Source organism: Nanorana parkeri, unplaced genomic scaffold (genome assembly GCF_000935625.1).
Source record: "Nanorana parkeri isolate BGI_ZX_2015 unplaced genomic scaffold, ASM93562v1 scaffold453, whole genome shotgun sequence".
In the NCBI taxonomy this organism is placed as follows: Eukaryota; Metazoa; Chordata; class Amphibia; order Anura; family Dicroglossidae; genus Nanorana; species Nanorana parkeri.
In genome coordinates, this window is record NW_017306721.1 from 73777 (window position 1) to 137044 (window position 63268).

Here is a 63268-nt window from a genome sequence, read left to right on the forward strand (position 1 = left end):
CTCATGTTTTGTTTACTAATTTGTATGGAGATTGTAGTCCATCACAGGAGTGAGCTTGGAGTGGTGACTACTTTACAACACACACAGGAACCATGGGGAACAAAAGTAGCCCCCCTCCAGAAGGAAGGACAGTGTCAGCACCAATTCAGAGATGATTTGAGGATCTATAGCCGAGTGATACACAAATAAGATACATTTTAGTTAATAGTTAGGGTACTTTAATGCATTTTTAATATTGAAATCATGAGTTTCGGGTCACTTTAATGCACTACCTGCCAGGTACCTTTTACAAGGTGGCTCCCTTTGATTATTTTTTTTAACATAGTGACAGAGTCACTTTAAGCCTTTCAATATATACTGAATAATTTCTCTTTATTGATGAAACCAAGATGACTTGAATCAGTTTAAAAATAAACTTACTTAAATATGGATTCAAAGTATAGGGCATCTCACAAAGAGTTGCCTTTATGAAGCAGCACTTCTATGACATTCAAGAGAGGTTCCACTTCAAATACGATCTCTTAGAAAGTATAAGGAGAATAAATGTACTTACTTTTGAGAGAAGTCCTTTAAATCTTGTAGGAGGGAAACTTTTAAAGGAGTATGCTGTTTGATATATATTTTAGGCATAGGCACACATACTTCAAGCAGTCTAGTAGAAGAAAAGCTAAACAACAGAGAAAATTAAATTAAAAAACACATCTAAATAAAAGAAGAAAAGGTATACAAACTCAGTCTCTAGAATACTTTTGGACCCCTATCCAATGCACTACAGATAATAAAGTGTAGCTGAACCTACGAGCAAAGATGAAATATATTGCAGCTGATAACTCCTTAGATGTGGTGGCTGCATTTGTTTTCACCTGCTGATCCTGCCACTTCCTGTTCTAGGGTGACCAAGCTCGGTTTTACTTCATCTATAGTCACTGTTGTCACCCTAAGACTTGAAGCTTGTTAGGACTACATAACACCCCCCACTTTCCTGCTCCTCTGTTCTGTAGTCTACTTAGAGGAAACTGGTAACAATGCTAACTGATGACAGTGCAGTAGCGAGCACAAGAAGTTATCTGCTCACTAGATTTCTGGCAGGATCAGTAAACAGATATAACCAACCACTTTTAGTGTTATATTTAACAGACCAAATGGGTGCATATAAGAGAAAGTAATTGTTGGCGTTTATATACACTTCAATTTATGCAAGTTGGCATTTACAAGCTCTCACTGTGATCACAGTGAAAAGGTTCCTAGGGGTTTTTAATACTTAACTCAGCAGTGTGAGCTGGCAGCTGTGCTGTACTGTGCTGTGTGTAGGGCTGTCCATGGCTGTGCCTATGCTAGGAAGTAGGAGCAGGAGGCATAGAACCGGACAGGCACTGCCAGGGACAGCTACTGCTAGGTCCCCAGCAGGCTGCAGAGGACCAGACAAAAATTTAAAGGGCAGGCATCGGCCTTAAGAATCGGGGCATTTTCACGAGTACAATGACTGGTACCGGCCCCGATACCTATACTAGTATAGTTATTGGGACATCCCTAGTTAGCTCTGTATAAATGTTAGCTGATTAATGCCCGAGGAGTTGGTCATCAGTGGGCTGGACCGGGTTTTTAACAAACACATGAAGAAATGTTCTAAAGGGTCTTTTGCCGGTGTTTGTGCTGCAGGCTGTTTTTGTACCCCGCAACCCAGGCACCGAGAGAGCAACTGTTTGATGTTAATAGACCACACACAAGGTGTTCCTATGTGGACATTAGAGCTAGGTAGCAAGGGAGTATACAAAAAAAAAAAAAACTAAACTAGTCTGATTGCTACAGTCATTTAACTAATACACATCACACACAAGACCCCATATTGAAGATATTGTCGTTTAACAGTACATAGCACACACAATAACCTCTGTTGAGGCTACAGTCATTTACCAAGTTGCATAGAAAATTTGTAAGTCAGAAAGAGAGAAATGAGCTACGCTGATAAAGTCATAGTAAATATTTCCTATGAGCCAACTAATATAAATAAATGACAGTGTGGCAGGGAATTTGGACCCATAATGGACCAGTCATTAAGCAAAAGAGCTGAAAACTGTATAAATATTTTAATCTAAACTGCACATGAATCTAATCTAAAAAAAATGCAATCAGCAATTTCATTTTAATACCCAGCAATCTCCAAGGAAAGAATCACAAGTCACAGGAAAAAGTGCAGTTTACATCCAAGTGCAGATGAGTTAGGTTCCTCAGATGGTCGTAGAAGTATGAAATGGTTTCTTACCTGAATGATGCAACCATCTGGTTATATGAGAAATACTGATGGTAGTTGTGGTGTATGGAGTGTCCACAAGGTTCAGCATTGGCTCTGCGAGTATACTGGCTACCGTAAAATCGGAGCTCCAAATACTTAGCAAATGACATAGACCAGGATTCATTGGATAAAGGCACAACTGGTGTTACCTAAAAAAAATATGCACATGACCAAATTAGACCAGAACTCGTGTGCAAATCAAACCCAGATGTACACTTTACACAGTGAAAAAGTCAGGAAGCTAAAACACACCTCCTTCATCAGGGCCTAGAAAGTAGATGGTGGTGGAAGCTGGAATCTAGTGGTAAGGAGGAGAATAAATGTAGCAGTGTAAAAAAGACAAGCCCCTCCGAAGCTGGTTGCAGCAGTGATAGGGAACATCAGCTTCAAACAAAAAGGTACTAAAACAGGTATTTGTGCACCAACAGAATATGCATTAAAAATCCTCTTCATGACCCTTTGCAGCTAAAGTACGTTTTGGTGTGACTCACATTTTTACATGCTTTTTCTTTCCTTTTTTTGGCTATTTTCACTGCTTGCGGACCAGCCACTGTATTAAAACAACCTGTCCGCTGGCACATTGTTCTAGGGGGATGCACTAGTATGTCCTCCCATGAACGCATGTGTGCCAGCAGCCGCAGCCACTGCAGCTCCTGCTGTCATTAGGCAGCAGAGAGCTGCGGTTTTACACACAGAGCCGATCTGATGAGAACTGTGTCCTGTGATCGCTGTAATTTGTTATCACAGAAATCACATTAAATGTTTACATTGCCAAGCCCTCCCCTTCCTCTTACATCACAGGCAAGGGAGAGTAAAGTGAGTCATGAATGGATAAGTCATCCATTCATGACTCACTAGTGGAAAGAATCTGCAGTAGCAGCAAAAAAAAAAAAAAAAATTACTTGTAACTCCCCTTCCCCTCTCTCCTGCTTATATTAGAACCATCATGTCTATGTGCCGCCCTGTATATTAATCCTTTTACCTCCCTTATCCTGCACATCTATACATTAACCCCTCCACCCTCCCTCTGTCTATGAGCTGTACATTTACTGCATTTTGTGCACTATTACCAGGCTCCATGATTTAACCACCTCAATACCGGCATGTTTCTTCATTTCCAAAAAAAACTGAGCAAAAGAAAAAAAATCAGATCACCGTGGAGTGTCTACTTTCTAAAATAATTTTCATAGTTTTTTCATAGGGCCCTGACATTTTTATTTGCTATGATGTTTAAACGAAAGTGAGAGAAACAGGCTTTTTTTTCAATTTTTGGGGGGTATTTTTTACTTTATATGGTACAAAATAAAAAAGTGGTTATTAACCCCTTCGTGACGGGAGACTTACACTGTACGTCCCGCCACGTACACTGTATGTGACGAGTTATTTGCTGCATTAGAGGGCTGGTAACCACTGAGAATCAGCGGTTATCATTCATTAATGGATGCCTCAGTATAGAGGCATTCATTAATGAAAGGGTTAACCTTTTTCAGACACCCGATACCTTAATATCGGGTGTCTGAGAGTCAAAGCAGAGCGGGCAAACATGCCGGCATAAGCCGGCATTCTGACAGCTCGTATAGATCTAGAGATATCTCTCTCGGATCGTATACAAGCTTTTTTTTTTTTCACTTTCACGAATAGATACATAATGTATCTATTCCTGAAAGAAGAATGTTTCAGTTTTCTGATCGTTGTTGGAACGGTGCAGAAAACCTTTAGTGACAGCTGAATCCTGAACTGCTGCAGGATCAGTGTCACTAACTTATTATTGGCTGTTCTGAAGTTTGAAACAGCCTAATAATAACTAAAAATGTATTAATTTATCAAGCAGTAACAGTGAGATTAATTCACAATGACTGCTTGATATAATTAAATAAATTCAATAAAAATGTTAAAAGTTTAAAAAAAATAGTGAAAAGTGTAAAAAAAATAAAAATAGTAAAGAGTGTAAAGAAAAAAAAAAGTGTAAAAAAAATAAAGGACAAATAAATGAATGTATTTATTGCATTTTTTTTTTTTAGCTGTGCTGGTTTTGTAAAAAATACTACAAATCAAACCTGGGAAAAAAGGTTTTTTTTTTCCTTTTTTTTATATTTTATTTGTCCTAAGTGAGGTGTTAGACACACATATGTAGCCCTATCTGTCCTCTAAAAAAACAATATATAATATGTGTGGGTGCACTTTGTAAGAAAGTATATTACTGACGTGGAAGAATCACACAGCAAAAATGTCAAAAGTGTGCCAGTCATTTACGAACAGAAACTAAAAACAAGCTCAGTCATGAAGGGGTTAAATATCATTAAAAGAACGCTCTATTTGTCCCCTCCCCTTGAACAAACTACTCCTTGTTAAAACATTTTTCCAAGAGACTTTCTTAGTTATGTTTCTAGATTAAAAAATATTAGGATATACGAGAAACTAATTTTAGGATAGATAGATACTGTAGATTGATAGATACTGTAGATAGGTAGATAGATACGATAGATACTGTAGATAGGTAGATAGATACGATAGATATTCATGTTTACCAGACAATAAGCATTTACAGAAGGAGGTTTGTAGAGAGAGTATGAGAAGTATGACCACCTAGATCTGCTCTAGCGTAGTGCCACAAGGCAGGGCTAACTAAGCATAGCATATTCTGAGCTTTTCATTAGAGCAGTCCCAAGCATATCAAAATGAGAGAACACTCAGAGTGAAGAAGAGCATTAGAAATATTATATTTCTCAACCAGCCTTGACATTTTTTAGAATTTTGACTAAAATGGATATCTAATCTGGCTTGTTCAATCTGCAAATTCTACCACCGCCAGCTTGGGGCTGTGGGCTCACTGTGTAACATTATAATCACAGTGATCATGGCGACTAATTTGAATATAGAAATCTCTTGTAGTCATCAGATTTCATAGAAGTCATGTGTACCTGTTGACAAATCCTACACCATGAGTAGGTGAGAATGGTGTGTTGGTATCCAGGCACGGGGGAATCCAGTTCCTTAAGTAGGATCTGCACACAGCCATTTCCATGGACAAAGCGTCTTATGTGGTGCACCATGGGGGTATCACAGAACACACTGGGACACTGATAGGATGGTCTGCAAGAACAGTTGTCAAAAAGAAAGAATTTAGACATCATTCATTTTTTTTTTAATATAAGGTTAGCAAAATTTACTTTATTGAGCTTAACAAAAAAAACACGTTATAGGATTTATTTTAACAAATTAATTTTTATCAGCCACCCGATTATTACAGAATTTACATTTAAAGTGCAACTGTGCCCAAACTAAGGAAATTAACGTGTTTACATATTCATAATAAGCAGTAAAAGAGCTTTAATACAATCTCTCTCTGGCCTCTGTAGCTGTTTGTACGATGTATTAAATTTATTTTCAAAGCACCTCAACATCACAACAAAGACAATGAAGTCCTTTCATGCAGTTTTTAACAGCTTAGAATCATCTGATGTTTGTTTACATTAAAAGGCTGATGTCCTGCAGAGATTCTGGTGAAATAAAATGCAATAAGAAATGAGCTAAGATTTAATTGCCTCTACTGCAGGAGTGGGCAAACTCCAGCCCTGCAGCTGTTGTGGAACTACAAATCCCATGAGGGATTGCAAGAACAAGACTTTTGCAGCCACAGGCATGACAGATGCACGGTGGAATCTTTAGTTACAATACAGATGGCCAGAGTTTGCCCACCCATGCTCTAGTGGAAACCTTAAACCTTTTGCTAATTCCCGAAGTATGCCATACATTTGTGGCAGCATGGGCCTGTTAACACACTCCTGGTTGCTTTAGCAGACAGAAGCCTCTTTACAATTCAGCCAAAAAATATTACATTTAAAATGTTTCAATCAATAAAAACAAATTAAAAACCCCCATGCCTGCCCCATGTAGATGCATTTCAAATGTAAACACATGCGTTGGATGTGTCTATGTATAAAAATGACAACTGCACCACACATCAGGTACACATGCCAGAGTGAGAGCAATAATTGTAGGGTATTATTCACAGTTAACTCTAAATTGGACAATTTTGGCCACCAAAGTTTGATGTTTCATGGGCGCACACAATTTTGAGGCTTGATATGTTTTGGTATCCATTTACTCAACACAACCCTAATATTATATATTGTGTTTGTGTACATTAAAACTAATTTGCATGCAGAGTTTACTGAAAATTTGGGTTTAATAAACAGTTCTGCTAACATTGCGTGACATAAAATAAATTGCAACTGCCATTTTATTCCAGAGTCCCTGCTTTCAGAAAATACATAATTGTAGAGCGTTTCAAGCAATTTCCGCCCATAAAATGTGCTTTTTAAAGTGTGTTAAAAAAGTGTGTTTCAAAAAACAGCTTTCACCTGCCCAAGACCTTCCTTATTTTTTGGAAAGAATTCACGACAATTAATATGTGGTTGACAGCCAGTTTCTAAAAGTTATTTCATCTTACTTTTGGTATTTACATAAAACATTATGAACCTAGGTTTAACAAGCTGAACATTCAATCATATGGAAAAAAAAACCATCAAACGGGTCTGCTGTTCAAAAATCAGTGGTTACTATTAGTGATGGGCTCGGGCATGTTCGCAAGCGCCTTGTGCCGAGCCCGCCAGCGCGCAGGGCCAATCACAGGCACTGAGACATGTTCCCAGTCCGCAGCTGCAGAGATCGGGAAATGTCTCAGTGACTGTGATTGGCCCTGCGCGCTGATAGCTTCCTGGCGGGTTCGGCACGAGGCGATTGCGAACACGCCTGAGCCCATCACTAGTTACTATCAACTTACTATTAACTAAAATAAGACAACTCACCTAAAGCAATATCTCTCCAGGAATACACCCAGCGTCAAGTCATTTTTACCATAAAACTCCATTGTGACAATCCTGCATAAAATAGAAGTACAGGCATCCAGTTAAAAGGGGACAACTAAAAGCCGTTCTCATTCAACAAAAGAAAATGAGACAAAAGAGCAGTAAAACTACTCTTACCACGGACTGACGCAGGCACTTGGTGCATTGTTAGACTGAGCTGAAGAACTGCTGAACAGGACACAGAGCCTTTGGTGGTTTAATGTGCTAAGACAGTCAATCTGAGGAAAAAACACAAATTAATATGTATTCATTAAATGCTGCACCTAGCAATTTATGTTATTCTTTGCCATAAGGTATTATTCAGATGTGTGTATAGAAAACCACTTGTTACAAAGACCTTCAGTTTAAAGTTGTAAGGTGTTCTAGGAGGGATCTCTATGCCAACACACCTCAACTGATGAAAGCAGTAGTGGTAGTACATCACAAAATGCAATTCAGCACCAAAGCTGGATGGCAAACTGCTAAATTCCTGAACTTGCAACAGAATTTGAATGTACTTTTCAAGCAATAACACAGATGTAAAAGAAAGCTTTAGACATTAGATTTAATGTGAAAATGGTTACAAATTTAACACTTCTTTTTCACATCAAACATTATTTGCTTTGTGCAACTCATTTAAATAAATATGCTTATTTTATTAGAAAAGGTGCAAAGGGAAAGGGTACAAAGTTGAGATTTTAGAATAAATATGAAATTGTCACTGATTGTCTGTCCTGAGTGAAGCACTCTCCTTATTTCCCTTTGCCCTCCTCTTTTTACATTCGCTCCTGGTAGCTCTTATCCCATCCGAAAATGTCTTACATTAAGAGACATGGGAAGACTTAAACCTTTGGGACATCCAAAAGCAATACAACTGAGGGGTGTGCAACATAACAAACAAACAGGTTCTAGAGCCCAAGTGAAAACCGTGGACTGCCTGAAGGACCTTACGCCCAAAACTGGTATCAGATGAGGATGAAACATCCATTTGGTAGAACAGAAGAGCATGTGGCTGCCTTGCAAATCTGGGAAACAGATGCCTTATTACAAAAATCCCAAGAAGCACTTACTCAGTCTAGCAGAGTGCACCTTGACAGGAAAGGAACCTAATCCTTGAGACCATAAGCTTTAAAGATGGTCTGTCTAAGCCAGCTAAACATAGTGGATTGGGGGTGGAGCATGGGGGAAGCCGCTACACCTTTGTGGGGACCATCCCCGATTACAGAAAGGAACTAAGTCTTCGTAAAAAAAGCAGTGGCTGAGAGATAAACTCTCACAGCCTAAATCACATATAGATAATGTAAGGAAACGTCCTTTTTGTGAACTGGAAAGGACAGAGGGACAGAAGGAAAATGTCCTGGTTGAGATGAAAGGCAGAAACAGCCTTAGGCAAAAAGGAAGAAGTTCTGGGCCTCAACACCACCAAGTCCCTATGGAAAACCAAAAACGGGCTCACTTGCCACTCTGCTTGTCTGTGCGGCCAGACAATGATGCTGAATCCTTACAGCAGTGATGTCTAAGGCTTTATTGGCCCTGAAAGGGTCGACGCCTATCAGCCACGCAGACAGGAACGCTCACTGGAGCTTTTTGGTGACGTAACCACTTGAAAAATAGATTAAAAACAGGTATTTACATTGTGATTGCAAACCATATGTAGCAAATATAAAAGCAATTGATAGGCAACAGAAGATTATTCCATTGCCTTTCCTTCTACTTTAATCAAAGACGCAAATGGTTTAAAACAGAACAGACAGGGCAGAAACCTAAGCCTTGATAGTGCTGAGAGCCAAATGCTAGTCCAAACTCAGCTGTAATTTGTCCTACAAGAAAAACTCCAGGTGTAAAAGCCAGGTGAAGTATACCTTTCATGTCCAATGGTGGACCTTGGGAGAAATAGACTATCTAGGATATAGCAATAAGAGTCACCAGTATGCCCTCTATCTCAATCCTGAGAAGACTAGGTAGAAATTCAGGGGAGGAAAAGCATAGAGGAGGGTGTACTGATCCCGCTGAGCCACTTCACTGTTTCTGCTGGAGACAAACATGTCCAGTTTGTTGTTGAACCTGGAGGCCAGGGAGTCCACATCTGGTGTCCCACATCTGCAACACAAGTACTGGAACACCCCTGGGTGTAGGGACCACTATCCAGGTCCATTCCAACAATGGTTTCCGAAGCTTTGGGATGCATCCAAATCATTTTAACATTTGGATGGTCAACATAATGTTGTCTGAAAAAGCATGCACCAATTGTTCCTTCAAGAGAATGTAGTACGAGAATCCCACAATGGAAATGCCATGAAAAAAGCAGCAGGGCTAGTACAAAGGCAAGTAACTTGGAGCATATGGGTAGCAGACGAGAAGCCATAGGGAAGGGTGACATAATGCTAGTGTATGGGGCTTCACAGCAAAGTGTAGGACAAGCTAAAGCACTGAAAAGATGAGAACATGGGGAATCTTTTAACTTTGAACAGCCTCAGGTACTCATGAAACCCCCACAGCTGGTAGCAGGTGAGGGACAAATGGCCTACAGTAACCAAATCAACAGGAGCGATAGTGGGGAGATGCTTCCTCAACCCTGTATGGTAGGAAAGGAATTGTGGAACATGTGCTATCCATCCCCTTCCACAGCAAAAACCAGGGGGAACCGAGAATAAAAAAACTGCCTAGACAATATTGAAAATGGGGTAGCTACCGATGCACAGCCCAACCGCCTACTCACAAAGTGAGGATTCAGAGGCAAGGCCAGTGCTGAGCCAGTGCCAATGGCTCTGGACCTAGACATTGATTCACAGCTGTTACCAGAATGGAGTCTGGAGAGCGCTCTACTTGGAGCCCAGTGCCCGAAGGCTATCCCAACACATCCAGTCCAGTGTGGTCTGGACATGGTACTCCAAAAGCCAGGATATGGATGAACTCGCTGGAAACCTGCAATCAAAAAGACAACAAAGCTCCACCTGTGATGTAGAGAAAAGTCTTGGCTGAAGAAAAAAAAAGGGTACTAGCAAATCAGTTAGTCCTCAAGTAGAGCTGTAGAAAATATGTCCAGACCTAAAATAGGACACTAGTAAAAAAAACTAAGGCATGCTGGTTTGGTCTGCATTTTTTTTTTTTTTTGCTTTCCAGGGTCCAATCCTCCTGTAAGACGCAGCACACACCAACGGTTTAAGACTTCCTGTATCCCTCAATGAATAAAAAAAGAAATGCTTATATGCCATATATTGCTTAGAAACTTCCAACATACAAAACATGTAATATAATTGCTGGTGGGTTTTATGCAAAAACAACATTTGCTGACATGAACAAACATTTTCTTCAACAATAATTGTGTGGAGCATTCATTGCTCAAGATTTTAATGAGAAAGGGAATGTTATGTACAAAAGTAGTAATGGCAAAGCTAAAGTTTTAATTGAAATCTGGCCAGTATCTCTACAAGTGGATCCTCTGATAAGCCGAGAGCCTATGTAGTCCACTACTACATACATAAGTCAAACACAAAATAAATACCCCATGATAGTATCAATATAAGCATGAAATACTATAGACATCTATGGCTTAAAATCTGAATGTGTATTATAGTAGGAACGTTTAATACATGTTTTTGCTGGTTCTTCGATAACCCAGTCAAACACTGATAATATAAATACACCATAAGCATTGGACAAAGATCCCAAGCCTTACACATAACACTTCCTACACCAGCAAGACACAGCCACAAAAGAATATGTGCAGGTGTACCTATTATTTTGTATGCTAAATATTGAAAACAGTTAAAAGAAATAAGAAAAGGAAACTCTGAAACAAAAAAACAATATACCTTTGAGTTCCATGTCAATTCCATTTGATTTAATTCTTTGTCGTCCTCTGAATCATGCTTGGATTCAGTTTTACTTAATCCATTGGCTGTTCCTGTAGTTTGTACAAATGGGTCAACATCCTTTTGCCTTAATCTACCTCCTCTAGCTCGATAGTCTGCTAGAATTCTAGCTAGGTTTTGGCTGTCTCCTAAATGTTCTGAAATTCTTGTGTTTAACAGCTCATGGGACGGTAGCACTTCAATAGTTTTTCCCTGAATATTTCCATTCATGCCCTGTAGAGTGGACAGTTCACGTAACAACTGTTTTTTTCTCCTACTCTCCAATTCTTTCATCTCCTTATTAAGTAATGGGGACATGTACACCTGCTCTGGAAAATAATCTCTTGTGGGACAACGCATGCCCTTTTCTGTTAACAAAAAAGGTTCCTTGAAAGAAATAATGGGAGACATACACAGAATAACATCTTTCAGCTCCTGCTTAAAAGCTACAGAGTGTGCCTTAAGCCTGTCATCTGTGGAAGCAACCTCCTCTGTCACATACAATCCAGAATCATCTTGTAAAGGATCTCTGAAAGCCTGATGTTGATTTTTGGGCTCCTCTAGTCCCTCAACCTCAATTTCAACCTCATCATCATTTGAAATACCAGGGATGTGACACATCTGAGTGAAGAGCTCAGGTTCAATCGAGACAGAAGATAAAAGTGACGAAGAAGACATAACTCTGGGTGGGTTTTTCTGTATCATGGAAGAGGTTTCAAAATTCTTGCTCTCCTGTTCCCCATTTTCTTCAAAATATGATCGTTGTTGTAGTAATTCAGCATCATCAGAAGACTGGGACTCAGATATATGTAATCGATCTGAGAACCGGTCTGATTCCCAGTTAATACCACTGCATTCTTCTCCATTGAACAGATCTTTCTGACTTCCATCTCCTTCATAGCCTTCAATGAGTGATCGGAAAGAGCTGCTTTTAGGAAGAGTAGGTGGCATAGCAAACTCATCCATAAGAAAGGAAATCTCCAACTGGGAATGGTATGCCGCGTAAACCATGAAGACTATTATATCCTTGACACGTGCCAGTTCATATTCTGAGGCACCACGTAGCTTAATTGTGCAGCCAAGATGTTGGGAACATCCTTCAAAAAACATCAGTGTTTTGGATTCATCTGCACACAAGTAAATTAAAATGTTATAGACAAAACATACAAAAGTTTATTATATTAATGTAGTCTTAGCAATAACAATATTTTTTAAGATAAGGAATTTAAGAACTACAGCGGAACCTCGGTTCACGAACGCTTCCGTTTGCGAACAGGAAGTTCCCATGTTCCCTGTGTCCTTCAATGAACGGGAGAGAAATGTTTTTTCCGTTCGCGAACTGCGCATCTGGTGACTAACACAACCGCAGCCATCTTCCCTGCTCTGACACATGGTTGTGGCTTCCTCTAGTCGAGATCGGGGTCTGATCATAATTTGATTCGGTTCGCGACCAGAATCGTGGAACGAATTAAATTCGTGAACCGAGGTACCACTGTATGGTATTACCGTTCAGCAGTACAGAATTTTTGGATCAGACAGAATAAAAGGCACGTCTAACTATACTCAGGCCGTGCAGGTAAATTTGTATCACTCAGCTGTAGGTCCTCAAATCATCTCTGAACTTTGTTCCCCATGGTCCCTGTGTGTGTAGTGTAAAGTAGCCACAGATCCAAGCTCACTCCCATGATAAGACTATAATTTCAATACAAATTAGCTAACTAAAAGTGAAATTGTAGACTATTTTACAACACACACAGCCACCCTCCAGAAGGAAGGACAGTGTCAGCACAAATGCAGAAAAGATTTGAGGATCTACAGCTGAGTGATGAACAAATAAGATACATTTTTGTTAATAGTTAAGGAACATGAATGCATTTTTAAGACTTAACTTCTGAGTTCAATGTCACTTTAAAAGTAAACAAGTCTTCAAATATATATTTACAAATGAGTCTCATTCAGTAATAACAAGCGGCACCTGAAGACTGCATTCCCCATTAGTGGACGTCAGTGAGGCTTGACTCCAAACTCCCCAAATTTTGTATGCACCCTCTGGGCTTTCAGATAGTCAAGCCCACACACGGCGTTCCATGCTTTAGTAACCAATTCAAGGAGAACTATGAGGTGAGTGCTTTTCACTCACCTCATAGTTCTAGCCGACCTGTGACAATGAGACTGTCACAGGTCGGCTCAGAAGATCGGGAAGTGAGTGAACACATACCGGCGTTCGCTCACTTCTCGATCCTGTGACAGCTCTCTACCGTGACAGGTGAGTGGCTGGATTCCCTCCTCCCCGCTCCGATCCTCCAGCGCTGACTGGCGGAACGGACGGGGGAGGGGGCGGGTACAGCTGGCTCTGCCTCTAGATAGGCAGAGCCAGCTGTCACTCACGCAGCTGGGCGGATCCAGAAATAAATTGTTGGGATCCGCTTCAGCTGCAGCGTCTCAGTATACCGCGAGCTGTAGTTCGCAGTATACTGAGCTTAGGGTGACGGGAGAACGCTAGTTTGTGTCCTCCAGTTACCCTAAGGAGAACTATGGGGAAAAGCCCTAACCCCATAGTTCTCCTTTAAAAGCTGCTCACAACTACCACATTCACCACCTTTATCTTAAAGCCAAATACCAGCTAAGAACGATCTGGAAATAAAGAGATGCACCCTTAGCTGCCAATCCAGAGATGCCATAAATCGGTGCACAGTTGGCTTCCTGAATTACATTTCTAACAATTAGCTTTTAAAGGAGAATTATGGGGAGAGTCACCACTCCCTGCAGGGATTCCCTCCACTCTCGGTTTCTCTAGCGCTGACTGAAGGATCAGATGGGGATGGGGGCATACACAGCTGGCTCTGCTTCTGGAGAGGCTGTGGCCCGGCTCTGCAGTCTCATCATAACGTGGGCAATAGCCCGCTATATAATGAATTTTGGGTCACCGTAGGACATTTGTATACGTCTTCCTGTGACCCTAAAGAGAACTATGGCCAAAAAGGGTTAGGCCATAGTACTCCTTTAAGTGAACACAGATTCACTTAACAGCAGATGACAAACACACACTTACTGTTAGGTAAAGGAAACACTTGGTTATAAAACTTGTGACAGGTGCCAAGGCGAGGTTTGGTCAACAACTGGTCCATGGACATTACCAAGTCTCCTTGTGTCATTCGACTCACTCGGTCTAAAACTTGCTAGAGAAATGAAAAAGAAAAAAATCAGACAGATATGATGGATATAATAGGCTATATTAGTCTAGTATCTAGGTTTCTATAGACTTCCTGACACTGCATGAAGGGGAATTTTCTTTGCATTGTCAAAATGTTTTCCGAATCTAACTTACTGTCAAATACATGCTGACTATCCAAGGCACTGCAAAGAAATATTTAAAAAATCTATAATCTCAAGAAAAGCATGATCTAAATTAATGTAAAACAGAAAAGTAGGGATGTTCAGATACCAGTGCCGATACTTGGCATTTTCAAGGGCTGCAGCTGGGACCAAGCTCTGGTGGTCCACCACTGTCCTGTAATCATTAGTCTCTATTTTCTTTAGAAAAACTGTCACATGACAATAAACAAAAATGTATCAGTACTTGAAAAAATTGTATCGGTGCATCCCCAATATATGTTTATTAAAGGAGAACTATGGGGTTAAGGCTTTTCCCCATAGTGCTCCTTAGGGTAACGGGAGGACACAAACTAGCGTCCTCCCGTCACCCTAGGCTCAGTATACCGCAAGCTGTAGCTCGCGGTATACTGAGACGCCGCAGCTGAAGCGGATCCCGACAATTGTGCCGGGAACCGCCCAGCTGCGTGACTGACAGCTGGCTCTGCCTATCTAGAGGCAGAGCCAGCTGTACTCGCCCCCTCCCCCATCCGTTCCGCAAGTCAGCGCTGGCGGATCGGAGCGGGGAGGGGGGAATCCAGCCCCTCCCCTGTCACGGCTGAGAGCCGTGACAGGATCGAGAGGTGAGCGAACGCCGGTATGTGTTCGCTCACCTCCCGATCTACTGAGCCGACCTGTGACAGTCTCATTGTCACAGGTCGGCTAGAACTATGAGGTGAGTGAAAAGCACTCAACCTCATAGTTCTCCTTTAACATTAAAAAAAAAAAAAAAATCATACGTTGAAACGGATGCACAAATCCAAAGAGCTTCATATGTGCCTTACAAATGACAGCTGCCTCCTAACTTTTGAATTTTTCCACTAGTCTAGTCTTGGAGCTGGAAAAATATCTGTACTTGTACTTACTATGGTACTTGGTATCTGAACATCTCTAATAAAAAAGGTAATTAAAAGTACTTAAAAGGTAATGTAACTAAACAGTAATGCAGAAGCATTAAGTTCAGGCTTGGGTAAAAAGTCTACAACTTTCATTTACCAAAAATACGCTAAAGCTAAACCTGAGCTTTAATGAAGATCTAAAATAGTAATAAACTGCTATCACATTTTATAACCTATGTGATTAAAATGATCAGCAAACAAAATGTAGAAGTAAAAATGAATTCCAGATATCAGAATGCATCTACATGCTTTTATAAGCTAGTAGAACTGCATGTTCACATGTGTTGATGCCTTGTTATGACAAGTCCTTCAACAAGTGTTGATAGGCTTTTTGATACACTTCCACTGACACTTCAACAGAAAACTAACCAAAAGGATCTTACCAAAGATATAACACGCATAAAAGAAGGGAAGATGAGGACCAGGGACAAACTTGCAATGTAGGCTGTCTTATCGCTCATGAAATGTTCACTTATTAAGCAATTGGGACATGTTTTCCACGTGTGTGTGATATCCATTTAGTCGTACCCAACTCTCAGCAATTCTATCGGGTAGCTCTCTGGGCACCATGTCTGATGCACACGAGGTAGGTCTCCAGGTATTTCCTTTAACCTTGCTCGTTTATATGGCCTTAGGATTGGCATGCAGATGTGATAACAAATGTTCATAGCCAATATACTCAGTAGCCTTTGGCGTGTGGGAGGAAAGCAGAGTATCAAGATGACACCCATGCAAACAAAGGAAGAACATGCAAACTCTATGCAGATAGTGTCCTGGCCAAGATACGAACCAAGGATCGCAGTGCTGCAAGACATAAGTGCTAATCCTCGTGCTAACAACAGAACATGTCCAAAGAAACAAACACAAATTCTAAATATCCCAACTAGCTGTACAATACAATGGGCTATTAAGGGTAATCATTTTTTTTTTATTTTTAGTATCTGAGTGTATAGAATTAATGATGGGAGAGTTTAATCACGGCTGAGAGCCGTGACAGGATCGAGAGGTGAGCGAACGCCGGTATGTGTTCGCTCACCTCCCGATCTACTGAGCCGACCTGTGACAGTCTCATTGTCACAGGTCGGCTAGAACTATGAGGTGAGTGAAAAGCACTCAACCTCATAGTTCTCCTTTAACATTAAAAAAAAAAAAAAAATCATACGTTGAAACGGATGCACAAATCCAAAGAGCTTCATATGTGCCTTACAAATGACAGCTGCCTCCTAACTTTTGAATTTTTCCACTAGTCTAGTCTTGGAGCTGGAAAAATATCTGTACTTGTACTTACTATGGTACTTGGTATCTGAACATCTCTAATAAAAAAGGTAATTAAAAGTACTTAAAAGGTAATGTAACTAAACAGTAATGCAGAAGCATTAAGTTCAGGCTTGGGTAAAAAGTCTACAACTTTCATTTACCAAAAATACGCTAAAGCTAAACCTGAGCTTTAATGAAGATCTAAAATAGTAATAAACTGCTATCACATTTTATAACCTATGTGATTAAAATGATCAGCAAACAAAATGTAGAAGTAAAAATGAATTCCAGATATCAGAATGCATCTACATGCTTTTATAAGCTAGTAGAACTGCATGTTCACATGTGTTGATGCCTTGTTATGACAAGTCCTTCAACAAGTGTTGATAGGCTTTTTGATACACTTCCACTGACACTTCAACAGAAAACTAACCAAAAGGATCTTACCAAAGATATAACACGCATAAAAGAAGGGAAGATGAGGACCAGGGACAAACTTGCAATGTAGGCTGTCTTATCGCTCATGAAATGTTCACTTATTAAGCAATTGGGACATGTTTTCCACGTGTGTGTGATATCCATTTAGTCGTACCCAACTCTCAGCAATTCTATCGGGTAGCTCTCTGGGCACCATGTCTGATGCACACGAGGTAGGTCTCCAGGTATTTCCTTTAACCTTGCTCGTTTATATGGCCTTAGGATTGGCATGCAGATGTGATAACAAATGTTCATAGCCAATATACTCAGTAGCCTTTGGCGTGTGGGAGGAAAGCAGAGTATCAAGATGACACCCATGCAAACAAAGGAAGAACATGCAAACTCTATGCAGATAGTGTCCTGGCCAAGATACGAACCAAGGATCGCAGTGCTGCAAGACATAAGTGCTAATCCTCGTGCTAACAACAGAACATGTCCAAAGAAACAAACACAAATTCTAAATATCCCAACTAGCTGTACAATACAATGGGCTATTAAGGGTAATCATTTTTTTTTTATTTTTAGTATCTGAGTGTATAGAATTAATGATGGGAGAGTTTATATAGTAGACATTGCAAGGGTGTTGTTTTTTTGTGGTTGCTTATTTCTTAAAAAGGAGTTGGGTTGGTTTTTTTTTTGTATACATTTACATTTTGTTGGTTCTCTTTGTTTCTACATGAGCTCCTTTCTCTATACCCACTTTTCAAAAGCTAAGGGCTGCAAGCATGACCAGAGATCTTGTGGAGGTTGTTGCAGCTGGGAATGAATAAGCTGAATGTGGGGGCTAAGCCTGGAAGGTGTCTCTCAGAGCTGGTAGTTCTTGTACATACAGTAGTAAACTAGCCTACTTGGTCCAAGCCTACTTGGACTTTAGCTGTTAGACCTATCTCCCCGTAGGACTAATAGAGGTAGGGAGTTGTCATTTACTTTTTTACTGGTTGTGGGAAATGTTTAAAGTCTGATGTTATGCAGTGGTAGTTTGGATAATTCCCTCTACATTAAGGGTTTCTATATCATTAGATTACTCTTTCCGGATGTCATACTTTGGATATTATATTAGTCTTGGACTTTTAATTTTGGATGGAGCACATGTGTATATGGATCTGCGCCATCCAGGGTTAAGCAATTGATACATATATTTTTGTATTACTATTTCTGGACACCTTTTTTGTTTTATTCAATTTAATGTGTAAAATAATATATACAAATATATATATACACACACACACACACACACACATATATATTCATACATACACAATTTATTTTCTTTGTACAAACTATTATACACGTTATACATGTAATATAAATTGATTGTGATGTGGAGCCATCTAGTGTTCTATTTTTAAATTCTACACCATTGAAGCCTATTTACACGATAGATAGATAGATAGATAGATAGATAGATAGATAGATAGATAGATAGATAGATAGATAGATAGATAGATAGAATAGATAGGATAGATAATGTCTACCAGACAATAAGCATTTACAGAAGGAGGTTTGTACAGAGAGTATGAGACGTATGACCACATAGATCTGCTCCAGCGTAGTGCCACAAGATAGAGAGAAAGATAGATATTTTCCATCAAATTTGTCACACATCACTTGTAATAATAAAAAATAAAATAGTCATACATACATACATACATACACATATATATATATACACACACACACACACACACACATATATATTCATACATACACAATTTATTTTCTTTGTACAAACTATTATACACGTTATACATGTAATATAAATTGATTGTGATGTGGAGCCATCTAGTGTTCTATTTTTAAATTCTACACCATTGAAGCCTATTTACACGATAGATAGATAGATAGATAGATAGATAGATAGATAGATAGATAGATAGATAGATAGATAGATAGATAGATAGAATAGATAGGATAGATAATGTCTACCAGACAATAAGCATTTACAGAAGGAGGTTTGTACAGAGAGTATGAGACGTATGACCACATAGATCTGCTCCAGCGTAGTGCCACAAGATAGAGAGAAAGATAGATATTTTCCATCAAATTTGTCACACATCACTTGTAATAATAAAAAATAAACACAACATTTGTTTAAGCCTCATTAAAGGGAAATTCCATTTTTTTGCAAAAATAATAAGCGAACACTAGAATAAAAAATGTGCATTCATTATTTTTTGGCATACAAGCCAGTAAAGCATTGCAACCACAATATGTAAATCACGGGTGCAATGCTCTGACATCTGCAGACTGTTCCTCCCGTCCATGTCTGTACCGAGGTATGGACATGCTGCAACATGGATGGGAGAAATCGTTAAAGTGTCTGTAAATGGATCATGTGTGAGTGGAGTAACAGACAGCAATACCAAAATCAAAATGGGAAACAAGCCTATAAGGTGAAAAACCCTGCAATTCAGGTATGTGGGGGGCGTGATGGGGGTCTGCGATCTGACCATGTTTCATTTTACACCCTCAATAGGATGTTTTAATTTGTATGTTTTAAAATTATTTAAAATTAATAAAGATTATTGGAAATGAGAGTAACATGAAACATTGTCAAAAAGGTAAACGTAACCTTTAATCTACAATCATTAGATATGTATTCCTGAGAAAAACATAAAAACCATTTACACATATTTATATTTTTAAAATGTAATTTAAAGTTAAACATTGCTTAGGTAGCAGTGTAACGCAATAAAACCAGAAGACAATACATATGAATAAATGTTGGCTTTCATCTACTATACATACCGGTTTAACATTAATGACCAAGGTTATGCCATGTTCTAAGAGCATATCTTGAGCTATTCTAGACACCGTCCTCTCCACCAGAACTAGAGTTGGCCGTACATCAACAATTCTCTGGACATAATTCCTTAAAAATTCTCTTTCCTGGAGATCAAATAAAAATTGTTGTTTTATACTAGGCATGAATCACGTTAAGCAGAACAAAACAAAACAAAAAAATTATAGGATTGGTGCAGCCAACTGAGAAAATGTTTCAGGTTTCTGAAGCACCTTATACGGATTGGTACTTCATACAAAAAGGAAAAAAGGGACAAGAAACAGCCTACTGCCTCTATAACCGAGGAGCCACCCGCCTCTGCACATTACTGGGAGGTCAGCACAGCGCTTTCCATTACAGGCTCTATCAAATCTTAGTAAAATACAAACAGTTCTGTCTAATTTATCAAAGATCAGAGATGCTTTCAATACTTTACAACAATGTATAAGCTCTCAGGATATACATAGTGAGACAGTATAACCATACAGGTTAAGGTGAGATGGGACCAGCTGAATCAGTGTGTAGCACAGTAAAGGCTGCTCAGAAAAGAAGGTATTCACATGTCTCATTCCATTATATATCTCAAAAATAAGACAATTATTTCTAATTTCAGGATAGTGGGTTGAGTCAGGCAAACATCCCTTTCTGCCCCATCAGCCAGGTGTACATTCAGAACCGATGGTGTATAGTGTGATAAGATTTGTGAGGCCTACAAGCACTGTGGATAGTAAAAGCATCATTGGCAAACTAGGACTAATGAGATAAGAGGATTATTCCTAATTTCATGTCAGTGGGCAGAGACATGTAAATCAATCTTTATGCCCCATCAGCCAGGTGTACATCTGTACATCTGGAACCGTTAGTGTATAGCACAAATAAATACATTATAGAACCATTTATTCCATACAGTATATGATGATAATATTTGTGAGGCTACAAAGACAGTAGATAGCAATAGTACTGTTCACAAACTAGGGGTAATACTAGTACAATAATCTGCACATCACCTGCATCCAGAGCCAACAAAAGAGGGGTACAACCAGCCCTTCCTTCTCACCGCCTAGCCTAGCTCTGAGCAACCAGGACACTGTGGCCGGTGTTCCACCCGGTTCTTAGCAGCCAGTGATGTCGCTGGTTGTCAGGAGCTGACTGGGACCCTGGCCAGAGTGTCCCAGGTTGCCAAGAGCCAAGCAAGGAGATGTGTATTGGTTTATCCACACTAGAAGCCGTGCTAAACTGCATGATACTGTTTCTTATTTTTGCTTACATTGACATTAATTTAGTGACATTTCATTGAGTTCAATGGGCAAACCCGGTTGTACCAAGCCTCACTGCGGTGCAAATAAAAAAAATAGAAATACACTACACGACATACTTTTTTTGTTGTTTTTAAGCTCACACCAGCACAACGCAGTGGTGTTAACTGTGCCCACCAGTAACAAGGCATATTGCTTTGTCTTGCGTTCAGCTGCACTGGGAAAAAAGCTCAACGCAGCCTGAATGCATCGGGCATAAAAGGGCCCTATAACCATGCACTACTTTTTTCCACCACTCCGGTCCAGTCCGGTGGTCTGGTCCAAACGCATTGCAGCCGGGAGGGGCGTTTGAGGTGCCATGCACATGAATGGTGACACAATGCACCTAGCGTACTGTAACACATGGTAGGTGCGTTGTGCAGTAGATTGCATTAATCGTACGGAACCATGTGATTAACACCCTGGGGGATTCGGTCAGGTGCGCTGTATGGGGCCCCATCATTTCTAATGGCGGCTCTGCCTGTTTTAATAAGGAGGCAATTGCTATAGAGCATGGAAAAAAAATTAGTATGACACATTTTGTCTGTTGTATACATACAAAAAATATCTGATTATTGTTGACTAACCTGGAGAACGATTGGATCGATGCAGGTAAATTTTGTCTCTTCTCTATATAAATACTCAATGGAGCATTTTAGAAGCAGAATTTTAGGGCTTTTAATGCTGGCATTCATCTATAACAAAAACACACAATAGTCAGCACTAGTCAAGTGTTGGCACAGAATTATGCTCCTAACAGATCAAATCCTATTACCTTTTTATGTGCAATATTTTTAGTGCAAACAAATCCATTCACCACCGTAGAATCGGATTTCTTTCCCCCTGGAATCTACAATCAAACAAAAATGAAAGACAAAAGAATTGAAACCAAACTATACAATGAAATTGGATGTATATTCTGCTTGACAATACAGCACATCAAAATCCACTGCCGTTCTGTATTTTGCAGAGGTGTAGAAGGTTTACCACATTATGCATACATACAAACAAAAATAATCTGTCTCTAGGGCTGCTGTTCATTTTCTGTTTTCGATCACACTGATTTTTTTCTAATCAAAACTCCCATTTAATGCTCACTGCGGTAAACCGTCTGTGCAGATAAGCACCAAGAATTATAAGAAATGGCTTCATTCCCTCACTTAAAGCAGAACCAGTCAAAAATAACAAGATAGGAATAGCCAATTTAAAGATAAAAGAAAACAAAACCAGCTTTTTCTGAAATATTCAGCTTCAGGGTACGTTCACAGCAGATGCAGTGCGTTCCAGCTCGATTCTGGGGGCGTGGCGAGCCATTGAAGTGAATGGCACTGTAGCCACGCATTTCTGACACCATAAAAGTCCCATTGTATTTTTGGCCGTATCATATATTAAAAAATAATCGGCCAACTAATCGATTATGAAAATAATCGTTAGCTGCAGCCCTAGTATTTACTGCTTACTAGTCAGAATTATTTTGCAAAGCAGGATTAAAGAATAACTCCAGGATTTAAAAGAAAAAAAAATTAGCACTGGCCTGCAAGGGTTAACTGCTGGTTTTGCTTTAGGGGCAGAAACAAAAAAGAAAACATACTCACCTGATCCTCAATCCCGCCTGGCTGCTGGATTGGTCCTCTTATACTCTGGGATCCAGCGATCTAAACTCCACTGAAGTCATTATGTCTAATGCAGGCCATTCACATGTATTAGATGTGAGGACACTAAGGCAGTGGTTCTCAACCAGTGTAACCTCAGGACCCACATTTGTCCTTGGTCATTAAGTCGCGACCCAAGTCGCACTGCAATTGAATGCATGAAATTAGGATACCGCGCGTTCCAGCGCGGGCGTACAAGCTGTGGGTGGGAGATGTGTTTGGGGTACCATTCAAATGAACGGCAACCCAACACACCTCCCACACCAGAATGCAGGGTACGTGCGATTAACGCACTGTACTAGTGTGAACAGACCCTCAAAAACACCACCCACTCTCACTACCTTACGAGCACTGGAGTGGATCCTCAGCCTGGGGTCCAGTGTGGGCTGCTGAACTGTGACGGAACTCCATCCATATGTGCATTGCTTGTACAGCTCCCTCACACGCCCAGAAGAGGTGCTGGGAGCCAGAATGTGATGTCACCCCGGTCCAGGCACCTCTACAGGACACGTGAGGGAGCAGTAAGGAAATACACGTATGTATGGAGCTCCCTCGCGGCCATAGCCCCATCCGATCCCACCTCAATCTGGCACACGGCACCGGGCAGCATATTTTGAATGGCCGCTTGGCATGAGAACTGACAGTGCTGCGCTAGGGGGAAGCAGAGGAGCCTCTCACCTACAAAAGTGGAAGACATGCAACGATCCAGTAAACACTGGGTCGCGACCCACTATTGGGTCACGACCCACCAGTTGAGAACCAAGGCACTAAGGGACATACCACAGCTGGAGCTGAGGGGGATAGAGGTGAGCGCAGAATGCCGCAGGCTAGAGGATCATGTGGGTATATCTTCCTTACTCTGGCCCCTAGACTAAAACAAGAACTTAACCCTTGCAGTGCCTTAACCTCACCAGAAGGTTTATTTTTTTTTAAAACCTGTTGCAGTGCAGTTCTTGTCCACTGTACTTCAAACTGCCTATTGGCCCAAACATGCGTGCCTTTTCCTCAAAAAAGCCTTGCAAACCATTTTTTTTCCCTAAGCTCTAGAACATAATGTTAACAATTCTGTATTTGTAAAGCATCTTCCGGAATTACTAGAACTGCAGGTGCAGTCTCCTTTCAGCACCATCATAACCACTGATGTGCAGGGGGCTTGGTCCAAACCCAGTATACTGACGTTCTCCCAAGCCATAACTGTAACTGACATATCCTAATCCCATCCCAATCATCTGCACCAGTGCATTCTTCACTGCTTTGTGACATGTGGAGAAGGGAATACCCCTGCTGCAAATGATTTGACTGAGAGGGGGTTGTGTCCGTCACAGTTCTGCATGCGCTTGGTCAAATTCTGGTGAACTGGGTTTACACCAAGTCCCTGCACATCACAAATCATAACCCACCAGTGACCCACTAAATTGCTAAAACAAAAAAAAAAAGGCTTTGTTCTGCTCATAGGAACCAGATTTTTCAGCTGTTTATGGAAAAAATAAAAAACATAAATGGAAGAAAAATGAGCACTCATTTCCCAGTGTAATGTGTATCAAAAACAAAAGTGAAGAACTCAAATGTTAACATTTCCTTAAATGTAAAATATTATTTACATTTTCCCCTCAAAGGTTTTTTTTTTTGTAAACACTAACTTTTTTGATGTGGACAAATTGGCGGATGTCCATGTCATCATCATTCTTGACATCGGGTCGGACAGTCTGAACTACTTGACAAACCAGTGGCACTATGATGTCACGCCAAGGAAGAGAGAGCGATTCATTATACAGAAGCTGCTGTAATAGGGACATCATGTGACTGTGGTTGGCAGACCTGTGGAACATGAAACACAACTTCATTTACTAGATACATCACAAATAAATTTCTAACTAGGGCTGGTACTTAGGAAGCTTCAGTCACTGCTGCCCAAGAGATGGGACCAATGCACATTAACACTTTGCTGATCCTTGAGTGCAGCAAATAATGCAAAATACATGTTAGAAAGCATCTAGAGGTCACGGGTATCAGTGATTCTGTACATCTGTCCAAAAGGAGTGGTGAATGTACATGCACTGCGATGGCTACAGGGAGAAGCCTTGTGAGTAGAGCACTTAGTTAAAGGAGAACTATGTGGAAAAGCCTTAACCCCATAGTTCTCCTTTAAAGGAAACGTGTTCTGAGATTGCTCTGCAGATGTAGGCTGCCACTATTAACCCCTTCTAAAAATACTATTGGCTATGCCTGGCTCCCGTGATGGCCCACTGCCTCCAATAGTTTTTGAGGCACTAAAAAAAAGTATGCAGCAATGGAAGTCAAATCTTTCGATGTCCAAACCTGTGTTAAATAAGTGACCCAGAAGCAAGGCAGTCTATGTAGAAGTAAGTCAGAAAGAGAAGGTTCCATATTTATCTCATGACCGGTTTCCTATGAAAACATCAAGATAAAAATATTCTTACAATAGCCTCTCCATTGCCTGTTTTTCACCATTTTCTTCTCTTAGTTGATCCAGGGTGTTATGGTGCCATCCCAAAGGAGTGAAGGGTAGATCTTTAGATTTCTCTTCCACTCGTCGATTAAATAGAGACTCTACATAAAAACAGTTATGATTATTAATACCTTGACATCTTTGAAGGAAATATCAGCATAACTAAAGATATACTCTAGCCAAAATGGAAATGTAAGTCTTGAAGTGGATACAGAGGGCTCAGTCTACATCCTAACTTCTTAAAAAAAAACTTTACGCCCCCTGCTTTTTTTGTTTGTTTTGTTTTCATCCCCTCTCACCTGTTATGCTGGGTGTTCTTCCGAAAAAATACTAACCTGCCCAGCGTATCATGTTTGTCCTGTTGCAATATGCTGACACAGGTCGGGTACCCCACCACCAACTTCCCTTCCTACATATTCATTAGAAGCTAGCTAGCGGTCTCTTGCAGTGGGTTCTTGCAGTCAGCCCCCTGATTAAATGCTGGAAGGTCTGCCCTCCAACTGCTGTGTGTCCCTGCTCCCCAGTCTTCCAGTACAAGATGCTCGCTCCATCCCAAAAAAACAGCTGCATTCCACGGGCCTTCAATTATAAATGTAATATTTTATTGTAATCCCCAAATGTGTAGACACCACATTTATAATTGAAGACCCGTGGAGTGTGGCTGTCTTTTTGGGCTGGATTGACTAAAAGGTGAAAACACACCGGTTGGCCTGCACCTATAGGATCTCCATGACATGGATCTAGCCGGAGAATTGGAGCGGTGAGATTTCCTTGTTAACTTTACAAGATGCCTGCTATTACCTCTACTGGGCACAAAAAAAAAACCCTCTGTGCACTCTAATGAAATAGCTTGATTTCTCTGAATTAAAGCTACCATCCACTATTCCCTTGTCCAGTGAGAGCACCCTTACTGCCCCCCGAGGAACTCTTATTGTACAAGGTGTGACAGACGGTTAGTCAGGGAAATCAAGTCTTTTATCTATATATTACCTTTAAGAGACAGTCAAAGCTGGGATCCGCGATTCCCTGAACCTCTGGATTGTTATTCTCTAAAAAGCTTCCGTCCACTCAATACTGATATCAGTTTAGGGTGTACACTAATAAGTTGGTTCATGTATCTGATATTGTTGGTCTGCCTCTAGCTGAAAAGATACTCCCAACCCACTCACGTGCAGAAAGAATGTAAAGTAGCCACTGCTCCAAGCACGTACTGCGGTAGCTATTTGTATTGAAGTTATAGTCTAACTAAACGTGAGATTGTAGTCCATCACAGGAGTGAGCTTGGAGCGGAGGTTACTTTATAGCACACAGGGAACATGAGTAACAAAAGTAGCCACCCTCCAGAAGGAAGGACAGTGTCAGCACCAATTCAAAGATGATTTGAGGATCTACAGCCGAGTGACACACACAAATAAGATGCATTTTTGTTAAGGTACGTGAATAAATTTTTAAGTATTTTTGTGTAACTTTAAGGATATTAATTAAAAAGCATATAAGGGCGTTAATAAAAGGTTTAAAGTCACAAGCTATGAATGACAAATAAAGTGCTACAGCAAGTGTTTGTGCACACATAAAACTTGATTAAAGTGAACATGTCCTAGTTTGGATCTGAAAATGAGAAGTTAGTTCTTACAGTCAGGCAGCTTCATAAATGAGGACATTTATTTATTTTCTTAAACAATAAAGAGAATACAAAATGAATAAGAAGCAATCCTTAACAAGTGCTTTATGAGTTACCTTTGATGAAAGCGTCACTGATTGAAATGACCTGCTGCCCTCCGTCTTCAGACTGAAGAAACTCTAAAGAGGAGAATGATGACAGAACAAGAGATTACTCTACGTTTTCATCTTCGTGATGTGCAGCACACACCCTGTATGACTCAGAATGCATTAAACAGAGGCCTCAAATTACTGCACGCCTACCACATCCAGAATGTGAATGTCAGCGCACTGTTCACTCCAGACACACGCTGTACTCTGGCTTACAGTGCCACAGTGGTTTGTTCTCTATGTAAGTATTTACCATGACAATCAAGTCTGGAACACTAAAACCAAGGAAAGAAATTATCTTTTTTGTATGAAATTTGATGTACAATTTGATGTACACCATGCGTGGCAACAGCCATGCATGGTGATATGACCTACATGAATGAATAAAAGGATTTCGTTTTGAAGAAAACCTGGAGTGCTGGTGACCATTTTTCTGTTTAGCATACACTGAGGCACATTACTGTATCACGACACAATCATGTTAAATGAGCCTCAACACAGAAGGCAATCTTGCTCTTTTTTTTTTTCACTGCAGTTGTGATGTGCTGTCAGGAAGGGGGGGGGCATTTTATAGATGCGTTGGGGTGCCATGCAAAATGCTGCTGCTTTCACTATCCAGTCACAAAGTTGAGGGTGTCCATCCACCTGGTTGGGCTGTGTGATGGGCCTGAGTATATCTCAGGACTTGATAGACAGAAACACAGTTCCTTTGGCCGGTAAAACATCTCCCGTGATATGTATTTTATCTGTTTGCCTACATTTCAGCCTTAAATGAACTTCCACTTTTGAAGCCAAATTAAAAATAAAAAACATTTTATGTTTGCTATATGTTCCAGCTCGCATTGCATAACTTAAAAATGCAATGAGCTATTATTATGCTCTCTTTTTTTTGAAGTGCTTAAAAATCCTATCTAGTTCTCCCCCCTATGTAATGTTAAGGAGGGGGTTGTATGAAGTTATACTTACTCTGATGAACCATGCCTGTACTGTGCTGGCACATTTCATTATCAATTGTAAACTAGATTTGAATACGGTCTGTCCTAACAAAGGGTTAAAGGCTTGGAGACATTGTATGGTAATGTTAGGACACTCAGTTTCAGCCTTAGTCTGACACTCAAACTGCTCCGAGTAGCCTGAAATCTGCACAAAGCCCTTCACCAAAGAAATATCTAAAAAGGTAAGAAATACACATTTAAAAATTATTTTTTTGGCAGGCTGTGTGAATGGGAACACATGGACATATAGTGGGGATTTCTCAAATTTGATTGCAAAAGTAGAACTACACTTTAAAGTTGAACTGAAGCCAAAACTTTTTTTTTAGTTTTGGATGGAGTGGAGAGGGATTTAGATCTTTGTTGCTCTCTGTAACCCTGTTAAGAGAGATTCACCCTCTCGGTTTTACCTGATGACTTCTCACTGAAAGTGAAAGAAAATCACCAATTTTCGGTTGTCACCAGAACAGGAATAGATGGAAAATCTTGCAATGGGGACGCTAGTTCTGGTGATCCTGCAGACTACCAGGGATTTAATTTCACTTCTTGTTGTGGCTATTAAACAGGAAGTAAAGAGAAATCTCCCCAATGGGACACAGATGCCACAAAAACGGGGTTATAACCTCCCTTACTCTATCCAAAACTTAAAAAAATAAATAAAAAAAAGAGCTTTGGCTTCAGTTCTACTTTAATATGTTAGATATTTACATATCTTGTTAAGATACAAATAAATGTTACTAACAATTGCTTATTATAGTTGAGTCACATTTATGTCTTGTGTTATGTGTCTTGACTCAGAATGTTGCTGTTTCTCTTTAGCTTTTTTTCACACTGATGAGTTGTTTCCCTTCCTTCTAATTCCAGACGCCGAATATTTTTTTATGTTACCATGGACAAATTCTACACTGCACACTGTATGAATCATACATGAACCATCAAGAACTTAATGTCTTTTTTGCATATTTTGCTATGGATAATAAAAGAACAAGAAATACTTAATAGATTATTTGGATTGCAGAAAAAAATGCTGCAAACAAAGCCTAATTTAACATTAGGCATGCTAAAGCTCATTCCAATAAGCTCCCCTAATGAAGGGGTGTTTTTGTTGGTTTAGTGATTGATTATTCTTCACTTGGACCTCTGATCAGGAGATCCAGCATTATTTAGGACAGAGGGGTGTTGTTAAATGTGTGCAAAATACACTAATATATATATATATATATGGGCTGTGGAAATTAAAGATGAATTTCTCAATTAATCGTTAAACTTTTTGATCGCTAATGAAAACACTCACCTCTCCGCCGGCTTCCGGGAGTCCCGCGGCGATCCGGTGATGTCACGGACATCACCGGACTTCTCCCCTCTCCCCCTCCAAGTGGCTCCGTCGGCTAACGAAGGGAAGGGGGAGGAGTCCGGTGACGTCGATGTTCGTGACGGCTAACGAAGGGAAGGGGGGAGGAGTCCGGTGACGTCGATGTACGCGACGTCACCGGACTCCTCCCCCCTTTGTTAGCCGATGGAGCCACTTGGGCCAGTGAGTTTGCACAAGAAACTTTCTGCACAAGCACCAGCCAAGGCATTGGCCTATACACATCGCAGTAATGAAGTAATAAAATGAACTAGGATCACACTAATTCAGCACGTTATTATTCTGAGTTGCCCCACTCAAGCGGCGGCCATGTTGAGTAGGGCACATGAGATTAATAATGATTAATAATGTGATCCTAGTTCATTTTATTACTTTATTGCTGTGCTATATGTGTACAGCCCAATGTAGTTGGATCTGTATGTGCGTTATAATTAATCAAAATTAATCGATTCATCGATTTCTAAAAATTTCGATTAATCGAGCACGAAAATTTTAATCATTACCAGCCCTAATATCTATCCATACACACACACACACACACACACACACCACCGTTCTACATATTTATATTAAGGATGAAGTGTACAAAAAAAAAAAAGTCTGAAAATGCGGTGCTTCTCCCCTCCCCACTGGGCGCCGGGTGGAAGCTTCAGCCTGTGTCCATTCTGATCCCACTGTGTCGGTAGAGGCAGGAAGGATCAGAGGGAACACAGAGCCTATCCAGCTGCCGGCACCCAGTGGGGAGGGGAGAGGCTGTCAGGACGGACAGTGTCAGCAGGGAGGAGAGCTGCAGGTAGAGGGAAACAATTCAGGTTGGAGAGCGGGGAAGATCAGCGAATATTTCACATTGCTGATCCTTCCATATATTGCATAAACATTTGTGTGATCATTTCGAATCACACCAACGTTGTAAATAACTGAGGACATAGTATGTAGTTACTGTGTCCCCAATTATAAATGAATGGGAAGTGTTATACATAATTTACTGTTCATTCATGATTGCAGAAATAGTAACTGATACTATCTCCTGAATGGACAGGAACAGCTCAGTATAGGCTTACTGTTCATTCATAACATGCAAAAAAAGTGTTTTAGGACTCAATCTCTTTTTCTGTTTCAAAAGGGAAATGTTAGGGGTCTAGACCCTTGATATTTTCCCAAAGCCACTAACAGTAAAGTAAAAAAATAAAACAATTCATGTTACATATATATTATGTTATATATGTAACATGATCACATATAAAACACCAACAATGATAGCAAGGGACCATTAGATTCTTGCTTAGATATTAGGTCACTGGCGAGGACGCTCCAATAGCAGTATTTTATGCATGGAAAGTACTTTTTTTAAACTATTTTGGTAATAGTGACATTGTGCCCCACTGATGCATGCAAAATGTACATTTAGGCGCAGTTCACACCTGAGTATTGCAGAAACACGCGTCTCGTTAGTGCACATTCGTGCGCATTTTCACACTTGTGTGCCATGTTCGCAAAAAAGCTCAGTTAGTATTTTGAGGGACACGCGTTTGGTATCTTTTGTTTCTGTGTTAATGCGAGTTTTCACACACACACACAAACGCAGAGCAAAAACCCACATCTTGCTGGCCGCATTTGGGGTACCATTATGAATGAATGGCACCACATGCGTGTTTCCGTGAGCGTGCACCAAACACGCAGCGCAAGCACATTTGTGCATGTTTCCATATACGCATGCCAAACGCGCATGTAACCATAATGCGCAGGGGTGAACGGGGCCATAAAGGCCTATTTACACTTAACAGTAGGGTTGCACAGATACCAAGTACAGTACTTGGTACAAGTATGAGTACAAGTACAGTACTTGGTACAAGTATGAGTACAAGTACAGATACTTTTTGAGCTCCAAGACTACACTAGAGTAAAATTCAAAAATTAGGAGGCAGCTGTATTTGTAAGGAGCACACGGAGCTCCTGGGATTTGTACAGCTCTGTTTTAATGTACGATTTTGTTTCTATAAATAAAGGGATGCACCGATGCCAGTTTTGCGTGTACGAGTACTGGTACTTGCCGAGTACTTACTGTTACATTTTTGTTCATTAGTCTGTATTGATTTAGAAAAACTGCCACATGACAATAATTTCAAGACAGTGGTGGAGTGCCAGAGCCGGATCCCAGCTTCAATCGCTGCAACCCTGGTAGTTCTCATGAAAATGCCAAGTATATGCACTGGTACTCGAAAAGTATCTGTGCATCCCTTCTTAACAGTAATGCACCTATCTTGCATTGCTGCTGCAGTGTAATCCATTTTCATTGGCACACCAGTACTAAAAGTGACACACCTGCGTTGTAGTGTACCATAACAAACGGCAACGTACAGTAGTGCTTTGTGGTGCATTGCGCTAGAAAAAAAGTGTCATGTGCTTTAATCACATGCATAGAAAGTCTGCGCATTTTGAACGAACACATTAATAAGGCAAAACACCTGCACGGTAGTGTGCCATAAAGCACAGCACCGTACAGCAGCTCCTTGCAGTGCACTGAGTTAGAGAGAAAGGTTCATGTACTTTTTTTTTAAACACATTAGGGTGTGTTAACAGCACATTTAATTTGAATTGGCTGCCTTAACACGACGTGCGTCTATGCGCAACATGATGCGAACCACAAAAAGGTAAAAAGGCCATTAATGAAAGGTAAATTATAATACCTTAGGAAAGTACCTTAGGAAAGAACATAAACCATCCAGGATGTGGCGATAACTGTGCACCTCTAGCCTAATGCCCTATAAAATGTTCTTCTATTACACGATCCTATAATAGATGTATCTATAATCATTTTAATCACAAAATATACAATTTATCCATATATTTTGTTATTAGTATGTTAAAAAAAAAGAAGAAGGTTTACAATATCAACAATCAGAAAAAGGCAAAGATCAACCAATATGAATAGATTTTTCTTGGATCTACTACTACTAAAAAGGAAAATGTGCTTGTATGCTCTCATCTATCACACTTCACACATTACAGTTGCTGTATCAAACAAGATGTTTTGAAGAGAAAACGTTTCCAATCATTATAGTGATACGTGCACCACAGCTTGTTCGTGTAAAGCAATGGCTAATTGACAAAAAGTAGATAAAAACCTAAGTGAAATAGATCAAAAGGTGTTGAAAGACAGAAATCTCAAGTGTAAAAGAAGCCTGAACTTCTACACCATCAATGGCTGGCATACGTCTCTACAGGAGGGGGGAGGGGGGAAATCACTTTTGGTACATCTAATATGTGCTTTGTGCATTTGAAACTCAAGACTCTTTCATCTTTAGAAAGAGTAATGAACAACTCCCTTTAAATGCCTGGAAACACAAATATAGACATGGCTGCTCCTGGGACAGCAGCCTCTTTTTAGATCTGCAGCCTGGTAACCGCTGACCTTAATAGCTGTCAAGTACAGATACTGATAAATCACCTATAGGTATCTGTGATTATTAAAAAATGGTTCTGCATGTGTTCATCCAGGCAGTGCAGAAATCTGTCAGAAATCCTAAACTATCATTATGGAATAACTAAACATGACTGTAACAAAAAGCAATTTGCAAGACATGTTTATATATCTGTTTATGTATCTTACTAAAGTTATTCTTGGGCGACAGGTCAACCTAAAGCAGAATTTTAACCAAAAAAAACAAATCAACATGAAATCGCCCATTAAAAGATAAAATAACAAGACCAGCTATTCTGTTTGGCTCCAGAGATTTCCCCTGCAGTAATTTTTTCTGCCGCGAGAAGTGTCCTCAGTCTGACGATAAGTATTATTCAACATATTTCCTCTGACTCCAGGTTGTCCTGGACTCACCCAAGCCTGTGACTGGACAATGAAAGAAGTAGCAGCACAGTGATAAGCTCTTTCTCTTCCTATCAGCACATGAACTTATTGACTCCTTGTGTTGCTAATTGCTCTTACAATCCAGCCCTCCTGCACAGAGGACTGCAAGATGCTGATACCAGGTGAGATTCAGGTACTTACATGGTTGCACTGAAAGAAAAATGTATTCATATATTAATGATTAGGCAGTTATAAACGGTAATACTGTATCGTTCACCTTTAAAGGAGAAGTACTGGGAGAGTAAAATGTACTCTTCCCAATACTTCGAGTCGGCAGTGTCACACGACGGCTCTATAGATCGAGAACCGAGTGATCACAAACCGCTCACGATCTTCTCTCTGTTAGTCACCACTTCCCACAGAGATTTCCCATCCCCTCTCTCTATTCCTCCAGCATTCTCTGGTAACGGGTGGATCTCAACAATATTGGGATTCTTGCCGGCTGCAGTATTGCTCTGCGCTGTCAGCATAAAGTGGGCGGTCGTCTGCTATATACTTACTTTGGGTCACAGGTGTATATTAAAAGGAGAACTATGGGGTCATGGCTTTTCCCCATAGTTCTCCTTAGGGTAACGGGAGGACACAAACTAGCGTCCTCCCGTCACCCTTGGCTCAGTTTACCCGCAGCAGGAGCGGATCCCGACATCGATGTCGAGATCCGCCCAGCTGCGTGAGTGACAGCTGGCTCTGCCTATCTAGAGGCAGAGCCAGCTGTACCCGCCCCCTCCTCTGTCCGTTCCGCCAGTCAGCGCTGGCGGGTCGGAGCGGGGAGAGGGGAATCCAGCCCCTCCCGTCATGGCAGAGAGCCGTGACAGGATCGAGAGGTGAGCGAACCCGGTATGTGTTCGCTCACCTCCTGATCTACTGAGCCGACCTGTGACAGTCTCATTGTCAGAGGTTGGCTAGAACTATGAGGTGAGTGAGTTCTCTTTTAATGCACTAATTGGGTACAACAACCAAGCGTTCACTCTTTTTAATGAGGGTAGAAATCCTGTCCTCAATCCTGCCTCATGTTCATCAATATGTACAGCTAGGGTTATTTAATAACAAATGAAAGACCAATGCAGTACAACCCCCCAATGACAACCAATAGATTACTTTCCACCTGTTTCATGTGGGACTATAACAAGTGCAGCTCTGGTGATGCCATCTAGCGCTTTTCTTTGGAAGATATCATTAAATATTCCCAGCCATTGCAATGTGATGAAGATGAAAAGTTACACAGTGTTACCAGTTTGCAGATCATTTCTGCATCACAGCACCCATTAGAGAGCAGTGTCTGTACCAAAATGTCATACATTTCTTTATCATCGTTTCCTAAAATGTAAGTTACCACTTTAAGGTGTATGCGTCTATTCAAGAGAAGAAGCAACATATTACTACATGCATACACCGAAAATACATTTCTGATACAGAAACACAAACAAATTAATCAGCAAACATTTACATAAATTAAATTTAGCATTAGTAATTAATTCAAGAGCAATGATGAAAAAAGACAGGTTAGAGGTCACTCAATTAGTAATCAAGCAATAGATTTTCAGCTTGGTGCACAAAGATATTGAAATGTTGACTGTGTCCAAGCAAAAACATGCATTATAATATAGGTTAAAATTTCAAGTACTCCCCCCCACAGGCATAGCATGCACATTATGGCAAGTAACATACTCCTTTATAACCTGACTTACCTTTAATACAATACAAACGTGATACCAGACCAGGAAAAGTGCAGTTCCTCAGTTAAATGGCTCGTTCAGCGCTAGCTTAATTCTAAGGTATAGGAGAAAGCTTTTCTGAATGGTAAGTGTGCAGAGATGTAACAAGGTTTTGTTCAAATGTGTATGCACTGTATGTGTATCTCACGTCATAGGTTTGCTTTTTTCTGCACTGTGATTCTTTTAGAAGCATTGCCTATTGGAGCTCTTCTTTGCCATGTCTATTACCAAGCCCCAGACAACGCATGAATGTATGTATTCTGACTTTAGCTAACCTTGATGGAAGAGCTACTACGTTTTCGGAGTAACGAGGAGGAAGTTGGATTACATACCAGATTTAACAGATAATTAGCAACCAAATGAAGACAGATTCATAATGGAAGTGCCTGTTAATGCCCAATTTAATACCTTTCTGGTCAGCTGGGTGAGGGGGTACATGGGGGTACTTGGAGTGCTTCTTGATGTGGAAGTTGACGTTGTCCATCTCCACATTGAGGCTGATGGAAGCGGCCGAATCACTATCCATAGCAGACTGGAAGCTGCTGACTGATGTGCGTTTGCTAGGACTGGCAGAGTCTTTGCATGATGCAGATAAGGAAGAAAGCAAAGGGTAAAGGAGGAGGGAAACAACGGGAAATTGGGGAAGAGGGAAAAAAAACTAAATTTAGTATATAAAAAGGTCCCCAAGAGGAGTCCTTAGATGCAACTACCAGGTCAGGTTCGCAATAGACACTCGTCAAAGCAACATAATAGCAAAGAAATACTCAATGCATTTAGTTGCACTCAGAACCCTGGGGAACTTGGCAAAAGAGCATCTAAATACTACAATAAAAACTACATATTAATACAGGATAGAGAACGAAAGGTAGAAACTCAAGGCTAATACATGTAAGAGGAGCAGATGATGTATGCTTGAAAAAAAGGTAACACAAACCACCACAAAAGACAATTTTGTATGACTGAAGATAGTGTTAAAGCTTTAAAAAAAAAAAAAAACATGAATTGACATTAAAGCCTGTTAGCTGTAAATCTAATTTGTCACAGCCGGCAACCAAGACCATGCATGAGCTCATGCAGCCATATTTCCATTAAAATATCCAAGACTGGCAATACATAAAACAGAGTTAGGCCAAACCAACACAGGTCATTTTTAGTAGCACATTAGTGCCATTTGTTAATCTTTATGAGTAGTAAGTGACCTCTTTGTTTCTAATCACTATCACATTTAGGGCCTGCGTTAACAGGCTTTGGAATTGTGTCAAAAGCATTAGTTTGACCTCATTTTGAGATGCTTCTGAGATCATTCAGCATTAATTTGTAGGTGCATTTAATCTGCAGTTGACCTCCACCTTTCCTGGCACTATACAATCTAATTTAGATACAATCTTATTTAGATCTACCATTACCTATGTAGTGCAAGGGTCTATCTAATTTGATACTAATGCAATGAATAGTTTAGGCTTGTCCTCATATAACATTGTACAATCAATCTCCTTTAGATTTTCTGAAACGATCCATATACGGCCAGCTTTAGGCAGGTTTTGTATCCCCATAGACTGGTATTAGAATGCAAAACCAGACTGACATAAAACAAAAGCCCCTCAACAGAGTCCCTTAAGCTAAGTGTACATGTATTTGCAATGACTAGTATTGACGTACAGTAGATCCACTCATGGACTTTACTTTGTCTTTTCTCTAGCTGCAATGAATGAAATCCTCCTAAAATAGAATGATTTGCAACACTCAACTTTAAATTTACCATCCAAATTTAAACAGCCTCATTTATGAATACAAAAATGATATAAATATAGTACAAACATAGCCAACAACTTTTTTGCCATCTCTTTTCTATTGAAGAGATTTTTCTTTACTTCTTGTCCCAGATACACAACAGGAAATCTTTCCAAAGTAAGCACTAATCCCTTAGACAGTTGTCCCCAGAATAAGTGTCCTCTCTGGAAGATTTCTTACTTCCTGTTCTGGTGAAGACTGTAAGCGTTGTATTTCTCACATGTTTTTGTCTTGGTGCCAATAGTCATCAAGAAAAATTGAAAGGTTAATTCTGCACAGTGGGGGAATGGACAGCAAGAAGAACCTTTACCCCTTCAGGACTGGAGACATACACTGTACTTCCCGAGCATGAAGTGTCCAAATGACTGACCACGTACACTGTACGTGATCAGCTATTTGCAGCTTTTAAAAGCCGGTAACCACTGAGATCAGCGGTTACCGTTCAATAATGGATGCCTCAGTATTGAGGCATCCAATTATAAAGGAATTAAGCTTTTGTAAAAGCTTAATTCTTTCATCAATTAAAGCAGTGGTCCCCAACCCCCGGGCCGCAGCCCGGTACCGGTCTGTGGATCAAATGGTAGAAAAATTATCAAACGTTGACCGGTCCGCAGCGATAAAAAGGTTGGGGAGCACTGAATTAAAGAATTAAGCTTTTACAGAAACCTGATCTCTGTCAGCGATCGAGTATCTGACAGTGACAACAGAGCCGTGTGAACGGCTCTACTAGATCACTGTGTTGACATCTTTGGATCTTTGGCGATGTGTACAATGATACAATGTTTCATTTTGCTACATATTTATATGCTTCACAGAAATATGTAGAAAAATGGAGCATTGTATCATTGTAAAAAAAAAAAAAATTGTATCAGACTTCTGATTGTTGTAAGAACATCAGACGTCTTTAGAGAACGTATATTACTGCCATTACACAGCAAAAGTGCTTCAGTCATTAAGGAACAGAGACTGGAAAAAAAAAAAAAGCTCAGTCATGAAGGGGTTAAAGCACATCTCTGACCAAAACGGTTTATAATGCAGTCAGTCCTTAGACATAAGGGCTGCATTAATTTTGTTGTTTATACTTTCCTCCCCTTTATTTTCACTTGGTAACACTATTCTTGTCCTGGAGTGAAGGGATAAAGTGAATTTAATAATTAGCAGTAATTTCTTTGTCTCCAGTTAGAGTACTTGTTTAAACAACCTTAAAAGTTTCGAGTTACTGGAAGACATGTGTTTTACAAGAAATGTATGTGCACTGTTATCTAATTTAGTTTCAATGTCGTATGCATCAGTGTTTACTGTGATTGGTTAATGCTTAACCACAGCCCTATGTTTACTTGATATATTGTACCAACCCGCCAAATAGATTTTGATACTGGGCCGATACCACACACCTTTATGTTTGGGTTGATTCTCATATCCCGAGCTCGAGAGTGTACCGATTCTGCAGAAGAGAAGCAGAAAGTCCACGGCAGATTTGACCCCGGGGTTATCACAGAATAACCCATCAATTAAATGGGTAGTTATGCTCACTCCTCCACTATATCTATGGAGGTTTATGCATCTTCCCTCCATAAACTACTTATCTCCCCATCCTGTAAATTGAGGATGGGGAGATGAGTAGTTTATGGAAAGAAGATAAGATTGTTTTATGCTTCCAGTTCAACTGTTACGAAAAGATGTATTTTCTGTACTTAATGAAAACGATATTAGCCTGAAAAGAAAAAAAAATCATACAGCAACCACATCTAAGAACTCATAAGCGGAAATATATTAATTTTTTGTTCTTGGGTTTAGTTATCTTTTAAAACTAGTATACTCTGAACAGTAGTATACGAACAGACCGCACTATCCACATAATTCCAATACTTCAGACTTTATTGAAATTCACAGCAAATCCAGTATAACAGTGAATAAAAGTGTATAAAGCAACAAATACCAGCACTGCAAACCCCCAACCAACTACAACCTCTCACATGTTTCACCCGTAGGCTTATTCATAGACCTCATGTGAGAGGTTGTAGCTGGTTGGGGGTGTGCAGTGCTGGTATTTGTTGCTTTATACACTTTTATTCACTGTTATACTGAATTTGTTGTGAATTTCAATTAAGTCTGAAGTATTGGAATTCTCTGGATAGTGCAGTCTGTTCGTATACTACTACATTCCAAGGTGGAGACGCACCTATTAGGCCAACACCTGGGGAGTCCTAATGGCGGCTAAGGAATTGGAGCGGTAAGATTTTCTTTGTCTATACTCTGAACAGTAATTTGTTCACCAAAAAGAAAGCAAAAACATGGCCAAACAAAAAAAAAGGGGGAAAAAAAACAAATGTATGGCAAAGTTATCAAGATCAATAAACAATACTTAGGCACTTACTAGTTAAATTATCTTCACCCTCATCTGCAATTTGTTCTGTGTCGCTGTCATCAAATTTGATGTCCTTAAACCATGATGGCTCAGAATGTCCTTCTACAGAGTTCACAGAATCACTATCAGGCGAAGGAGTCTCGGAAAATTCGGTGCTCTGGAATTATGAAGAGTTACTGATAAAGGATATCTGCTCATGTAGCATGAAATTAGAACATCATGTTTAAGCAATTTCACGGGTTTTTTTGAAGGGCTATTTTATCTATTTTAGCAGAGAGCATTGGAATACACAAACTAGTATTAGGCGACATCCAGCTAAATTAGTTCAGGTCATAAAAGAAACTTGCTGCAAATAAAATGTATTTGGATAATTAAAAAGAAATATGACTAGAATCAGGTCATATTCCAATATTTGGAGGTGCACCGAAATTAAAGTTTTCAAAACCAGAAAAAAATACAAATGTAACCTTTTCAAAGGTTATAAATGAACAGGAAGCCTCTATACTGAGTGCTCCTGTTCATTCACAACTTGTGGAGATAGTACGTTGTCCACAATCATGAATGAACAGGAAGTGATGTAGATCACTCCCATTCATTCATAATTGGGGACACAGTAAACATACTATGTCCTCAATTATTTACCAACACTCAGCAATCACTGTTATTAAAATACAAATTTAACATGTTTTATTTTCACTCTTATATCATCCTTGCCAACATTTGATTCTAAATCTGATGCCTAACTTAAAATGTTAAAACTAGAAAAAGCTGCAAGGCCTTAGAGTCTCTGGATTTAAAAAAATAACAACAAAAAACACCACTATATTTGCATTCACTGCAATGGTTAACTATGTGTTGAAGTCTAGGGGTATGGTGAAAAGGACTGATCCCCCACAACCCTGATGGTCACACTGACCTCTCTCTGGCTCATGGACTGTCCTTCGTCGTTCTCACTGTCTGGAGGGTTGGGGGAGTTTTGTTTCAAATAATTACCACTGTCTGTACTGGCAGATGTCATTATCACGTGCAAACTAGAGAAAAAGGAAAACATTTGAGATGAAAATGATTTTACATTTCAACGCCATAAAGGAGGGACTTAATGTGGATTCTGGTTTTCTGACACACTACCAGAACTTTTTACGAATCTACAGAACATCACAATATTCATGTATGTGGTATATCTCTGATCTGTTTAGGGTTTATTTGTCATCCTACGTTTATTTTTTCTGTCTTTTGATTATCAGGAGGCATTTTTTACTCCCAGGTCCAACATTTATGACACCCCACTAACCCCCTCCCGCCCTCCTCTAACAGCTTTCTCCTTTCTTAACTGACATGTTGCTTAGTATTGCTTCTGACCTGAAGAAGAAAGGTTCACTCTCGAAAGCTAAACACACACACACATATATATATGCATATAGCAAGCAGTAGATATATGCAAAAAGTGAAAGAAAAAAAAAAAACACTTTTAAAAGGGTTAATACTTATCCATGTCTTCCCCGCGCGCTCCAGTCTGAAAATGTGAAAATTCTCGGGCGGCCACATGCGCAGATCACATTTTCGGCCGGGACGCGAGGAGAGACACAAGGTAAGTCTATGGACGCGTGCGCCCGCATGCAGACACAGTGGGACAGGAAGTACCAGCAAGCCCAGAGGAGTCAGCGCTGGATAGGAGACCCGCAGCAGCGCTGGAGGGACAGATGAAAAGGACAAGACAGAAGAAGACGATTGGATTAAGAAACCTTATTAAAAGGTAAGTGCTGACATTAACATTGGGGGGGAGGGGGAAACATTTTTGCCTTTAATGTCACTTTATTGAACTTTCAAAAAAATTTAAAAAAAAAGTGTCCCTCCGTAACTCCCTACATCAGCTCACAGGCATCTATTCTAACCACTAGAACAGTGGTTCTCAACCTTTCTAGGGCCGGGACCCCTTGGTAACATTTGCCAAGTTGTGGTGACCCCCAACGGAGCGCTGGACTCCAGAATTAGTAAGGCACTGGACTAAAAATAGAAGCACACTCACAATACCAGCCGTCCCCAGCCCCTGCTACCTGCTCTGTCACCATGCAGCCTTCTCAGCCCCAGCACTGCTTAGACGCCCGCCTTCCACAGAGCTCACATTGTATGGGAGGCAGGAGGACAGCAGCGGCTGTGAATAGAAAAGCCCTGCTGTACACACTCCCCGGCCACTAGATGTCGCTGCAGTGGCCAGGGAGTGTGTATAGCGGCACTTTTATATTCACAGCCTCTGCTGTCCTCCCGCTGACTGACACCGCTGCACTAGGAGGAGGCTGAGGAGCCTCTCACCTAGCGCAGCAGAAGTGAATGCTGCGACCACCTCAACAGTGAGTTGCGACCCACGGGTTTAGAACCGCTGCACTAGAAGCTGCCTATGGTGTCCTGTGTATAATTGTAAAAGTTGAATAATTGAAAAAGTTGAAATACTCTATCAAGGCAAAATTTTCAACCAGTTAACCACCCAGCACACAAATCCCTTCATGGATGGAATGCAAAAACAAAAGCTGAGAAAGTGTCAGGAAGGGGTAGAAACAATCTGAGTGTAAAATGCACAGACTATAATATTATAGTCATCTGCACATTCCCCTTAAAAACACAGAACAGTAAGACCAAATACAACTTGGCATACCTGAAGAGGTCTGTATAAGGCATATTCATCACGAAAAAGCTGATCATGGTGGGTGACACAGTCTAACCATCGACCATCCACAAGAGCTTGTCCAATTGCTATAGCCTGTGCTCTGGAAACAGAAGAATTAGTACATCAAACACTAATAAACTGATTGATTGATTGATAGCCTAATCAGACAGTACGCATATTAGTTTAGGACAAATCATTTAAAGAAATAGACTTTTTAGGTACTAAAATACAAGCCTCTGATAAAAATATAGACTTTTACAAATTATTAACGATAAAATATGTAATAAAAATCAGCGCTCAAATATAATTTTTAATATTACACAGCCTTGGATTATATTAGTCCCCATCCTATACCTGATCACCATATTATTTTTCTTCTGGTACAACAGATACGATTACCATATCAGTTATTGTATATTTGTTGGATAGGCGATGGACTGGAGATCTTTCCCTACACATTTCATGGACATACATTCTGTTTCTTCTGGAGCATAACAGTATATTCTAGAACAAGCAAATAAAATACCCTCAGTTATGCTCCTGCAATCCACCGCCTATCCAACAAATGAACAATAACTGATATGGGAGTGTGTATAGCGGCACTTTTATATTCACAGCCTCTGCTGTCCTCCCGCTGACGGACACCGCTGCGCTAGGAGGAGGCTGAGGAGCCTCTCACTAAGCGCAGCAGAAGTGTATGCTGTGACCCCCTCAACAGTGAGTTGCGACCCACTTTTGGGTCGCGACCCACAAGTTGAGAACCGCTGCACTAGAAGCTGCCTATTGTGTCCCGTGTATAATTGTAAAAGTTGGATTACTTGTCATACAAGAAAAATAATTGATATGTGGTAATCAATTATAAAATGAGGACTAGTATAATCTAAAGTGTGATATTGAAAATATGTTGGAGTGCTGATTTTTATTATATATAATTTTATCTGTTATCCACTATCTCTTCTGATTTTTCCTTGGTGTAATTATGGATGCGATACTCCATATATCAACCAATGGATATTCTCAATAATTGCCATCGGTGTAAAAATAGGATTAGTAAAAACTGAGTTTGAGGAAATTCTAAATCTCATCACAATCTGTTATGGCTATTTGGATTGTAACAATTTTTAAAAGATTGTATATATAAAAAAAACAAAAAGAAAACCCCACAATAAGGGTACACACTGTTTAAATGTTATATACTTGTTGTTATATGTATTTTTTCCTCTATAAATATGAAATAGTGTAGATTACCGAGTTGTAATGTGCCCATTTCTAATTAGCCAATTAACCAGCTCCTTTCCCACAATGCAGTTGGGGTGTGTTCTTAGCCAATAACGATGATCCTGGAACTCCATGCCACTGTTGTTGTTACAAATCTTTTTCCATAATTCCCTCAGCTGCACGGAATCCTAAATGAACACAATCACAGATCAGTTAAAAAAAAAAAAAACTTTATACACTCCTTGAACTTAAAGTGCAACTCTAGCAAAAACATTCTCTTTCTTTTGGATAGAGTGATGAAGAAACAAGAACAGAACTGAAGAAAGTATTAACCAGGCAAAGGAATCCATAAATCCATGAGCGGGTTACATGCATAGCATATCAGGTTAAACGAAAAAAGGAAATAAAAAAATTGAGGTCACCCAAATAAAGAAAAAAACAAAACACAATTCACAGAACTCTAGAACCACCATTCATCAAAGGTTTAAAAATAAAACATTATAAAGCATCGTCCAGCCAACAAGGATGTAACACCTTCCTAAACCCCAATCAGACAATTCCCTAACGTGCAACAATGTAACGTCTTATAAATATAAAAATCCATTTATATTTTGTGTATTTACATGTGCTTATCCATCCCACTCTATCCAAAGCTAAACAAATATGTTTTGGGAGAAAATCCACTTTTAACAATATTTTTGTCCTAGCATAGTAACAGTAGAAAAGCAAAGTTTTCCATAAATCTAACCTAACATCTCCTAGAAAACCTTCAGAAAAGGAAGGAAAAACATCTCCTTGTGTAAAAAAATGTCTACAGGTAAATTACAATTTGTATATTTGTTATAACATCAATTCTATAACGATTTCTTAAAGAGAAGTCTAAGATATAGAAAATTTATCTAAGCCAAGTATTGAACTATTTGGTTAATGTAGCAAGCAGACAAACAAGTAGTAGTAGTTGAATACTGATCAAGCCAGTAATAATAAACCCATAATACAGCAAAAAAGAATTTGCAAAGTGCTACAGTGCCATTACCCACTAAAAAAAAATAAAAAAAAAAAAAAAAATGATCGGCCAGCAGCCTTCATTGGTCTGCTTGTTGTAACATAATGCAAGTGATGACCTGCGATTTGTTTTTTGTACTGTACTAATTAACTGCATCTCACTGACCTCTGCATTATATTATTAGATAAGCTCTGCATTATACTCTACAACTATAGATTCACTTTAAACAAACTCGGTATAATGGCCGTACAGAGCTGTCACATTGCCACCTAAAAAATTGTTCTGTTCAGTAACTAAGATTTAAATACGGACATTATTTCTAACATCATTAAGGGAGATGCTTTGCCTATGTGAGAAAATGAACACAACATGAATTATAGTTATTACACCAAATACAAGAATGTTGTATTTGCAATAAAGACAGATATTCTTTACCAGTAGTATTTTCCTCTCCTCTTCATTGGTGTCATTCTTTAGGTATGTCCGGGAGGCTTGGGGGCTGACAGAACTTTCATAGGCTGGCACCATGGGGGATCCAGAACGATCCAGTGATAAATTAGTAATACTGGCAGACCTAAGGAAACGAGAACATTATATTACTTGTACAGTAAAAAGAAGTGAAGCAAAATATTCCATGAACCCAAAGCTCTACTTCCCCTTGCTCCTGCCTACTCAAAATTGCCACTAAGAGACATCAGATTCTTACCTGTTGGCACAACCACCAATGGCCTACTGTTTCCCTTATGCTCTTAGGGTGAGCGGAGACTAGAAGTGGGACCTGTGTGAGCCAGAGTAAATGACTGGCTGCGCAGGCAGAGGGAGCCAACCAGTGTCTGTGCCTTACACGGATACCACCACATTCATTTAGGTCCGGAAGCAGCAGGACACTGGTATCCAGAAGAAGTGGGTTAGGGTTACTGTTGCCAGGTTAGGTTGTGTCTTTTGGACAGGAATCTCAGAGGCAGGATACAGACAACATGCAGACATAAAAAAAAAAAAAACACAACAACAACACTGTGCTAGATCTCCTGTATTGGAGGTCAGGCTTCATAAAGAGAGCCTGTCACCTCCAGACGAAATCACACAGGGGCTTGTTACCCCCTGTGTGATAGCAATAAATCTATGTGGGAAAAAAAAGTAATAAAATTTAAAAAAGTAAAATAAATAAATGTAAAAAAATAAAAGTAAACCAACCCAGCAGCCCCTGCCATCTGCATGCGAACAAACGCACGTGTAGGGCATTGTGTGTGTGCGCGTGCATTCCACTGTTATTAAAAAACAGAGTGACTACTCTTCTCTATTTAAATAGGCTGACCGACTGATTGAAGCCACGTGTGATACTAATTGCAGAAAACAGTTTGAAATATCACTTTAATCCAATGAATTATAATCTTGTCTAGGGGTACCAACAAATAGAAATGCGTAATCAATAATTTATCTCTTTTCACATCTCTGTCTCTTTCTTTGCTTTACTCTATGACATACCAAAGGCATGCAGTTATACAGGAGACAATTACTTTTAGTTTTATCACTCTTCAGGAGGAAAAAAGACAAAATACTCGGCATCGGTATCAGTGCATCCCTAGCAAAAAGCTTCAGTTTAACAAGTGTCTTTAAAATGCATAGTTCTGCACCTTTCTGCATTTTTAAAATCCATGTACTGTATAATTATTGCGCATTCATATGTAATAACTAGTACAAAAATGACATTTATGCTATGGTGCAATCTCTGATGGCAGTAAATGGGTTAATCCCTTTCTTACCGATTCCTCGCAGGTGACTTTCCAGGATCTTCTTGAACTGAAGCAAGACGTGCAGTCAGCGGTTTACTAGAATCCTGGTGCACAAGGCTAAACCAGTATAAAAGAAGCCAGTCAAACATTACTTCTCAAACAATAAAAGAAACAAGCTTTAACTAGAATTTACAACTAAGCTTAAACCAAACAAAGACACGTTAATACTAAACCACAATGAAAGTTTCTCCACGTATAAGAAACAGATAACTTTTATCCTAGACTGCAGTACTTTTAACTGCTCCATGGAAAAAGAGCAATGGCTTTTTTTTTTTTAACAAAGAGTTTGAGATTTTAATAATAACAACAAAAACAAAAATACATAAAAGACAATGTCCAATGGTAGGTGTGGACACTAGTAATATGAGAAAGACAGGACATAGATCGTACATCAATACAGCAGGTGAAATACACAGTTCGTAGAATCAGAACGTGGATACATTGCATTAAAGGAGAACTATGGGGTCAGGGCTTTTCCCCATAGTTCTCCTAAGGGTAACGGGAGGACACAAACTAGCTTCCTCCCGTCACCCTAAGCTCAGTATACCGCGAGCTACAGCTAGCAGTATACTGAGATGCTGCAGCTGAAATGGATCCCGACAATTATGTCTGGATCCGCCCAGCTGCGTGAGTGACAGCTGGCTCTGCCTATCCAGAGGCAGAGCCAGCTGTAGCCGCCCCCTCCCCGTCCGTTTTGCCAGTCAGCGCTGGAGGATTGGAGCGGGGAGTGGGGAATCCAGGCCCTCCCCCGTCACGGCTCTGTGCCGGGACAAGATCGAGAAGTGAGCGAACGCCGGTATGTGTTCGCTCACTTCCCAATCTACTGAGCCGACCTGTGACAGTTTCATTGTCACAGGTCGGCTAGAACTATGAGGATAAGTGAAAAGCACTCACCTCATAGTTCTCATTTAACAAACATCTGATATACCCAGAAAGGTAAAATTCTTACAGAGGGAGAGGCATGGGAAAATCAGATAGTTTTTATTGATTTTGCTTTGTTTGAAATAACAGAAAAAAGGGAAATGGCTTTTAATACAAATAAACCATGGCCATTAAAATGCCGTACCTACTAAAACGTTTGTATTTAGGGCCCTACCCGTTCCCTGTTCCTTCCCACAACTTGTGCATTCTGCAACGTGACATATACAAATTTATCTCAGACCAATCCAAATGGAGACTCAATAAAAACATTATGTACCATTCAAAGCAGTATGAAGTATAGGGAGTCCTGAAACTTTCCCACTATTATAAATGAGACAACATAGCACTTCTTGTTTTTCCATCCAGCCTAAAATACCCTTCTGGGTATCGCTCAACACAGTAGAATCCCATCCTTTCGCCATCGTCAACCTTTTTTGGCTCCCACCACATCGACGACTCGAGGCATTGAGCCCTACTTTTTTTATATATACTAAAATCTGGGATTAAATAAAATATTCTGATAAAATACTCGCTCCACATCTACCCCTACTGGACTTATTGCACTGTCCACTATTTCCCTCAGGTCAAGATCAGCTGAAACAATTCCAAACCTCCATTCAATCAGAGTGATATCAGTGACCACTAAGGTGCTTGGATTTAACAGCACAATGATAGTAGCAAAATAAGTGGTTATAACAAGAACACGGCTGCTGCTGCATTTTATCATTTTAAACCGCAGGCGATTGCTGATTTTGTGCAAGCAATTGAACGTCTGTGCAGGTGTCGGATCATTTGTACGGTGTGCGCTTTTCTGCTCCCCCTCCGCTGGCTTTCCCAGGAGGGCCCAGGACCGGCACGGCGGGTCTACCCTCACAGATCAGAGGTAGATCAGCAGGCATCTAGCCGCTGATCTCTCCTCCAATCACTGGACCCGCATGTGATGTGTATTACATCACTTCCGGTGTCACTGTGCACATTCTCTGCTTCATCAGCTTCTTTAAGGGGTCTCAAAAACCCCTGATGTCTCCATAAAGAGCGCCTGTCACATTCTATTTTGTATTACATAGGAGGCTTATTAGCCCCCTATGTGATAGCAATAAAAGTTAAGTGTAAACAAATACAAAATAAAATAACCCATGTGCTTGTCGCAATTTAAAAAAACAGTGCAGTTCTCTAACCCCAGAACATTACCTAATCAGCAGTGCTCAGTGGGGCATTTTGGACCACAGGAGAGCTGAGTGTGTGAAAGCCTCAGTATGACATTTTTCTAATCCTTTGCAGCAGCACTTAGCTGATACAAAAAAGCCACATTCATTACGGTATATTCAGCCTGACTGCATTACAGTAACAAATTTAAGAGGATGTAACTGGACTCAGACTAAAAGGAACAAAGTAAGAGAAGTTAATTGTGAAGGTACATTAACAATTGTTGAAGGAAAAAATAATCTTACCTTTGCCAGGCAAGATCTTCCTCTAAAAATATATTACGACTAAACTTTCTTCCTCCCACTGGTGTGCGAGGTTCTCCAGGATCCAATAAAGAAATAGAACAGGAGGAATCTGACAATGTATTCAGGTCTTCTCCAATGACATGGCTCTCCGTGGAGTGTGCATAGTTTACGGCAATCTTACAACAGTAGGTACAAGCCCGAAGATCACCTTCAGACACAGATATATTGTTATAAAACCAACCATTATACTCATAAAGGTAACAAATCCCAATACAAGTAATACCATTTGAAGGATAGGCAGGGTGTTCACTGTATATATAGATATGCCTTTTAATTATCTAAAAAACAGCTATATTTTAATTTGAGTAGAATTCAGACAGTTTTGGCAGGTTTGTTTTATAATTTCTAATACTCAAATTTATTAAAGCATTGTGAACAGTCATACGGGTGTTTAGTCTACATTGTTGGGACACTATTCACTTCTGCATTTGTGAGATTACCTATACAATATGCACGGCTAACGGAACTTAAAGGGGTCTATCTATAAAAGATTTGTATAGCTTATTCGTCCAGCCAAACTGCATGTGAGAGTTAACTAGGTGGTGTGTGAATGTGAGAATACAGCAAAAAGGAATGTTCTTGGTGTAATTTGTATACTGGTCCCCTATACTTCAATAGGTATTTTCATAAAGAAGAGAGTGGGTGGGGAAAATAGCAAAATTATGACCACTAGATATAAGGATCATAGGAAATAAATGCATGTTAGTAAGGAGACACAATTGTACAATCCAAGAGACTGATGGAATGAATGAGCATATAAATGTAACCATCAATGCCATGGGGATAGCAATGATTATATTTATATGCTCATTGCCCCCAGTGGTCCCTTAACTGGTTGCTGTCCAATCATTGTGAATAAACGAACGGACAGCAGACACACAAGGACAGGTGGTTGTTAAACCTTCCTGAACTCACTGATCACTGCTTCTTTGAGGGTCCCTAGGTGACATTAGGGATCTAATAGACATCTGATGTCTCCATAAAAGGGAACCTGTCCTGTACCTATGATATCACATAGAGGGCTCTCACCCGTGATGGACAGACTACAATCTCAGGTTTAGTTTACTAATTTGTATTGAGATTGTAATCCATCACAAGAGCGAGCTTGGAGAGGTGGCTACTTTATAACATATACAGGGACCATGGTGAACAAAAGCAGCCTCCCTCCAGAAGGACAGTGTCAGCATGAATTCAGAGATGATTTGAAGATCTACAGCTGAGTGATTCACAAATAAGAAACATTTTTGTTAATAGTTAAAAGGTACCTGAATGCATTTTTAACTGCTAAGTTTAGTGTCACTTTAATTCAGTATTTTTAATTACCTATTGAAGAACATTTGACCAAAAAAAAAACCCTAAGAACATTTGCTTTTGGTGCATTTTCACAACAGCTACTTAACTTGCACAAAAGGAATGTACCTGCAGTTTTGCTGGGTGAATAAGCTATTCAAATGTTTAATAAACAGACCGCAGTGTATGTCCAGCCAACTGATTACATTTGTTTTCCTTTCATGTCCACGTGGAAGATCTACTGCTATCCAGGCCTATGTTAGAGAGATTTTTCCCTCACTTCTTGTACTGGTTAAAGTTTTTTCATTACACAAAAGATGCAAAGGAAAATCTGCAACCTCTATAAAACGCAGACAAAGTTCTTATACAACATGTGGTTTAAACCTGCTTCACAAGTTAATTTTATTTATATATATATATATAGAAATCCAGTGAATCAATTTCAAGTGCAAATATCATTTACTGCAATCTGAAAGTCTGTCAGGTGTTACCTCAGTAATTCCTCATCAAGATCTAGATCTCTCTCTATTCAGTAATTGATAGATTCCATCACAATCATGCTTGTTTAGTGTATGGCAGTTTGATTGCACAAGGGCACTATCTACATAGAAGTTTATGTATTTTCACTGTGCCACAGGGGTTTTCTCCAGGTACTCCAGTTTCAGCCAACAATCTTAAGCAAACTAGGTAAAAATACTTCAGCCTTAATTGGTCTAGATCTGTTTTTTATATTTCCCACAACTGCTGTAGATTGGGGCATGTGTTCCCGGCATGATTTGGGCCCTTTAATTGGTGTGGAAAAACATCTGAATAGCACAACATACCAGAGTATCGTTGCTGATCAAGTTCATCCTATCATGTTCATGGCGTATCCCAATGGAGATGGCTTCTTCCAACAAGACAATGCACCATGCCAGGGTGCTCGTATTGTGCAGGAGTGGTTTCAAGAACATGAGGGAGACTTTACCTTGCTTAGGTGGCCCCCACAATCACCAGATCTTAATCCAATTGAGCATTTGTGGGACGAAGTTGAAAGAGCCATCAGGCAGCTGGTTCCACAAACATCAAATCTCACAGAACTGGAAAATGCTATTCATCAGGCATGGTGTCAGATTCCTCACATCACCTTTCAACATCTCGTGGAGTCAATGCCAAAAAGAATCGCCTCAGTATTGAAGGCAAAAGGTGGCCCAACAAAGTACTGATGGGATGGTCATAATAATCTGGCCACTCAGTGTAAGTAAGTTTCCATTGTATAAACCAATACAAGACACATTGTCAGAACGTTTGATATAAAATTTGTATGAAATTAAAGAGATCATGTCACAAAAGTAATCACAAACTCAAAAGAACCGTGTGGTGAAACATTACAACGAAAAAACCAAATAAAAGTGTGTACACTAACTTGGCAGAAGACAATGGCACACACGTGAGATATTTGCCATGTACTCCTAGGACTATTGTATCTTAGGTATAGGTCGCTGGGAAGTAAACAGTTTATTTACTAGGCCCGCAAGCCTTGACTAATGTCTTTGTCTAAATTGTAAATAAACACACTAGTTGAGCTTTGTTTAATTATATGACATGATTATTGGGACAAATGTCCTAAGAAGTGACCTGATAATCTTCGGAGAAACAAGGTCATTAGTTGAATGAAATGTTTTATATAATTATAAGACCTTCTGGGTATCAAAAGAATTCAAGGACTAAAGAGAAAAATACCAATAAACTTTTTAGATATTCTCTTCTATCATTAAAGGAGAAAAAAGGACTGTCTGTTAGAAACTGACAAGTATCCATACAAAATGTGTTATATCAAACGACCTAAAAAAGAAATATAGATGTATGCATTTAAAATCTAGAAAAATGTAATATATTAGTGACAAGTAATTGACTTCACAACTTATAGGAAGGTTGTTATTGTTTATTTTGTATTGTAAAAAATTGCAAGTTCTTTTTGCCTATGGGTTTAATGAATTATCATGAAATAATTAACTTACCACCACCAGAGATTCGATAATTTAAAAAAAAAAAAAAAAAGAAGGGCAATAATCTTTATAAATAAATTGTCACGTATAATTATCACTTAGGAATAGATTAAAAGGATATGCATATGCTTCTCAATAGATCTATGACCAATATCTGTAGGGGTATAAAACAATGAAACTGTCACAGGTCGGCTCAGTAGATCGGGAAGTGAGCGTACACATACCATCGCTCGGTCACTTCTCCATCTATCAATGCAGAGAGCCGTGACTGTCACTCACGGCTCCCTGCAGGGATTCCCCCCCCCTCCCCTGTCTGATCCTCCAGCGCTGACTGGTGGAACAGACGGGGGAGGGGGCAGGCAGAGCCAGCTGTCAATCCCGCAGCTCGTTGGATCTCGACAGCAATGTAGCATGTGGTATACTGAGCTTTGGGTCACGGAAGAACCTCAAGGGAGGTTTTGGGAGTTTTTAATTGTGTTTCAACGCTGAAACACAATTAAAAATGCCCAAAACCACACTGATTAGCGCGGTTCTATTGAAACCTGTATGGAAACCGAGCAGGGTGGAAAAAATAGTGCAAGAAGCAGTTCGGGCGGGGGGCGGTTCGGATCGCGCGGTCGCATGAAAGGTCCCCATAGCAATGTATGGCATTGTTCATGTCGGTGAAACCGCGTGGCCGAACCGCCCCGGTGTGAACAGGGCCTCAGATACATTGTTGTCATTCTAGTGACAGCTGGAGGCACTATTATTGATATTATCCCTAACATTTATTTTAGGGAAACCGATTGCTGAGATATTGACGATTCGTTTAAAATGACATTATCATAACAACATAAATAACTCTTGTATACAACAATTCAACAGGAATTATTTTTTAGATTAACCCCCATATAATAAATCATGCTTTTTCCAACCTGTATAACCCATGAATTTTCCTGGAATCTCCTGGTTGCAACAGCGGCTGCAGAATATCTGACCGCAAAGCCGACAGTGATGCCTCCGACGGAAAGTGGTAAACTTCTCGCTGCAATCATAACACTCTTTGCACTGGCTATCGGGCATCCAGTACTGCTTTAAGTCGCTGTCCTGGTAAAGATGAAAGCACAAAACATTAATGTTTATCGGCTTACGGAGTTACATTTACTTCATTAGTACCTAATCCTACACCCCGAAACAGAAAGGCTCCTTAAATGTATCCAACGAAAAGGATACTAATCTATCTAAAATAGGAAGTTACCTGGCTCTTTCCTTCCATAATTTCTTTTAAGCGTTTGACAACAGTGCTTAGACTGCGGAGCTGTACTGCAGTGCGAGGATCGTGACCCAGGGGTGGTTCTGCTTTTCTTCTGGTCTCTGAAAATAAAATTGTTGTCCACAATTCTTATACAGTTTAAACAAACATATCGTCATCGTGTGCCAAATAATATGCCTCATTAGTAAACTAAAAGTATCATTCACAACATTTAATAATTAACTGACCTATAACTAGAGCAGTGGACCCATGAGTACATACCAGTCAACAGAAAGCCGGCAGTGTCTGCCTCAAAAGCGAAGTGAAATCTACAAACAAGAATTCAAGTAAAAGCCCCCAAACTCCCAAGCCCCCCACCGCCCCTAAATACTTTTTAAATATACTTACTAGGTCTTCTTCCGGGGACGGAGTCCGGCACCGCCTACTCACCAATCAGGTCCCACGGCATCACTCCGCTCCTCCTCTCTAGCCAGTGTCACGGCTTACAGCTGGGAAGTTTGAAATACTCAGTGTTTAAGCAATGCAGCTAAAGCGGAGTATTTCCACTCCCACAAACTCGCCATCCTGGAAGTAAGCCCATTACATTTACCTCCCTGCTCGCTATCCCGGATGTAAAACTTGTATACTCAACTGACCATATGCCATCCTGGACTTACATACTTCCCTAACCACTCTCCATCCTTGGAGAATCTATGGAACACCTGGACAGCAGCTCGTCTCCCCGTGCACTCTGCGTGGACTCTCTGTTCAGTTAAATCACAGCACCTTCCCTTGTGCACTCTGCATTGACTCTCTGTTCAGTTAAGTCGCAGCACCTTCCCTTGTGCACTCTACATGGACTCTCTGTTCAGTTAAGTCGCAGCATCTTCCCTTGTGCACTCTGCATGGACACTCTGTTCAGTTAAGTCGCAGCATCTTCCCTTGTGCACTCCACGTGGACACTCTGTTCAGTTAAGTCGCAGCACCTTCCCTTGTGCACTCTGCATGGACTCTCTGTTCAGTTAAGTCGCAGCATCTTCCCTTGTGCACTCCACGTGGACACTCTGTTCAATTAAACCGTAGTGACTTCCATCGTGCACTTCGCATTGATGGATGCCGTTAAATTAAATGTAACAACTTCCATTGTGCACTCTGCATGGATTCTCTGTTCAATTAAATTGTAGCAACCTCCACTGTCCACTCTGCATGGACTCTCTGTTCAATTAAACCGCAGCACCTTCCCTCGTGCACTCTACGTGGTGATTAGGTAAATTGCAGCACCATCCTGCATTTACGCAGCGTGGACATGCTGACTCAGCTAAATGTGAATATATACATTAATTCTGATAAACCTGCAGACTGTTACTGTGCTATACATACCACAGAGGGTATTGCTTGGTGAACGGAGAGGTATCCCAAGGTCATTTTGCTAGACTAGCCTATTAATACTTGCACCATGTCTTCCCTGTATAACAAATCTGGCTTCTTATTGGTGCGCTGCTCTGGCGGGCTTTTACATTTTTAGGATTGGACTTATATGTACAAGCTGCAATCTTCTCTTGAACTACGTTATTTTGTATAGTGGATGTATGAAGGAATACAGTCTGCCAGCATATCCTATAGTTTAACTCCTTCTGAGTTTGGACTACAACTAGGAATCCTTGCTTCATATTACTACCATTAGGTCATACCTTTATCCCATTTTTGCAAGTAACCCATACAAGCAGGACAAACCGCAGATGGATACTTTACTGATCCATCACAGTTACACAATGAATTCCTAACACCAAAAGCAAACTTTAAGATGTGTACACCACAAAACAAATGTAACTCTATCCACAATCTCTTTTCTCCACATGAAGTATAGCATAGACAGAGTTTCCGGATGTAGTCAGCCTCGTGCCTATGGGGAGCTGCTCAGGCTGTAGTTTAACAGCTGTTTGAGGTATCAGTTATAAGGGCTGATTATAAATTCTGCCAACCATTATTGCTTTCAGGGGTTAAGGCTTTTCCCCATAGTTCTCCTTAGGGTAACGGGAGGACACAAACTAGCGTCCTCCAGTCACCCTAAGCTCAGTATACCGCGAGTTACTGCTCGCGGTATACCGAGACGCCGCAGCTGAAGCAGATCCCGACAATTATGTCTGGCCAGCCAGAGCCAGCTGTACCCGCCCCCTCTCCCGTCCGTTCCGCCAGTCAGCACTGGCAGATCGGAGCGGGGAATCCAGTCCCTCCCCTGTCACGGCAGAGAGCCGTGACAGGATCGAGAGGTGAGCGAACGTCGGTATGTGTTCGCTCACCTCCCGATCTACTGAGCCGACCTGTGACAGTCTCATTGTCACAGGTCGGCTAGAACTATGAGGGGAGTGAAAAGCACTCACCTCATAGTTCTCCTTAAAGGAAGCTACAGACAAAAAGACATGAACCTGAGAAGGATGGATCGGGAAATACCCCCCTTTCTGGGATTAACCTCATGTGCTGGGATAAACTTGTCCCAGGGTGAAATTGGCACAAACAGCATATTGGTCCTTTTGAGGTTCGGACCTGTTTACCGGGATTGTTTCAATGTCCCAAAATGATACCTCTGATAACAACTGGCTACTTGAGACAAGCCATTTATGGTCACCATAAAGACAAGGTAGACACCTTTTTGGTACAATTCTTGCCCAGTAGTGATGGTGGCAGACATGTAGTAGTTTACTCCTACATGGAAGAGTAAAGGATCAGTCCCACTCCCAGAAAGACTTTCCAAATACACTAAATACATCTCTGAATCCTGAATGTAATTATTAAAAATCTATGCTGCATCAATTACTGCAAGTTATGCTTTAAACTGAAACCTACAGATCTGCTACACAGAACCTTTAATCCATTTTTTAACCATAGATACAAAATCAGGGTAAACATTTTGAGTGTCAAAACTATTTTTGCACAATTTCAGGTCTTGCTGGATTAAACTAAACCGTGTGTCTAAATAATCTAGTTCATAATATGTACAGGATTATTTTTTAGCAGCCTAATCTTTTAATTAAAAAATCTGTTTAGTGTTTCATGAAAACGGTAGAAATGATGATCTACAAACCTGAGCTGGTTGAAGACCTCCTATCTCCAAGTAACTGCTTCTTGTACTGCACTGGAAACTTGACAGGCTGTGATATTGGTGAGTGATGAGGACTAGACCATGTGTTTCTAATTGCTGGGTCCCCAGGACCAGACTCCGTCCTTTCAGCAGGAGAGACCACTCTGACCTCATCTGAAATAATCCCATCATATAATTAATGCATAACTCCATATTTTTACTTAATAAACAGGACAGGAAGTGATGAAAAATACCTCTAACAGACACACAGTCAAAAACAATGTATTGCTGTCTGCACATTCCTATGCCTGACAACCACTCTTTTCCTCTTTTCTACAGGTGTTCCATGGACAAGAAAAGAGGGGAACTTTCTTAATGAATTTAAAGAAATACCTTACATTAATTTTCACTCTTACCCATTCTATCCAAAACTGGAAAAAAAGTTTGCCTAGAATTGAGCTTTAGAGTAAACCTACAGAAAGGTGAAATGCTAAAGCAAGATTCTGCCAAGCATTATTTGCATATAAATTGACCATGTAAGATAACTCAATGTAATAGCTGCAGCCCTAAAGGGCTTGCTTATCTACTAACGATTATTTTCATAATCGGTTAGCCGATGATTAAGTTCGATTAATTGGATTTTAACAAAAGGCTCCAGTGATGGACTACTAGTTTGTATTGAGATTGTAGTCCATCACGGGAGCAAGCTTGGAGCGGTGGAAGTAAAAAAAAGTGTGGTGTGCAATATAGTACATTATACAGCGTCGCAATGCAGAATACCGGCAGCTATAGAGGAATACAGCAAATCGCAGCAATAGTAATTATACTATAATGTACTATTGCTGGGATCTGATGTATTCCTCTATAGCTGGTGTTATTGGAGAGGACAAGTATGATGCAGGAATAGAGAGGACGGGTATGATGCAGGAATAGAGAGGACGGGTATGATGGTGGAATGGGGTGCAGAGGATTGTTATGATGATGGAATGGAGCGCAGGGATGGAGAGGATGGGTATGATGATGGAATGGAGTGCAGGGATGGAGAGGATGGGTATGATGGTGGAATGGAGTGCAGGGATGGAGAGGACGGGTATGATGATGGAATGGGGTGCAGAGGACGGGTATGATGATGCAATGGAGTGCAGGGATGGAGAGGACGGGTATGATGGTGGAATGGGGTGCAGAGGACGGGTATGATGGTGGAATGGGGTGCAGGGATGGAGAGGACGGGTATGATGGTGGAATGGGGTGCAGGGATGGAGAGGACGGGTATGATGGTGGAATGGGGTGCAGGGATGGAGAGGACGGGTATGATGGTGGAATGGGGTGCAGGGATGGAGAGGACGGGTATGATGGTGGAATGGGGTGCAGGGATGGAGAGGACGGGTATGATGGTGGAATGGGGTGCAGGGATGGAGAGGACGGGTATGATGGTGGAATGGGGTGCAGAGGACGGGTATGATGGTGGGATGGGGTGCAGAGGACGGGTATGATGGTGGAATGGGGTGCAGAGGACGGGTATGATGGTGGGATGGGGTGCAGGGATGGAGAGGACGGGTATGATGGTGGAATGGAGTGCAGGGATGGAGAGGACGGGTATGATGGTGGAATGGAGTGCAGGGATGGAGAGGACGGGTATGATGGTGGAATGGAGTGCAGGGATGGAGAGGACGGGTATGATGGTGGAATGGGGTGCAGGGATGGAGAGGACGGGTATGATGGTGGAATGGGGTGCAGGGATGGAGAGGACGGGTATGATGGTGGAATGGGGTGCAGAGGACGGGTATGATGGTGGATTGGGGTGCCCGGTGTCGGGTCCCAGGCTCCGGGCACGTAGTCTCTGAACATTCCCTCCATGCCTTATGCTGTACGGTTCAGCCTGGAAGCCAGCTCGTCCCCAGCCATAGTCTCCGTCCCACGGCTGACACCCGCCGCGCTCACATCCCCGGCACCCATCATGTGATGGCACCGGCCGGCTAGATGCGAGAAGCGCCGGGATTGGAGGAGAGCCGGGGGCTGGACCTCGGCGTGTGCGGTGGGCATGGCGTGCGCGGCATGCGGGGCTTGAGTGTGGAGCCGCCAACAGGCAATGTAATAGATAGCCGACTAATCGACGATGGAAAACGCTGACAATGTTTTCGATCGTCGATTTTAATCGACTACATCGAATCGTTGTTGCAGCTCTAAAGCCCTTACAGGAAACAAAATATTAACAATGGCCAAAAAAACAACAAGTTGGATGCTATCACAACTACTTTCAGCTAGGTTGCAATCCCCAAAACAAATGCATCAATGTCACCTACCATCAGCAGTTCCAACAGAAACTGTTGGTAGGTTGCCTTGATGTATTTAGATAATTCTGCGACTGAAAGAACATTTTGCTCCTACATGGATCAGTCAGGTCCCTTCAATTTCGAGGCAAGCAGTAACTAAATTTTACTGATATCACATATGATTACCTAAAACATGAATTATCCTGTTAGATTCTCCATGATAAGACATGTAATAAGTACTTAAAGGCTGTACATAGTTTGACATTCTCAGCTGTTCTGACCCATTTAAGTAGCAGTATATTGGAAAATGTCTGCACCTGATCATTTCCACATGAAAAGGGAACAAACATATTATCATGCGTGTTCAGTCGTATAGTGTACTGTATGATGAACTGTTATTACAGAGGAAATAAAACACAAATGCATGTATAGCTGAAGCAATACATATACAGTAGCAGGTTCACAATAAAGTTAATCTAATTCCAAAGCACATAAAACATATTATTTAATAAAGAAGAGAGTAGAGAGTCACATCAACCAGTCACATTTCATTTTACTGCTCAGCCAGCTTGAAGAGAGTTTCACGCAAAATGTGTTAAACCTGAACGCATTCCTCCTGCTGCTGACAAGTTGGAGTCCACATCACTCACACCTTCGCTGATCAGCTGACTGAAGAGAGCCAGAGAGTAACTAAGCAAGTGTGAAATGCAACAGTGCCACAGAATGCCAATTTCCAGGTATGCTGGTAGCCTAAAAACTGCTGACTGGCTCCTCTTAACCAGCTAATCAGAGGGGGCACAACCAAATGGTTCCTCACCAATAATACATAGATTGGATGTGTACAGGTTTTTCACCCTCTAACACAGGGGTGCCCACAATTTTTTGTGTTAGGATCTACTTTTCAAATGACGAGCTACATGAGATCTACCAACAAAAAGAAAACCTCCCTCACTCTCTCTCTCCTGGCTGTCTCTCCTCTCTCTCCTGGCTGTCTTTCCTTGCTCTCTCTTTCTCCTGGCTGTTTCTCCTTGCTCATCCTCCTGGCTGCCTCTCCTTGCTCATCCTCCTGGCTGTCTCTCCTTGCTCTCTCTCTCTCCTGGCTGTCATTCCTCGTTTTCTCTCTTGGCTGTCTCTCTTCGCTCTCTTGGCTGTCTCTCCTCGCTCTCTCCCCTGGCTGTCATTCCTCTCTCTCCAGTCTGTCTCTCTTCACTCTCTTGGCTGTCTCTCCTCGCTCTCTCCCGTCTGTCTCTCGCGGCTCTCTCTCCTGGCTCACCTTGCTGTATTTTGCAAACAGTGCAGTGCAACAGGCTGTGTAAACGAATATTCTTTGATGTAATACATAGCACTTCAACCACCAGTATCCACCAGAAAGGTGTCAGGGAGCTTGGCTCAGCAGACTCAGGCTAATAGGTAACCATGTGTGCACAGCTCAATAAATATACCAAAATGGAATAAAGGGGCCGCCATTCACACCCTTCGTGATCTACCAGCATCAGCTTTGGGAGCTACTGATAGATCACGAGCTACCTAATGGGCACCCCTGCTCTAACAGTTGTATCACACTGCTCCTAGCTATACTTTATATAGTAAGTGCTGCACACATAAACGTCTAACACCTGAGAAGAGAGCTGCAAGAATAAAGCTGCCCATACACCTATAGATTATATGCAGATTTTCTATGGTCAGATGGAAAAAGTGCAACTCCATCCATGTTGAACTGTGTGGATGGAGGAATCTCCCACTGGGCCAAGCTTCAGTATCTTCTAGTCGGCCCCGCTGGTTCTCAAAATGCCTGAGCAATGCCTGCATCCAATCAGATTGTTCAGGTATTTTGACAGTCAGTGGGGCCGTCTAGCAAAGTACTGAAGCTTGGCCCAGTGGGAGATTCCTCCATCCACACAGTTTAGCGTAGATGGAGGAATCTGTCACACTTTTTCCATCTGACCATAGAAAATTTGCAGATAATCTATAGGTGTATGGCAAGCTTAACAAGACAAAGAGAAAACTAGCGGTGGAGGTTAAATAGCAGTCTGTAGGACAGACACCTAGGAAGTAAAACTATGTTTTGCAGGAAGTTGAACTCTCCCCGTCCATTGAACATGGTTTACAGAAGTTACCCTTTAACTGATGTTATCCTGTTAATAATGTAGACATAACTATCAACTTGATATTGAGATACAGAAGTCCATGTTAGATACACATCATACTTTACCTTTGCTGAACCGGAACAAATTTACAAAAGAACTATAGGCAGATTTGAAGGGTGGCTCATCTTGATCTGGAGTCAAAGGTTTAAAATGAGTAAGATGGGATGGACTACTTGGAGACCTGGGCAGCTCGCTGGCAGATTCCAGTATGGGTGAAGACTTGTCGTCTGTGGCCATCTCATGAGACCTAAAATTTAAAAAAAACAAACATATTTATCTGAACTTTACAGTTAAACCCATAATAAAATGTTCTCTGTGGAAGCTATGGTGTCCATGTCGTGCACTGGGGAGGTCTAACAAGCCTGAAACAACTCCAGGGGGTTCCCTGCCGGAGTAAAATTGTTGAATACAAGATGTTCAGAAATGTCTGGTCATCTAGTTGTCGATTAAGGCTTTTTTATGGTTCCAAAAGTTAATTGTCAAATCCGGGGGTTAGAAATGTGTCTATGCAAGGTTGCTAAACTCTGGTGTATTTAGATTATCCGGCAAGTATGGTGGACTCGATTTTTTTCATGGATCATGGCTTATGTGACTGTTTTTAGTTTTGGTGAGGTTGAGTCTGGGGGGTTCTCTAGGCCTTGACTATTGTCTGTTAGGCTCCAACTACAAATCCTCACGAAGCCAAAATTGGGAGCAACGTTTAAGACATAGACAGTGATAATTTGATGAAGGAAAAAGGGAAAGAGGGACAAAGTATATATACAGAAAACATTCTGCATTTGTGACAAATGATATATGCAGAAAGCCTTAAAGAGGCTGACTTTACAGTGGTGATGATCCTGTATCCTTGTGACTACACTTTACAAACACTTATACTGGAGTGATAAAACATAAAATACCTTATGCTACTAGACTGGTAATTACTTAGCCACAGCTTGCAGTTTACAACACCTTCCTACATGATGACATTTATGGATATTTACCAGAAATATGGTTATATTTGAATGTATGAAGTAAATGTACCTGTTAAATAAGGGGATGACATTTCCTTCTGAAAACTTAATGATGAACCACAGGAAAATATATCATAGACATTTTTAAAGTGGAACTAAACTTTCTATGACCGAAATTGCTAACAGGCAGGATTTTTTTTTATGATAGAAGAGACTGTGTATTTTTTTTATAGATCCTTCTACCTGCCCATCAGCCAATTGTTTCTGTAATTGTATACGGAGCCGGGCACTGCAGCTTACTGTATAGTCTCTGCACGATTTTGCCTGGACCAAGTAACTCCTGTGGACATGCGCGAGACACATATCATCCCAATCAAGATGGCTGAAGACTAAGAAGAAACAATGGGTAGAGATGGAAGAACTGTTGTTGACAGAGGTGAGCATGCACATGGCATTGTGGGTTGCACTGCAAAGTAAAAGTGCCATTACAGCAAAAATGGTCCAGGGTTCAAAATGTTTACTGTGGTTTTGGTGCTTCAATTCCAGAGTTACATATTCATAAAAAATGACTTACACATTTTGTAAACAATACTAGTCTAAGCACCAGAAATTTGTCTTTATACAGTCTTCCCACAATTGCCACACCAAGACTGAGAACATTGTAAGGTGCCACTGATCTAAAACTGCTCACAGAAGAAGGCACAGGGATGTTCCATCCTGCTGTACATTCTTTGAGATTCTGCAATTACAATTTGTGGATGGAGTTCCACTTTAATTTAAGATGTGAGAGGTGCAGGTTTATGGGCATGTTTACTCTAGTGCCTTGTGGCTATTCACATGTGTTAGTATGCTCTATCTTGTCTGCAGTGCAATGTTTATTTAACAGACATGCACAATTCTATATACCACAACAAAAGATGGATCACTTCTGTGTGTTGCAGTGTGCTAAAACACATCTGCATTGTTTTGTGCTGCCTGCGTTTCATTATCTTGACACAAGAATTCACACACACACACACACACACACACACACACACTTAGAAATAGACTCGGGCTACCCAGAATCCTATTTAGCAGCAATAGCAAGGAGCAACACCTCTGAAAATTCTTCTACTCCAAGCTGGAATAAAGTGCATCTGTGTCCATACAGTGGATTTTTTGAAGGCAGCCACTCTACTGACTAACAGAACAACAACAACAACAACAACAACAACTTGAACAGAGATTTACATAACCACATACAGATGTGTTTCCTATGTGGACAACATCAGTTCCTGTTTGGACAAAATCAGTTCCTGTTCAACACATCCAGAGCGCATTTACTGCGCTTACTTACTTGGCAATAGAACACATATCTGTGATAAAGCAGTAGGCAAGCATCACACATTCCTTACTCCAGGGCTGGACAAATCCCCGGAGCCAGGTCACCAATGTTCCTTACAAACTAGAGCTGGCGCCTAACTTTTGAGGTATTCTATATAGGGCTGCAACCAACTAATTGATTAATTGATAATAATCAATGAGAATAGTTGGCAACTATTCTCATTATCAATTAGTTGGTTGGATCCCCTAGCTCTCTCCTCCATGCTGGGAGGAGTGCACAGCAAGCAGTGGGCAGGTGCATTAGCCAGCCTGCTATTGACTATTGCAATTTGAAAAGACCAACAGAAGGCTGGCAATTGCACCAGCCCACTACCTGTTGTATTTACATTCAGCTGTCATTCCCTGGCTGAAGTTATTAAAGCGCCAAGTGCTTACAATACAATTATTTTTTTTTTAAACATTTATAAAAAGGTGGGAAAAAAAGTAATTTTCGGTTTCATAGTATTTGAGGTTGAATAAAGACATTAGTCCATCAAGTCCAACCTATTAGGATCTCATTCTAGGAGTACCTGTACCCCTGTATATTACGGTCCCTTAAGAAATCGTCCAAAAGTTTCTTGAACAATTCCACATTCTTTGCTGAAATCACTGTCTGTGGCAGTGAGTTCCAGACCCTAACTGATCTTACTGTGAAGAACCCCCTTCGCCCCTTGTGCTGGAATTTTTTTTCCACCAATTTTAGGTGATGGCCTCTAGTTTTTGTAATGGAGTTAATTTTAAACAGTTTATCGCTAATGTTGCT

The 63268-nt window shown here is 40.6% G+C and overlaps 1 protein-coding gene across 1 annotated transcript; it reads right to left on the reverse strand.

Moving 5' to 3' along the window:
* Positions 1-21691: 21691 nt before the first annotated feature.
* On the reverse strand, positions 21692-60427 carry PIKFYVE (phosphoinositide kinase, FYVE-type zinc finger containing). Its single transcript, XM_018560395.1, has 16 exons — positions 60256-60427; positions 55774-55944; positions 52698-52813; positions 52375-52546; positions 48123-48330; positions 45721-45807; positions 44393-44531; positions 42982-43139; positions 41722-41833; positions 39081-39228; positions 35321-35488; positions 26939-27001; positions 25173-25302; positions 24368-24549; positions 21855-21929; positions 21692-21774 (listed from the first exon to the last, which is right to left on the reverse strand). The coding sequence occupies exons 1-15, from the start codon at positions 60425-60427 to the stop codon at positions 21874-21876; spliced, it is 2082 nt and encodes a 693-aa protein (XP_018415897.1). The 3' UTR covers positions 21692-21774; positions 21855-21873.
* Between the last annotated feature and the right edge of the window lie 2841 nt (positions 60428-63268).

What these genes read in the sequence shown, in the direction of transcription:
- PIKFYVE (XM_018560395.1), bottom strand. Translation starts at nt 60,427, where the DNA reads ATGGCCACAGACGACAAGTCTTCACCCATACTGGAATCTGCCAGCGAG. An exon ending in TTATGGAAGGAAAGAGCCAG is followed by an intron (nt 52,547 to 52,697) that starts GTAACTTCCTAT and finishes CATCTTTACCAG; the next exon opens with GACAGCGACTTAAAGCAGTA. An exon ending in AAAATTCATGGGTTATACAG is followed by an intron (nt 48,331 to 52,374) that starts GTTGGAAAAAGC and finishes CTGTGTCTGAAG; the next exon opens with GTGATCTTCGGGCTTGTACC.